Source organism: Lethenteron reissneri, chromosome 16, assembly GCF_015708825.2.
Source record: "Lethenteron reissneri isolate LAM-NWPU_2019-01 chromosome 16, ASM1570882v1, whole genome shotgun sequence".
Taxonomy (NCBI): Eukaryota; Metazoa; Chordata; class Hyperoartia; order Petromyzontiformes; family Petromyzontidae; genus Lethenteron; species Lethenteron reissneri.
This window is the reverse complement of record NC_083794.1, coordinates 14716854-14769838: the sequence shown is the minus strand read 5'-3', so window position 1 is coordinate 14769838 and position 52985 is coordinate 14716854. Positions and strand designations below refer to the sequence as shown.

General features: G+C 56.3%; 1 protein-coding gene across 1 annotated transcript; it reads left to right on the top strand.

Annotated features, from left to right (window-relative positions):
- Positions 1-4004: 4004 nt before the first annotated feature.
- On the top strand, positions 4005-52666 carry LOC133343058 (Krueppel-like factor 12). Its single transcript, XM_061552516.1, has 6 exons — positions 4005-4212; positions 27129-27270; positions 33322-34384; positions 35202-35394; positions 43939-44099; positions 46716-52666. Exons 2-6 carry the CDS (start codon positions 27208-27210, stop codon positions 46895-46897), a joined length of 1662 nt encoding a protein of 553 aa, XP_061408500.1. The 5' UTR covers positions 4005-4212; positions 27129-27207; the 3' UTR covers positions 46898-52666.
- The last annotated feature ends 319 nt before the right edge of the window (positions 52667-52985 follow it).

Below are 52985 nucleotides of genomic sequence, written 5' to 3'. Positions count from 1 at the left end.
AGCCTCAACAGACTGTTGGGGCAAGTGCTGTTAGCGAGCAGCACCTATGAAGACCGCCTTTGTCTCCCGAGTGGCGATGTTTACATACCGCATTCGGGACTCATTTGAGGCTCAGGACCGGTTCAGATAATCGTCACTGGTGTTGGCCGTGATCGGGAATCGAACTCGGGTAACCGGTTCGGTAGCTCAGCGCGCTAACCGCTACACGACCGCTCCGTGCACGCATACAGAGACACGTACGAGCATACAGAGACACGTACGAGCATACATGGTCACGCTCCTTCACCCTCGCTGAGTCTCATGGCACCGTTTACAGGAGGATCCTACACCAAGGCTTCGCGGTCGGGGGCGATGTTGCTGCTGTTGCTGCTGTTGCCGCTGTTGCCGTGTGTTCCACACTGAGTGCTTCGCAGGTGATTTGTTAGCATTGGGGGATGTCTTTGGGCCGGTATCGGTTCCACTGCGTGCGCGTTCGGAGGAAACCGGTGCAGAAGAGAGGCAGAACAAACAGAACGGCCACCGAGACCTTCCTGCTGTTTCACCACGATGCTACCGCCCGCCAACACACACACACAATACATGTGCATATATGAGTATGCATCGGTGCTACTCGCTAACAGCACTTGCCCCAACAGTCTGTTAAATGCCATTCTGGGAATCTTTGCATTTTTATACAGTGTGCATGAGTATATTAGTATGCATAGGTGTGTGGGCAGGGTGTGTGGGCATGGGTGTGTGGGGAGGGTGTGTGGGCAGGGTGTGTGGGCAGGGTGTGTGGGGAGGGGTGTGTGAGCAGGGTGTGTGGGCAGGGTGTGTGGGCAGGGTGTGTGGGCAGGGGTGTGTAGGCAAGGGTGGTGAGGAATTGCCCAGCTGCCCACTCACCCGGCGACTCGAGTTCGATTACCGCCCACGACCAACACCAGTAACGATTATTTGAACCGGTCCTGGGCTACCCCTAGATCGACTCGGCCCCAATCAGTTACCTAGTGCAAGTGTGTGAACATCAGTGCTGGGGAGATTAAGGTTGCCAAGCGTGGTGCTGACCAGACACCACCTCGTGTGCCGTTCCGGCCTTAATAGTTCCTCGTAAACAGCACTTACCCCAAAAGTCTGTTCGAGGCTATATGGGGGATATTTGTCTGCCTTTGTGTGTATCATTGTGAGTGTGTGTATGATTGTGAGTGTGTGTATCATTGTGAGTGAGTGTGTGTGTATGATTGTGAGTGTGTGTATGATTGTGAGTGTGTGTATCATTGTGAGTGTGTGTATGACTGTGAGTGTGTGTATGATTGTGAGTGTGTGTATCATTGTGAGTATGTGTATGTGTGTATGATTGTGAGTGTGTATGATTGTGTGTGTGTGTATGATTGTGAGTGAATGTATGATTGTGAGTGTGTGTATGATTGTGAGTGTGTGTATGATTGTGTGTGTGTATGGTTGTGAGTGAGTGTGTGTATGATTGTGAGTGTGTGTATGATTACGAGTGTGTGTATGATTGTTGAGTGAGTGTGTGTATGATTGTGAGTGAGTGTGTGTATGATTGTGAGTGTGTGTATGATTGTGAGTGAGTGTGTGTATGATTGTGAGTGTGTATATGATTGTGAGTGAGTGTATGATTGTGAGTGTGTGTGTGTATGATTGTGTGTGTATGATTGTGAGTGTGTGTGTGTATGATTGTGAGTGAGTGTATGATTGTGTGTGTGTGTATGATTGTGAGTGAGTGAGTGTATGATTGTGTGTGTGTATGATTGTGAGTGAGTGTGTGTATGATTGTGAGTGAGTGTGTATGGTTGTGAGTGAGTGTGTGATTGTGAGTGAGTGTATGATTGTGAGTGTGTGTATGATTGTGTGTGTGTATGATTGTGAGTGAGTGTATGATTGTGAGTGTGTGTATGATTGTGAGTGAGTGTGTGTATGACTGTGAGTGAGTGTATAATTGTGTATGTGTATGATTGTGAGTGAGTGTATGATTGTGAGTGAGTGTATGATTGTGAGTGAGTGTGTGTATGATTGTGAGTGAGTGAGTGTATGATTGTGTGTGTGTATGATTGTGAGTGAGTGTATGATTGTGAGTGAGTGAGTGTATGATTGTGTGTGTGTATGGTTGTGAGTGAGTGAGTGTATGATTGTGAGTGTGTGTATGATTGTGTGTGTGTATGATTGTGAGTGTGTGTATGATTGTGAGTGAGTGTGTGTATGATTGTGAATGAGTGTGTGTATGATTGTGAGTGTGTGTATGATTGTCAGTGTTTGTATGATTGTGAGTGTGTGTATGATTGTGTGTGTGTATGATTGTGAGTGAGTGTGTGATTGTGAGTGTGTATGATTGTGAGTGTGTATGATTGTGAGTGAGTGTGTGTATGATTGTGAGTGAGTGTATGATTGTGAGTGGTGTGTGTATGATTGTGTGTGTGTATGATTGTGTGTGTGTATGATTGTGAGTGAGTTAGTGTATGATTGTGAGTGTGTGTATGATTGTGAGTGAGTGTATGATTGTGAGTAATTGTGTGATTGTAAGTGTGTGATTGTGAGTGTGTGTATGATTGTGAGTGTGTGTATGATTGTGAGTGAGTGTGTGTATAATAGTGAGTGAGTGTATGATTGTGAGTGTGTATGATTGTGAGTGAGTGTGTGTATGACTGTGAGTGAGTGTATGATTGTGAGTGTGTGTATGATTGTGAGTGTGTGTATGATTGTGAGTGTGTGTATGATTGTGTGTGTGTATGATTGTGTGTGTGTGATTGTGAGTGAGTGTGTGTATGCTTGTGTGTGTGTATGATTGTGAGTATGTGTATGATTGTGAGTGAGTGTGTGTATGATTGTGTGTGTGTATGATTGTGAGTATGTGTATGATTGTGTGTGTGTGTATGATTGTGTGTGTGTATGATTGTGAGTATGTGTATGATTGTGTGTGTGTGTATGATTGTGAGTGAGTGTGTGATTGTGAGTGTTTACGTGGTCCGGTCAGGTTGATGCTGGACAGCTCTCGGGCGCTATATTCGTGCACTGTACTGTAACGGTATATCGGGGGGGGGGGGGGGGATGAGGGGGGGGCTGGCGTGTTGGGAGGGGGGGGCTGCTGTTTAGCTATGCGACAATTATAGCCACGTGCACTTAGCTCCAACGAGACTCCGGCTCGCGTCCAGATATCCCGTCTCGCTGGAACAACCACACCCCCCCCACACACCCTGTCCCACCCCCCACACACCCTGTCCCACCCCCCCACACACCCTGTCCCACCCCCACTCCCCCCCACACCCCCCCCACACACCCTGCCCCCCCCCCCACCCTGTCTCTCCCCCCCACACACCCTGTCTCCCCCCCCACGCCTCTCTCCCACTTCCCTCCCCACGCCACACGCGACGGCGCAGCGCGCCCTCCCCCTCCTAACCACCACGACCCCACCCCCCCTCCTTCCCTCTCGGCTCCGCACAGCCTCCCCCACTCGAACTCCTCCACTCTCTTGCTCGTCTTGCTCCTTCCAAGCACGCGGAGTCGAGTTTTGACGGGGGGAGGTGGGGGGCGATCTCTCTGCCCCCCATTATGTTTCTAGCTACCCCCCGCCCCCCCGCCCCCATTGCGATGGGGGAATTACCTCCCTACCCCCAATCGCCTCTCCCTACCCCCATCGCCTTCCCTTATCCCCATCGCCTCTCCTCCTCACCCTCCATGGCCTCTCCCATCCCCACCCAGCCCAGATCCTCCCACCTCCCCTCCTCCCCCACCCCCACCGCCGCCCCTCCCCCGACCGCCCGCTGCCCCCCAATGCGCCGCGCAGGCATGCGTGGGGTGAGCTGGTGGGTGGGTGGGTGCATGCGTGGGGTGAGCTGGTGGGTGGGGGGTGGATGAGTGGGGCAAGAGACCCGGCATATACCGTCGTCTGGGTGTGTTTAGAAGACGCGGCCCCTCCCCGGCACTCACGCACGCACACGACACACACGCCCTGGGCGTGACCACGTGACGTCTCCTCCCACGAACAAACGCAGCCCCGCGCTGTCCCAACCCTCACATCCTCGGAGGGGCTCGGTGGGAGACGCCGTGTCGCTCGCTCGCTCGCCCGCCCGCCCAGCGGCACGGAGACGCGGTGGAGGAGGACACAGGGGCCGAGACACGCGAGAAGGAGGGGGAAGACCTCGAGCGACTTGCACCACAGCCGCCCACGAGAGAGAAGACGCTCGGACAGGAGTCTGGAGCGTCGCGCGCGGCGATTAGGTGAGTGGTGCTGGGTGGTGCGTGAGTGGCGCGTGAGTGGTGGTGGTGGTTCCGTGTCGGCTCCGTGAGTGCGTGTGACAGACGAGAGTGTGAGGGCGCGCGCGTGGGAGCGATGGGCACCCGGCGTTTGGAGTTGAACCGGGCGCGCAAACACCTCGAGGCGAGAGCGATGCAGAGATTGGTCATGGAAACGAACGACGGTGGCTCGACAGCTGATTGCGTTAGAGAGGGATGATCGACTCTACACGGATGCTCTCGCTCCAAACATTAGTCACGCAAGTGAGCATCACTCTCGGGAGGTGATCGTCACGCTGCAGACGTGCGCGCGCTTCTCACCGATGATCCCTGCAGTGGGACCGATCCCTCAGGAAGGATGATCGCTGCTTAGTGATCACTATCGATGGATGATCAATAAGAGGGTGTGATCGCTGGAGTTTAGGGTTGTTCGCTGGTCACCGTCACTGTTGGCAAGAGGGCAGCGTGACCCGGCGCGTCCTCTCGGGGGGTCAAGGGGGTACATCGGGGGACCCCCGTTGATGCGGCTGCTCCCGATGCGAAACCCCCGGCGACTCCCAATCCGAACCCCCATAACTCCGAACATCTCGGCACGTGTAAAGGTCTCGCCGTCGCAGTTCGACTCCCGACTCGTGCGGCTCCGCGCTCACGTGGCTGCTGTGATGTGCCGGCGTTCGGCGGTGCCGCTCGCCAACAGCACTCGCCCCAACAGTCGGTTGAAGGCTACACGGGGAATCTTTGTCTTTGGTGGTGGTGGTGGTGGTTATGGTGATGTTGAGCGCCCGGCACTCACGCACGGCTGGGGGCACCCTGCGTGTCCCTGCGTCTGTGTGCGCGAACCTGAACGAGCGGGTCACGCCGACCTCGCAGTGAGCCCCGTTCATTGTCACGCAGCTGCAGCTTATGGGAGCGCAGTGGTTGGCTCGGTCCGCTACGATCCTGCTACGAATCGATAACCCGGCTACGGCTGCACATCAGTGGCGGCGTGATATCGGAAGCTGTCGATTCAGCCTTCATGTATATTGGACTTCTTTCGCGCCGTACGTAGCCAACCGTGCTAATCGGTGAGCTACGAAATTAGTATTTGGTGCGTAAAGAGCAGCACTGGGCAGACGCGAGCTTGCTGGTAGCTGGCCTCACCAGCCCATTCGTGTGCTGTGCTGGACTTAATAGGTGCTCGCTAACAACCCCCCCCCCCACCCCCCAACAGCGTTAGAGGCTACTCGGGAACTTTTTATTTGTGTGCGAATTAGAATATTACCTCGACAATCGCTGCTATGGAACACAACAACACCACGTTAGTAAGTGATGGAGTAAGGGGACAACTCGTATTTGAACCGGAGAAGATCAATATTTAATTTTGAACTACTGCTGCTTAAACCAGAAACTTACATCGCGGCTTAAAACTGCCCCAAAGACAAACATCTCGACTAAAGCCTTAATAAGTGCTGGTTGCGATTACCAATGAAGGCCAGTACGGCACAGGCTCGGCCGCCTTTGTCTCCCTCGTGGCCAGGTTTACACATTGAGGCTGAGTCGACCTAGGGGAGGTCCAGGACCTGCTAGTGGCCGCGCGCACACCACACACACCACCACACACGCCACACACACCACACACCACACACATACACCACACACACCACACACCACACACACCACACACACCACACACACCACACACACCACACACACCACACACACCACACACACCACACACACCACACACACCACACACACCACACACACCACACACACCACACACACCACACACACAACACACCCAACACACACCACACAAACCACACACACCACACACACCACACACACCACACAAACCACACACACCACACACCACACACACACACACCACACACCACACACACCACACACCACACACCACACACACCAAACACCACACACCACCACACACCACACACACCACACACACCACACCACACACACCACACACACCACACACACCACACCACACACACACACACCACATACACAAACCACACACACCACACACACAGCACACACACCACACACACACCACACACCACACACCACACACACCACACACACAAACACCACACACCACACACCACACCACACACACCACACACACCACACACATCACACACATCACACACAAACACCACACACACCACATACACCACACACACCACACACACCACACACGTGTTGCTACGGGGATGTGAATGGGGGAGTGACTTATTGTGATCATGGAGGACTCTTGCCAATAAGACCAGGCGACCCATCGGCGTGTGTGTCACACTGGCCGCGTTCTGCCGATGGGGGAAACTCGGCAGGGCCGTAGCCAGCCCGGTGTCTGCCTGTTGATCGAAGCCCACCGTGACACAAGGGTTGTGGTGTCGGGGTGAGAATAATGATGATTCGAGCCGCAGGGTCATCACGGAGGAGGAGGACTGCGCAGTGGCTCCCAGGCAGCAGAAGGCTGCCAGTGGCGACGCGAAGCTGCTGTGTCATTTATTCTTCTGGACTCAATCAAGCAACACGTTATTTTACGTTATACGCGGCGTGGAGGATCTGTTATTACATCCTGTATCCTATCGGCAGCTTGTCCTCCTGCTGCACTCTGCGATGTAAATTGGCATGTGGTCGCGTCTCTTTCCCCAACGAGTCTTCATGAATTCTACCGCGATCCCCTTTGCACAATCTAAGGGCAAAAAAATCCCTTTTTGGTCCTTAGGCTGGGGTGAGGCTTTTAGCGAGCACCTATTAAAGGCTGGCGGACAAGGTGGACGGTTATGGTCGTAGCCTGATCACGGTGGCGTGTGTAACTTTACGCGCCACGCCGTGAAAGATCGAGTCACACCTCATGGGGGGGGGGGCATTCAGGACAGGTTCAATGAAGTTGCCCTTGGACAGGAATCGGTCGCGTAACTAGCGTGGGGGGGCAGGGGTGCCTTGCCCCCCATCCCCTTGACACCAAACATGCGATTTGTTTTAAAAAATATTGGGGCTCCACTTGATCGATTTCCGCACCCCCTGAGCTGATCATGTCGTTGCCATGCCACGGACGGGAATCGAACCTAGGTTTGGCGAATTGGCGAACCACCACCACTGCTCTTATTAATACAAAGACCGCTTGTGTAGCTTACATGGACTGTGGAGCCAAGGGCTTTTTGTCGCGAATGCCTATTAAGGATGGACACTGCGAACAATTGGGTGATGCGGCCAGAAACCACGCCAAGCCGCCTTTGTCTCCCCAGTATCGATGTTTGCACACGGCCTAGGGGGGCCCAGAACCGTCCCAGGTCACTGGCCACTGTGAGGTCAACCAGGAGCCGGGAATGGAACCCAGCTGACTCGCTACTCCACCGCTATTCAGACACACACAAGACAAAGATTCCCCGTATAGCCTTAACAGACTGTTGGGACAAGTGCGAACACCTATGGAGGCCAGAACTGCACACGAGGGGGGTTTCTCCCCAGTGGGGATGTTTAAACACCGCACCAGGTACTCATTTGAGACTGAGTCGACCTAGGGGAGGCCCATGACCGGTTCAGATAATCATCACTGGTGTTGGCTGTGGCCAGGCTCGTAGCGCAGCGCCCTCACCGCTACACTACCGCTCCTCACACACACACACACATAGGTATACACACAGGTACACACACAGGTACATACACAGCTACACACACGCTACATACATATTGAGATACGCACGCAGAGGGACGATGCAATGGGGAGCTTTGTTCCGTCCCCATGGAGAATAATGAGACCCGCCCGATCTAATTTCGCCACGCCCTTCAATTACAATAGCGGATTGAATAGTTACGGGGGGAGGGCAGTCTCTGCTTTGTGTGAGACGGAGAGCTCTCGCCTTCACAATGCTAATTAGGGCTCCTGCAGCAGCAGCAGTTTATCTCCATATTAAAGACCCCCCCCCCTCTTCCCGCATTCCCTCATTAACAACTCCCCCACCACCCACCGCTCCCTCCCACCACTTCAACCACCACCACCTCCGCCTCTTCCTTTCAATTGTACCTACGATTTGCATTGATCAAACACATTGTTGGGCTGCTCCGTCTCAGCGCCTTTTGCGTTTGGGGTGGATAAAACAGATCACACGTTGTGCGGAAGTCACAACAGCGGTTATCCGATGCGGAGATTCGCCCCCGCCATAGGAATGTGGAATTTCCTCCATTGGCTCTGCAGCAGGGCTGTGAACAGGAGATGAGCTCCAATGCCTCAATGCTCATGTTGGCAGGAAATAACTTAAATAAATAATCTTGACCGGCATATCCTGTGCGATGCTGCAGCTCGTTTCGATGCGCGGGAGGCCAGGGCGTCACGTGACGCAAACGCACAGTACAAGGCGCGTTGTCCTTTTGTGAATCCACTGCTAGATGACGACCTCGCGCCATGCGGCTTGTGCGAGGAGGTGGGGGGGGGGGGGTAGCATAGAAGTACGGTACAACAATGTAGTCCACTGACCACCACGTGGGACAACTAGGAAGCATGCCACAACAAAGCTGTGAGTGAGTCTCAAGAATTGCATTTGAGGGTCCTGCCACATTGGAATATTTTGATAATTCCCCATTACAACATTAGAGGATACAAAGGTCCACACAGCTGGGTTAACAAACCCACTTGCTGTACTGCCATCTCGCAGGTGAGCGAGTTCTTTCGGGAAGCCTCACATAAATCTAAGCGTGATCCACCAACCCTCTTCCTATATGTTCACTCCAGGCGTGCGTACCAGCACGCCCGCAACGCGTAAAGGTCCTTACAGACGGGTCAACAAACCCACTGTTTGGGCAGACCACCATCGCGGAGCTGGCGAGATTCTTCAGGGAAGCCTCGGTCACGGCTGGCAATCTCTTGTCTGCGTGATCCACCTACCCACATCATATGCCCACTCCCAAGGCTGGCACCGGCGCGGGGTTCCCACGGCTCCCGCCGCTCGTTGTTTATTGATTGGGCCCTTCATTGCTCACGCAGACCCTGGGGCGCTCACGCAGACCCTGGGGCGCTCACGCAGACCCTGGGGCGCTCACGCAGACCCTGGGGCGCGCACGCAGACCCTGGGGCGCGCACGCAGACCCTGGGGCGCTCACGCAGACCCTGGGGCGCTCACGCAGCGGCTGTGACGCCGACGATGCCTGCTCGCTGATGCCACTACTTGGCGGCCGTGGTGAGTCCATCAAACGATTCAGTTTTGGGTTTTTTTCAAAGTCTATTTTCTCGCACGAATGAGCATGTTCTCGATGCGGTGCTCGTAATTTGGCATTTGAGTCAGTGATGGAAATGTCTCGTGCCTATGGCGGGAAGGGGATGGTGGAGCGAGTCAAATATCCATAGGAAAACAACTGTTGGTTCTCGCCAACGCACGAAGTGGTGTTTTTATTTTGATCGCCTCTGGAGAGATGATGAGGGATGCGTTTAACCCCGACCCCCCTCTCCCAGTCAACCCCCACTCCCCCCGCACCTCCACCACCCAACCAATAACGTCCACATGCACACGGCCGTGTTGAGGCTCGTGAGTGAGTGAGCCATTTGGAAGTTCCTGGAGTGGCCTCGTGGTGAATATCATGGAGATCCATCAGCGGGCATCGAGCGAGAGACCCCCGTCATAGGCATGGACACACAGCGGTGGGAATTTGAAACGCTTCGGGCGAGTGAATCGTAGCGAGCCAGTCAGTGGGTGTTGCTCAGCGGGCTCTGGCTTGGCAAAACAAAGTGCACGGCAAGTCAACAGCACTGCGGCGACGTTTCGGGCAATGCCCCTTCTTCAGAACATATAGAAGAGGCCATAGAAACGGCGAATGAATTTCTTTGGATTAAATAAATTATTTGGTGGTGCTGCTGCGTTGGCACTCGTGCACAAGTTACAACATCAAATAAACCCATTCGTCAATAACAACAGCACTATGTGTGTGGCCTTAAATATAAATTAATAATAGGCGACGTTTTAGGCAACGGTTCTAATCCATATCACGTAAATAGAGGCCAGTAGAGAGGTAGGGTGGATAGTCAGAGTTGACTGGATTTGTTTAGACAGTGGGGCATGATAATGATAATACTGTAATACTGTAATTACATCGGAGATGTAACCAGTTTTGTAAAAAAAATTGTAAAAAGTCATGCGAGTAGTTACATAATAGTTGCTGCTGGGTGCAACACACACCCCTCACTAATGACACAGTTTTTTTCGACTGAATAATCTTCAAACATATCTGGTATGTCTGGTGACGATCCTGGCAGGGCTGTTGTCCGCCTGTGGCTATGAACAGTCATCGTTTGTACCTCGATCAGCGTCATCTTCCTAGAAGTATTCGACTCATCCAGCCCGTTGTGAAATACTCGCGTTGAGTGGAGGGAGATGGAGGAGAGGGAGATGGAGGGGAGGGAGATGGAGGGGAGGGAGATGGAGGGCAGGGAGATGGAGGGGAGGGAGATGGAGGGGAGGGAGATGGAGGGGAGGGAGATGGAGGGGAGGGAGATGGAGGCAGGGAGATGGAGGGGAGGGAGATGGAGGGGAGGGAGATGGAGGGGAGGGAGATGGAGGGGAGGGAGATGGAGGGGAGGGAGATGGAGGGGAGGGAGATGGAGGGGAGGGAGATGGAGGGGAGGGAGATGGAGGGGAGGGAGATGGAGGGGAGGGAGATGGAGGGGAGGGAGATGGAGGGGAGGGAGATGGAGGGGAGGGAGATGGAGGGGAGGGAGATGGAGGGGAGGGAGATGGAGGGGAGGGAGATGGAGGGGAGGGAGATGGAGGGGAGGGAGATGGAGGGGAGGGAGATGGAGGGGAGGGAGATGGAGGGGAGGGAGATGGAGGGGAGGGAGATGGAGGGGAGGGAGATGGAGGGGAGGGAGATGGAGGGGAGGGAGATGGAGGGGAGGGAGATGGAGGGGAGGGAGATGGAGGGGAGGGAGATGGAGGGGAGGGAGATGGAGGGGAGGGAGATGGAGGGGAGGGAGATGGAGGGGAGGGAGATGGAGGGGAGGGAGGGGGGAGTGTTTGTTCCCGGATCTTTGAGCCGTCACCGGGCGACCTGCCGAGAGGATGGAAACAAATCCACGTGGACGGATCGCCCCCCGGTGTTCGTGCGTTAGACGCGCCGTGTGTGGTGAAGTATGGTCAATCAGCCCTCTATATCGGGAGGGAAGGGGGGTGTTAATGGAGCAGTGGCTTCACCAAAGTGGCTGTACGTGAATTATTATTTGAGCACTGATTTGTCGAGAGCCTACAGCGGTTTCCGATACGGATGGGCTGACCTCACCCTCGCCATAGGAAAATGGAATTTACACCACGTTTGCCGAGGTTCCGGAAGCGAGGTGGATTGTGTGCCCTCACTTTGTTTGGTGATGCTTCTGTTGCATTGGCAGTGGTGCACAAACAGCAGCAACAACAACAATAATCTTCAACATGTTTCTTATCAAAAACAACAACGCTGTGGCCCTTGAACGGAACAAATATAAAATAGGCGACGTTTCGGGCAATCGACCCTTCTTTATAGCACGTGCGTAGGGTATGCGCATGCATATGTGTACATATGCAAACTCCACCCACACGCGTCTGTGTGTGTGTGCATATGTGACACGCAACATATATGTATACAAAGATCATCCGTGTAGCCTGTACATACGGTTGCGGCAAGTGCTGTTAGCGGGCACCTCAGGTGGCCGGCACGGCACACGAGGGGCTTGGGGGGCCAGCACCACGCCCGGTCGCCTTCGTCTCCCTCGTGGCGAAGTTTACACACTGCAACAGGTGCTCGTTTGAGGCTGAGTCGACCTAGAGGAGGCCCAGGACCGGTTCAGATAGTCGTCACCGGTGTTGGCCGGGTTCATAGCGCTAACCGCTACACTACCGCTCCCCACATCACCCCCCCGACCCCCCACTAAGCCTCGACACCCTCGAAACACACACACACATACGTGTTGATGTGTCTATGTGGAGAACACATCTACACACACACGTGTGTGTGTGTATATGTGTGTCTATGTGGAGAACACACATCCCCTCGTGTGCCGTGTCGGGCTTCACAGGTGCTCGCTAACAGCACTTGTCCCAACAGTCTGTTAAGGCTACACGGGGGATTTTTGTCTGTGTGTGCGATCCCCCCCCCCCCCCCCGCTGTTCCTGGCCGCGTGCGTCACGCGGGTGGCACAGAGCGAGGGCACCGGGGTCACGCCGGGGTCACGCCGGGGACCCGCTGGCCGCTGCCCCCACCGCAAAGAGCCGATACCCCCTTGCCGCCCCCCCTCCCTCCCTCCCCCTACCTCAGCACCCCGCCCCACCCCACCCTAACACGCCCGCACCACCACCACTCTGCTGCGTTCCACTCTACCCCCCCCCCACTACCGCCCAAAGCACTCCCCACCACCATGCCCGCAACAACCCACCCCACGAGCATCCTCTCCCAACCCGCTTTGAACACTAAACTACCTTCTACACCACCCACTACACCACCCACTACACCACCCACTACACCACCACCCTCTAAACCACGCCGCCCTCTACCCACGCGACCTCGTGCCCGCGCTCACTGTACCCGCGCGGACGCGCGCTCCGGGTATCTGCTCCGTGTGGCGTCGTTCGACGAACTCGCAACACAAATCCAGCGTCGGTGCGAATTCTCCACAAACAAAAAACCACCCAAAAAACCTTGACACCGCCATGGATGGGAGCGTCAGCACAACCACCACCACGTTCATTTCCTGGTCGCCAGCACAGCAGCTTCAAGTGGAGCTCCAAAACCTGAGCTGGGTCTCGGCCCCTTTCTTCCACGCCACCCTCCTAGGTCGACTCCGCCTAAAATAACCTGCGGCGTATCGCCACGCGGAGTTTGCAATTCTGGCCCACAGCACCACGGACCCCCACAACTACCACCACGACTACCCCCACGACTACCACCACGACTACCCCCACGACTACCACCACGACTACCCCCACGACTACCACCACGACTACCCCCACCCGTCCGTGATGCAGTTCTTACCTCCCAGGCACGGCGAACATCCGTGCCAACGGAACGTCTCAATTTGTCTTGGGCTCAGGACAGTTTTATTGGGTCTTATAAGAAAAAGTATCAGGTATCTGTAAATGCGAACTGGGGTGGTGGTGGTGGGGGGGGGGGGACAAGTGTGGTGCTGGTAAGGTCGTGTGCCGTGCCGGTCTGCAATCGGTGCTCGCAAACAGCGGCCCGCGCAGCGCGTGCTGTGAGACCCTTTGTCTTTGTCGTCGCCGCATTCCACCTCCCACGGTCGCCCGTGCCACACAACCAGCACGGGCGGTGGCCTCCCCTCCCTCGGGGGTGATTCTGCGGGCGGTGATGCATGGGGCAAGAGGGTGGGGGAGCAGTGGGGTTTGTCCTGACAATAGCCCACAGCCCTGCCCTTGCCCCCCCCCTCCAGCCACCCGCGTCTCCCTCTCCACTGCGGAGACACCTGGCGTGCCTGTTTGTGTACCATCGACCATCTCTGCACACAAAATGTTTGCCTCTCGGCGGATAGATTTGTCGACGCGCCTCGTGTTTGTGGCGTCCCCCCCCCCCGCCACGTTCACGCCAATGGCTCACGTCGACAGTGATTGCTCTTTTGTGCAAGGTGATTACACGTGAGAATGTGCCCGCGCCTGTCGTGTTCACGACGCGTGATTGCGACAGCCAAGATCACTTACAGCCCCTCCTCCCACACCCTCCGTGTCTGTCCATCGACTGTTGGCTGATGGTCGATGGGGTTTTTTTGTAGCATACCTCGCGGCACTGCTTGGTCACCTTGAGGTTGTTGAAAACGAGAGGCCCAGCAGCGCTTTCTGATAACATCAGTCGGCCGATGATGATGATGATGATGATGCTGATGTTGTTGTTAGTGGTGGCCGGGAATCACCTGCGCCACCGCTCCACGATAGAGTTATCAAATTGCCTCGTGATGCTGTCCACTGCGTTGGCAGTGGTGCACAAGCACAACCAACAACGACGCCACAACACATTGGTCGAACATTCTTAATAGGCGACGTGTGTGGGTTACATGCGCTATGATGAAGGGCCATTGCTTGGAACGTCACCTATTATATACATATTTAGGCAGTGCTATTAGTTAAATATGAGTTTTTACGATGCCAATTTAGGATGTTTGACTCTTGTTGTCGGCCAGCAACGTGTTTATGGACAGCACGTGCCAGTGTCCAGCGTTTGTAACAACCACGCTCCATGTGGCACCGGGACTCCACGAACCCATCAGCAATTCCCGGACAAATCCACTTAACTCGCGACCCTTCCACAGTGTGCGTGGTCTAATGCCAGTGTCACTCCATTACCTGAACGAATACTAATAATAATAATGAAAACGACTATATCCATGAAAGTAGGGGAACTACACAAAGTCGAAGCAACAGACGTGTGGTTTTTAACGAGGATGATGTCAAACTTTTCATGGACAGGCACGCGATGATTGACATGAATGCGTTACGGATAGCAGCAGGGTACACAACTAGAACATGAATGAGAATAATTTGAGAACGGTCGGGTTAGATTTCTCGGACACGTGACGAGACCGAGTATGAATGTTGTTCTGACTGGGTACCACAAGGAGCTGGGGAAGCCGGCGAATTTGGTTCCGTGAACAATGAGAACGATTTGATGCAACTGGGAGGAGAATCAGATTTCTGAATAGTTGAGTAAACATCACAGCTGGAAGGGAGGCCACGATCGCCGACGTCTTTGAGAAAGGAGGTGGCTCTCGGAGAAAGGGAGAGGAGGGGGAGGTGTTTCTAGAACATCCTTGCGAAGTCTCAAGGTTCCCCACAAACATTCGGATGTTTGGTCAGTTCCTGTTGTAAATAACGAGCTGTGTTGCTTTGGCTGGGGAAAGTAAATTAGAGAACCGGGACACCCGTGAAACATCACCCCGGTGCAAATTCAGGGGCTCGCGCGCAGAGGTATCCAACCACGGAGTGGAATCCTCCACGGACCTACTCTCTGTACTGCCATCTCTCTGCCACCCACCGCAACCCACGCAATCTCGCTGTCTGCTTGGATCCGCGGCTCTCACAGCCACGTCAAGCCCATGCTGGTTTCATGTTGGCTCAAGTAATGGGTGGCTGCGAGAGCCTCCATGGGCGACACGCGGGCCACGAGTTGAAGTTCACGGCACCTCCTCGCTTCTTCACACCCCCCCCCCTCTTCTTCACATCTCGTCACCTCTGTGCCCCGATGTTCCAACATCGCTGGTGTTGATGGATTAGTCGAGGTCACAGGGCACGGGAGGGGGGTAGGTCGTGGGAGAGTCGAGGAAAATTGGGGGGTCGAGAGGGTATTGGGGAGGTGGGGAGGGGGAAGGGAGTGGCCCCGTGTGGCCGAGCGCACGTTTCGCTGTTTATCCCCGGAGCACCGTAGCCTCCACATTCCGCTCTCCAAGGATGCGCGCGACCTTTCATTTCTAAGAATCGGGGTAAATACCTCGTGTTTTGGAGGCGCCGGTGGGAGCGGGCGGGAGGGGGGTAGTGGGGGGAGGATGAGGGTGGGTGGGTGGGTGTGGATAGGGGCGAGGGCGGGAGGGGGGTAGTGGGGGGAGGATGAGGGTGGGTGGGTGTGGATAGGGGCGAGGGCGGGGGAGGCGAGTTCCGAGAGCGGGGAGTGGTTGAATCACCTCCGCCGGTCACGTACGCATCGGCGCTCGCTCGCACGCGAAGGCGATTTGCGACCCGCACCGACCCGAGTTCGACTCCCGTTTCAGTTGCCCAGTCGGTGCTGGCGCCGCTGTTGTGAACTCACTCCTCCTCCTGGTGTGAGTGTTTTAGTGGGTGTGTGTTTCTTTGTGTCTGTGTGTGAGTGGGGAGCGGTAGTGGAGCCGGGTTCGATTCCAAGCTCACGGCCAACACCAGTGACGATCATCGGAACCGATCCTGCGCCTCCCCTAGGTCGACTCTGCCTCAAATGAGTACCTGGCGCAGTGTGTAAACATCGCCAGTAGGGAGACGAAGGCGGCAGTGCGTGGTGTTGGCCACCCACCCCCTCGTGTGCCGTTCCAGCCTTCATAGGTGCTCGCTAACAGCACTTGCCCCCAATCTGTTACAGGCTATACGGGGGATCTTTGTCGTAGTGGGTGGGTGTTTGTGTTTTGTCAGAACAAACGCCGTGGGGACATTACTACCACTTATTAGCGAACGGCGGTTGTTGTTGTATTGATGCGTTATTGTATGAGAGTTTGTGTGTAGTGGGGAGCGGTAGTGTGGTGCTTAGCTCGCTGTGCTACATGCCCGGCTAACATCAGTGGCGAGATTCATTCGGCGACAATTCCTTAACAATGAGGATACAAGTGCAGCGTGTTCGTTCGCACGAGAAGGGAGCGAAGAGGGCGAAGGCCCCCGCCCTTCTTGCGCCGTGCCGGCCTTCGTAGGTGCCACTCGCTCACAGCACTTGCCCCGACAGTGTGTGCAGGCTACACGGGGATCTTTGCCCCGTGTGTGTCCGTGCGTCAGCGTGTTGCGTGACGACCACGCGTGGCGGTGCGACTGAGTGTATGTGTGCGACCGTGCGTGGCGACTGACCGTGAGCGTGTGTGTACCTTTGTTGTGCGAGTGCGTGTGTGTCTGTGTGTGTGCGTGTCTCCGCGCGTGTGTTTGTGTGCGCGCGCATTATCGGATGGCGTTGCTGTGGAAAGGGGGGGGGGTGGTGGTGGTCACTGCCAAGTTCAGTGTGGTGAGGGTTGTTGGGTGGGGGAGGAGGTTGGTGGGTGGAGGAGGAGGTTGGTGGGTGGGGGAGGAGGTTGGTGGGTGGGGGAGGAGGTTGGTGGGTGGGGGGGGAGGAGGAGGAGGTTGGTGGGTGGGGGAGGAGGTTGGTGGGTGGGGGAGAAGGTTGGTGGGTGGGGGTTGGTGGGTGGCGGAGGGGGTTGGTGGGTGGGTTGGTGGGTGGGTGGGGGAGGCCGCCTTTGGTTTTAACGCCGATCCTAAGTCGGATCTTGGGAATGTGGCTCTGGATCGCCCCCCACACAGACGCGCCTCTGTCCAGCATTCTCCAGCAGCCCCCCCCGCGCCCCTCCCTCCCAGCCTATCCCTCCCCCACCTCCACTCCTTACACCACCCAGGGCCAAGGGAGGAGACGTTTGGCAACTAAGGAGACATTGAGACGGAGTCACGGGAGGGGAGCGAAAGAGAGAGGAAGAGGCAACAACCGAAACTAAACCGAGATGAAGGTAGAGCGAGCAGCGAGGCAGAGAGAGAGAGACGCTCACAGAGGCACTATACAGACTCGGACACGTGGAGAGAACGAACGAGAGACGCAGAGAGATGGGTACATTTAGAGGGACCCAGTCTCCCTACAGAGAGACTGTGGCGGTGAAGAAACACACAGAGCCGCGGACCCAGCGAGAGTTCTCGGCGCGCACTGAGAGAGCGACAATTGCAGACAGACACGCACTGAGAAACAGAGCCACAGACGCTCACACTGTTTCATCAAGAGAGAAACGCAGAGACAGAGACTGCATGAGCAACACAAAGAGAGAGGTCCGCAGATACGGACAAACACACGTTAGACTCGTGGTTGTGAGAGAGAGAGGGGGGTGGGGGAGCGAGAGGGTGGAGTGTTTGGTTGTGCGTGATTGGGGACGGGTGCTGGGGTGTGGAGGGTGGAGTGGGAGGGCGAGGGGGTGGGGTGGGTGTGGAAGGGGGGGGGGGTCGTTGTTGGTGCAATGTGCATACCGGGTACGCATCCTTCAGTACTCGTAGGCAAAACAGCGACGCTCGCCCTTCTCCATGCAAATCACCCGCTCGTGCACAGATGCCACAGGTACAGATAGATGCGTTCGAGTCCAGGCTCACAGGGAGCAACAGAGGCACAGCTGCTGCTGCTGCTGCTCCAAGCTGTCTCTCTCTCTCCACGTGGCTCTCGCCTCGCGGGGATTTTAAGACCCCCCCCCCAACCATCCATCTATCCATCGTACCCTCCCGCCCTCCGCCCATAGCAAATGCAATTGTCGCGAGACAGCTGACCCCACCCCTCTCGCACACTGCATGGCCCGCTGGCTGTACTTAAACTTTGACCTTGTGTTCCAAGTCGAGTCGAGCAGCTGATGAATTTACAACGGTGAAGTGTGGCGGGTTTGCATTCACTTCTCGGAAAGGGACTGGACAGACATATCGTAGAAACCCAGAGCCCCACCTGACATCGGAGTCTTGATACGTCGTTGTTTATTATAGAAGCAAATAAATGAACCATTTCAACGATTAAAACGAAAAAGAACAATTACTCGAAACGTCGCTCATTTTAAAAAAAAATTGTCAAGTCCACACACACACACTTGTTATTGTCGATTGTGTGGAAGTGTTATTTATTAATTTGTGTGGCTTATTGTTTGTTCACGACCTTGCGATGGTTGCATCACAGGGTCTTAGCAGTTGGCAGCGCCTTGGGGGGGAGACCTTCATCCAGCAGTGGATGGACCCTGGCTGATGATGGTGGTGGCGATGTGGTGATGTGCCTATCTGTTTAGTTGTCCTTGAGGCCGAGCCCCACCTACCTTTCATTCACAACATCATCATTAATCATGCTTAATCCACTGATGGATAAAGACCGTGACGACGACGATGATGATATGTCCTTCACGTCTTCATCCAGCAGTGAATTGCTAGAGGCTGATTTAGAATGATAATGTGAAGGGGGAGGGGTAAGTGGGTGGTGGGGTGGTGAAAGCTGAGAGAGACGGGGTTTGGGTGGGGGGGGTGAGTAGACAGACAGACACGCGCGGTCACGCTGCACTCCACGTTGGCCTGGCAGCAGCCCCGAGCTGCCACGGGTGAAGCCGAGTTTCCCGGGGCCGGGGCGCGGCCACTCTGGCGATGTGAAGGAGCCCCTGTTTGTCTGAGCGTGGCGAGAACGGGGAGGAGAAGAGAGGCGGGGGGGGGGGAGAGAGAAGAGAAGGGGGACCTTGTATTCTCGCAAGGCAGGCGCCGACCAGTTCTTGCTGACTCGCTCGCATGCCAAGGCTGATGTGGCCGCAGAGAGGGCTGTGCGTGTATATGTGTGTTGCTGGCGGTGGTGGGGAGTGGAAAGCGGGGAGAGAGGGGTGTGGGGAGGGTGGAGATTGGGTGTGGAGTGATTTTCCAGGAAAGGGCCGAGTTGGGGACAGACGCGAACGCGCATCAACACGCCGGCTCCGCCGTGGGTTGCACAACGCTGAACGGCGTCATCCATAAGCAGCACGCGCCGCGACGGCCACTCGCTAATTAAAACGGTGAAGCCACTCGGGGCACCGTCATGGGAATGTGGAATTTTCCATTGAATTAAAATTGTAAAGTTGGTCGTGGGGAACTATCATGGCGATTTATAATTTCTATGAAGTGTAATTGTAGAGTAAGGTCAGCTCGCCGTCCTGGGAATGTGGAATGTCCTCCACTTGCCCCAGGAAAAAGGAGTGGCACCGCACCGCTCCGCGCATGAGAGCTGGGGGAGATGTTGTGGTCGACTTATCATCTCGAAAACAATGTTGGTGGCTCACACCGTTAGTGCCAGAGATGTTGCCAAAAATTCTGGTGAAATAAGGGTGGAGGGTGGGGGGTTAAGGGGTGGCGAGGGAATGGAATGGCATTCGCCAACAGCAGCAGTGCGTGAGAGGAGTTGGATCGTTGTTTATTTTGTCTCGGTGCATCACCTTTGCTGTCCTGATGACTGCCATCGTTTTTGCCGTTCTGAATAATGTCACCAATATTTTTTTTACGGTCGTCAAGAGGGCAAATCCATGTCGGCAGTACCAAAGTGATGCGAACTATGAAATGAATGCACTCTTCGATCCACTGCTGGATGAAGTAGGCCCTCTCACCCCCTTACTGTGGGGGTCACTGGGGGTCACTGTGGGGGTCACTGAGGTTCACCTTGTGGTTGTTGTCCAGTGGAGACCGTTGGCACAGGCGCTGTTGTTAGTGAGCAGCTGTTCTGGTGCCAACGCTGCCCCCGGCCGCCTTTGTCTTCCCAGTGCTACTGTTTTACACGGGTAATTGAGTTTGTAAGGCTAGCGGAAGCCAGTTCAGATATATCGTTTTTCATTGTTCACTCGGGAAAGCCTCGCCGAGTCTCATGGCCTCTGTTTGATGAGGGTCCTGCCAGGTTTTCACAGTAGGGTTGGGGGGTGCCATCTAAATTCCAATTGAATAATTAATTTGCCGGCGCACGATGGCCAACTCTTGCCAATGACATCACGGGAATCTCTAACGTCGACCTTGAAGCGGACGACGCTTGGCGTTTAAAAAATTAGCACGCACCGCAGTATTAATCAGGGCGGCCTGGTGGATTCGGACCGAGAACCTCCACAACAAGCGGCGAACACAACACTACCACTGGGCCACCGCATCATGGCCCTCTTAAGCAAACGTGCTATGAAGATGGGCCATTGCCCGAAACGTCTCCTGTTACGTGTATAATTGTTTGTTTCACTTTTAAGGCTGTACAATGTTATCGTATAATGTTGTTTTAATCGGTGATTATTCGGACGTCTGCCTTCAGCCAGCCAGCAAAACTTTTTCGTTTCTAATTTAGTCGCATGGTTATTTGAGTTAGCCTTTGCCAGGAATCAAATGTCAGGTCGGCAGGTTGGTAACGTGGTGTAGCGTGCAGGGTGCAAACCACAGGCAAAACCATTGCGCCGCCCCACGCATATCCAACTGTGAATCGGGCGGGCGAAACGCGCTCACGAGCCACATGGGGCTCTGCGTTATCTCGACGAGGCTGCCTGTTTCCTGAAACTGCCCCCCTCTGGGTCTCACCTCCCGTGCCCGCCCGCTGGCTGTGAGAACCTTTCTCTCGCCCCGGTAACGCCGAGTTGGGAAATTCGTCACTCGGTTTTGGGGCGGGGGTTGGGGGTTGGTCACTGCATCGCGGTCAGTGGTGCTGCTGGCCACCCACCCCCTCGTGTGCCGTGCCAGCCTTCATAGGTGCTCGCTAACAGCACTTGCCACAAAAAGTCTGTTAAGGCCTAAAGGTGGATCTTTGTCGTTATATAATACACACTTTTTTGTATTTGGTTTGTACTGCTAGCTAGTTGCTCAGACACCTGTCTGGATATCTGCCTGGGCCACACTTCCACCATCTCCACATGTGTCCCGACTCAAGGTGTTCGCTGCTAGCCCGATAATATCAAGGCGCTACTGAGCCAGAGTTTACCTGGGGGCTCCACCTGTAGCACCGACACGCCTTTCATCGGGTCATCATTTCCCACGGTCTAGGTCACTGTAGAGGCCATGGTTTCTCACTTGTGCACGTCTGCGGGTCGCTTGCAGACAAGAGTAAGGGCCACGTGGCCACGCCAGCTAAAGCAGCTATAGCCACAACGAGCGAGTACGGTGGACGTTGTGTGCCGGGTGGCTGCCTTGGGACGGGAGGTCTGTTCGTGGAACAGCAGGAAGCGTAAACCCCTGGGGCTGTTGGAATCCAACTGTGGCCATCGCACGGGCGAGGCAGAGACGCCGCGGCGTCCCGCGGTGGAACGGTGATCTTGGCGTCGAGGGCTGCGGCGATCATCCCAGGAATGCCGCCGGTTGAGTCTCAAGGCTCCACCTTTGGGAGGTTCCTGTCATCTGGTGGATATTTGGCCAATTCCTTTCGACAATGCTTCTCAGTGCCTTGCTGGAGAAAACCCACCACGCATTCGAGAGGGGAGCTTGTCTCGTATCTGATATCTTAGATTAGCATAGCAGCACCGTATTTCTAGGTGCTTTGCAAAAATGATACAATTTGGACATTAGATGATCGTGGTTGAGATAACAAAGAGTTCGGGTTGTTATTATTAAAAGTGTTTGTGTAGTTATGATGGCAGTTCGGAGAACAGGTAGGAATGGTTAAGGAGGGGCATGGGGTGGTGATAGGGGGTAGTGTGATAGTGGTTGGTGTAGGGGTTCGTGGTAGTGTGATAATGGTAGGGGTAGTGGTAGTTGATAGTAGTTTTGGTTGGGGTAGTGGTAGTGTGATAGTGGTTGGTGTAGGGATAGTGGTAGTGTGGTAGTGGTAGTTAATCGTGGTTGGGATCGTGGTAGTGGTTGGTGTTAGGGGTCGTGGTAGTGATAGTGTTTGGGGTGGTAGTAGTAGTAGGGATCGTGCTAGGGGGGTAGTGGTTGGGCTAGGCCTGGTCCAAGCTGGAGGGGAGGCGAGGGCTTTGTGTACCACTGCCAACGCAGTCGCAGCACCGAATGATTTGAAGATGGGTAGCTGATGATGGTGATGTTGTTGGTTATGATAATGATGATGGTGGTAGTGGTGGTGATGAGGATGATAACGTTTGTGGTGGTGGTAACTGACGACGATGATGAATGTTGACTCTTTAACTCGTCACCGTGGGGTGAACTTGAGCCGACACTCGACCCCGAGTTGAACTCCCCCCCCCCCCCCCCCGCTCTGTGAGTCAACCTCTCTGGTGACAGCGCCGACTCCATCCTAGTGGCAGTGCCATGGCCATCGCCGCGGGGGGTTCCAACTCGGCTCGTCCACGTGGCTCAGCCGGAGAGCGAAGGATTCGGGTTTATATCCGGGTTGGGCTTGGCATGGGAGGGAGAGGGATTTGACCCAGCCCATCATCCCACCGGGGTTGATAAATTGAGTGCCACTTTGTCCAGCAGTGGTTGTCCTACAAAATACAACCAATTAAGACGTTTGTCAAACATATTTTGTCTCCTTAAAAGGACATTTTTTTGTAATGGGCGACGTTTTGGGCAATGACTCAACACATATAGAGGCTCCTCTCCATATTCCACCTCTTTGTGCTGCGAAGAAGAGCCACTGATGTTAGCCGTGGCCGGGAATCGAACTCAGCCGGTCAAGCTCGGGGCCGAGTTCGTATCGGCAGCCCTCGCAATCGGAACACGGGGGTGGGAAATGAACGCATTCTGGACAGAAGACTGCCACACACCGCCCGTTTGAAACCGGATAAGTGAATTAGTGGCGCTATCGCAGTGGCTCCTCGTGACACGAGCAGGTGCGCGTGTTGTGCGGGTGCGCGTGTTGTGCGGGTGTTGTGCGGCTGCGTAGGGGAGCGGTGGCGGAGCGGTTAGCGAGCTGCGCTACGATCCCGGCGGCCAGAATTCGATTCCCGCTCGCGGCCACCAAACACCCAGTGACGATTTTGTGAACCGGTCCTGGGATTCCCTTGGCTCTGTTCAGCCTCAAATGAGCACCTGGCACGCGATGTGTCAACGTCGCCACGAGGGAGACAAAAGCGGTCGGGCGTGGTTCTGGCCGCCCCACCCCCTCGCGTGCCGTGCCGGCCTTCATAGGCGCCACTCTCGAGCAGCACTTGCCCCAACGGCCTGTTGGAGCTCTACGGGGGATCTTTGTCTGTGCGTGCTGATGTGTGTCTGCTCGCCCCACGCATGCACACACCCCCCCCCGCACCCCTACACCTCCCACGCACCCCCCCCCACACCTCCCACACACCCCCACTCTCCCACACCTCCCACGCACCCCCCCCCCACACCTCCCACGCACCCCCACCCTCCCACACACCCCACTCTCCCACACCTCCCACACACCACCCCCACACCACCCCCACACCACCCCCCCCACACCCCCCACTCCCCCACACCCCCACAAACCCGCACTCTCCCGCACCTCCCACACACCACCCCCACACCCACCCCCACACACCCCACCCCCCCACACCTCGCACACACCCCCCCCGCACCTCCCACACACCCCCACCACCCATTAAGCCGACTCGGCTCAGCGAGCGGAGTAATTAGCGTCAAAATAGCCCTGAGCAGCTGGCTGTGGGCTGCTGGCTCTGGGCTGCGGGGTGTTTTGTTTCTGTGCACTACACATGGCTGGTAGAAGCAGGCAGGGGTTGCGGGCGAGGAGAGGGTGGGGGCAGCACGGCACAACCGCCCAAAACGGCGCCTACGTAAGGACACGCCGCACGCGCCCGATGATTGGTATACCATCGCCACCACCACCACCATCATCATTGGCTAGAAAGAATCAACTTTCAGTGATGTACAGACGCACGACACCATCCCTGGCCAGTTACTGCAGCCCGGTCATCCTTGCAAAACGAGACGATCCTGCGTGGTCTCACGAGTTCTCACCTCGTCAAGAAGTTTCAACTTGAACCCCAACTCGCCAACCTCGTAATTAAGAGGACCTTTGATGACATACGTGCTGAAAATTATGTTTTTTTTATATGTGCTCGTGCGCCGGCCTTCATAGGTGCTTTCTAACAGCACTTGCCCCAACAGTCTGCTCAGGTTATAAGGGGGATCTTTGTCATCATTGTGTGTGTCATTATTGTGTGTCATTAAGTGTGAAGGTAACAACAGTACGTGCGTGAGTGCGTGGGCTCCCATGGGAGAGGGAGGGAGGGAGGGAGGTGGGGGTGGTTTCGTTCTGATTCCACCTCGCCCCGTGTCACCCCCAGCTCGGATGGGGTCACGCAGCCGCAGAGCAGGAAACCGCGTCCCAGGTGCGGGTCGCAACGCCGGCCGCGAGAGTCGCGTTCCCAGGCGGGCGTGGAACCTCGCCCCGGAGTCCAACCCGGGTGCCCAGCCCTCGCGAGGCGACCGCCAACCACACCCCGACCTCCCCCGCCACTCTGCTCGCTCCTTCCCCCAGAAACCCCACCACGAACCTCGCCCCCCCATCATCACCACGAAGCCGCTGGGAGGCAAACGCGGAACAATGAGAATGCAATGCGGCGGTGTGTGTACAGAGCCGTCTGAGTAGCGACTGCAGCTCATGACGATGCTGAACACAATGCGTTTTTATTTTCTCGGGAGCATCGTGGTGTACGCTGTGACGAGTCTCATGTGCGAGTGTCTTCAAGTGATTGGGTCTCTGTGTGCGTCTGTGGCTGTGCAAGGCTGTGGGCGTCTTTGTGTGAGGCGATAGATTTCTACGGGTGTCTGTGGAGGTCTCTGTGTGAGTCTTCGGGCATACCTCTGAGTGAGTTCATGTCACACAAGGCAGTAACAATGTGGATCGGAGCAACGTCTGAAAGCGCCTGCATGTCAACACACCGTGCACAGCGGCTGGGTGTATCCATGTCACAGAGGACGTTGCAGTTAGTCGTAGGTTGATATTGCAAGTCTATGGATCTCTGTGCAAGTCGATGGGTTTCTTTGTTCGTCTATGGGTCCCTGTGTCAGTTTATGGGTCTCTCCGTGAGAGCCGATGGGTCTCTGCGTATGTAACGGATCACCACTATTCACACACACGAAATAATAGAGTCAATTGTAGAATGGGAATCGCCGCGATTCACAAAATCGTTCTCTCTGTGGGTGAATGGGGTTCCAGTATTTGTCTAACGGCCGCTTCTACTGAACCGAGACGATTGGCCACGTGGGGCACGTGGTGTCTCTCCACGTGCAGGTGTGAGGGGCGAGGTGAGGGACCGGTGACTGGGCGAGCTGAGTGGAGGCTGGGGGTGGGTAGCTGAGTGGTGTGTGGGGGTAAGGGTGGGGGCTGGGGGTGGGGGCTGGGGTGGGTAGCTCAGTGGTGTGGGGGGTGTAAGGGTGGGGAATGGGGTGGGTAGCTCAGTGGTGTGTGGGGGTAAGGGTGGGGGCTGGGGTGGGGTGGGGGCTGGGGTGGGTAGCTCGGTGGTGTGGGGGGGGGGGTAAGGGTGCGGAATGGGGTGGGTAGCTGAGTGGTGTGTGGGGGGTAAGGGTGGGGGCTGGGGGTGGGTGGTGGGGGCTGGGGTGGGTAGCTCAGTGGTGTGGGGGGGGGGGTAAGGGTGCGGAATGGGGTGGGTAGCTGAGTGGTGTGGGGGGTAAGGGTGGGGACGGGGGGATGAGGTGGGGGGGGGGGGCTGAGTGGATATCTAGGTAAAAGTTGGGTGATTAGGTCACGCCAAGTTGTCTCTCACCAGCACGCGTGTCCATGACGAGCCGTCGTGATTGGAGAGACGCGGAGTGTTTTTGGTGAAGCCGTCATTCCCGTGAAGCGCGACCTGCGACTTACCTGCGACTTACCTGCGACTTACCTGCGACAGACGCAGCTGCTGCTTTGTAACATTTGCAATCCCACCCCACATCACTGTCACACCACACACCAATCCACACACACCCAACCGACCACACCCCCACACACACCGCACTCCCCTCCCCACAAATTGCTCCGCACGTTACTACGACCAAAACCCGCAGCATCTGTACGCGCTCCCTGTACGCGGGTCGCTATTTCCAGCGATGAATTGGGTCCCGATGGACGCACTCTCCCATCCCTCGCTGCCTCTCCTCTCTCCCCTCCCTCCCCTGTCTCCCTCCCCTTCCTATCTCCCCTTTCACCCCCCCCCCCATCTCTCTATCTCCCTTTTCTCCCTGTCAGCCTCAACTCCACCCCCCTCCTGACTCTTCCTGCCGGTCTCGCCACCCCGATTGCGTAAACAACCGGGCGCCCCCCCTGCCCCCGCGAGGCCTTTTTTTCCCGAAGGGCTCGTCCCGCCAAAGGGCGCGATGCGCTCCTGGCTCAAGTTCAACTCCTGCTCCGGGTCGGTATGGCCCTCCTAACTCCCTCTCCTCGCCCCTCTCGTCATCCCGCCTGATTTCTCACCGCAGAGCACACGGTGCTTCCTTGCGGTTCATCCATCGTCCTTCACCAAATCCTCCCAATGGTGGAGCCATCCTCGCCCCCCTCTCATCACGCTCCCCGCCTCACCGTTCTACTCGCCTAAAGCCGAGATGAATTTGACACCACCGAAAGCGGCAAGCGGCAGCAGCAATAGACAACAACGGTTGCCTGGTTTCGTTGCCATTAGAGCTCATCAACAGGGTTTCGCCACCAGTGCTCACTACGGCAAAGTTGCGTTTCTGGTGGCTTCCATCGTTTTACTGTCACTGCGATGTCCTCAAGGTTTTATTTTTTAATTAACAAATTAACATTTTTTGTGTCGAGACTTTAAGACGAGGCCCTGTTCGCCGTTCGCTGTCTTCCAGAGTCACCGGTGCCACGAGAGCCACTGCCCCACCCCCCCTCCCCCCCGCACGAGGCGCCGGCCGGAGAGCACGCACGGCCATGCTGATGATCGAGAAGATGCCCGCTCGCGTGAAGACGGAGCCTGGCGACACCGACGCGATGGTGAGTTTGCGCCATCGCAACCGGGGCGGCTCGCCCCGTCTCAAGGTGGCGCGGGGTTCAGACAAGCGCGTCCTGTGTGGCACGGCCGTCGCAGCCGTGCCACCGTCTTGTCGTACAGTGCATCTGGCAGCCTCCAAGAGGCGGCCGTAAGCACTCCCCCACCCCCCTCCCATCCCTTGTCGAGGGCCGATGCTGCGCCACCGTGCCGCGTACACCGTCCTTCTGCCAAAATCTCAAATCAGTCTCTCTCTCTCTCGCTCTTTAATTAATTTTCCTGCTTCTTTGAATGAATCCCTGCGTGAATCGCAACATTTAGTGGTAATCCACCACCCCTCGCCGCCGGATGAGTCTAGGCCCACGTGCAGCGTGGCCACCACCCTGCGGCATCGGCGCAATCTTGGTGTAGACGCTCCGCACGCAAACCGTGCCGAGACAATCGGTGACGATGCGGACCTCGTCAGCCAGAGCCAGGTCGGTCATGTTCGAGTGTGACTGCGTGGGTGACTGGGTGGGTGACTGCGTGGGTGACAGTCTTAGGTGGATAGACACTATTTCGTCTGTCTCTCTTTACAATAAAATAAATATATTCGTAAAAAAAAATGCAAACAAAAAATCGGCCCACCAGACAAAGAGCGTCCTTGACCCAATATTTATCCAGCAATTTTTGGTTCAACAAGAACGCTCTTGGGGGCAGTTTCGACCGTTGGGGGTCTCATCAGCAGTGGGCCGGCACTGAGTTGTCGTGCGCACAGGTAAGAGCAGGTGAGCGTGGGCAAGGCCCCCGTGCGGCGGTGGGGTTCATACCTGCGTGCCTCCCAGCGTGACTGTGACCTCGGTGTTTGAGGGCAGCTGCTCCCCCCCTCGCTCTCACACTCACTCCTCCCTCCCACCCTACCCTCTCCAACCAACTCCCCTCTCCACCTCCAACTCTCTCTCTCTCACACTCACTCCTCCCTCCCACCCTACCCTCTCCAACCAACTCCCCTCTCCACCTCCAACTCTCTCTCACACTCACTCCTCCCTCCCACCCTACCCTCTCCAACCAACTCCCCTCTCCACCGCCAACTCTCTCTCACACACACACACGAGCAGACCAACCCCCACCCCCCACCATCCTCGTCCAATCTCTCCTCCTCCGCCCGGGGTAGTCTACCCACGCCCCCACGAAGCCGGAGGGCGTGGGGAGTTGGAGTCGGGAGGCGAGGGGAGGTTGGGTGGGGGGAGCTGTTAGTGGAGAGGGGGATGGGTGGGGGCTGGGGGCTGAGGGGAGGGGAGAAGGGGTGCAGGGCAGGTTGCGTCACGCCGCAGCTGCTGCTGCTGCTGATGTTTAGGAAAGTGTGGGACTCGCTCCGTCTCCCGGCGCTGGGAATGCTGTAAGGACGCCGTGGAGCTATTTAGGAGGCAGGAGGCGCCTGGGTTATGGTTCAGTTGTGCCAGTGTGTGTGTGCCTCATACGCATGACAATACTATATTCTATCATTAAACATAAAAAATAAATATTTTTAAACATTCTTTTTTCTATGTTATATTTCGGCTTGGGTCTAATTGTCCACGCTCAACTGACGTTGGCTGTAATTGGCCACGACCCCTTACGTTATGGCAAGCTTCAGGGCCACTTCCTGGAGTCGTGGAGTTCTGCCATTACTCGTACGGTAGATTTCATTAAAGCGTGTTGTAAAAAAAGTATTTTAAATATTACTTTTTTGTTTGTTATTTTCTTTGACCCAAGAATATGGTGGTTGCAGTGTTGGTGTTGTGGATTGTGGTATAGTTTTAGTCCTGGTGATCACGGTCGTGGTGGTGTGGTGGGTCAGTGGTGATGGTGGTGGGCTCTGCTGCGATGACCAAGAATGCAGTGGTCGTGGTGGCGATGTGACTGTGTTCTTAGTGGTGGTTATTGTGATTGTGGTCGTGGTGGCGGTGTGACTGTGTTCTTAGTGGTGGTGTCGTCTGTGTGGTGAATACGGTCATTTTGGTGATAGTTGTTGCCGTGGTCCTGGGCCTCCCCTAGGTCCACTCGACCTAAAATGAGAACCTGGTGTGGTGTGTAAACATCGCCACTCGGGAGACAAAGGCGGCCGGGCGTGGTGCTGGCCACCCCACCCCCTCGTGTACCGTACCCGCCTTCATAGGTGCGACTCGCAAACAGCACTTGCCCAAACAGCCTTTTAAGTCCACACGGGGTATCTTTGTCTTTGTGGTGGTGGAATTGAAAAAGTAGTCCGGGGTTCTTGGTGGTTGTGAGGTGGCGATGGCAATGATAGTTGTTGGAGTAGTTTAAATCCACTTGGGTTTTTGTATATTTTTATAGACTCAACACCAAACAACCCTGGGGCATTTGTTTAACCGGCCACACGCTGCTGATGAAATCTCGAAGTGGAAACCGGTCTCGGGTTCATATGCAGGGAGACAATAAATCTGGCTGCGAAAATAAAACCCCAAAAGAACATTGGGGCAGACAATGTGCTTTTGTTACTGGCTACGATCGTGATTTAATTTGTTGATCAAACTTGGGCCTACCTGTCGACTGATTCGTGACGAAATTCATATCTGAGTTTTACCATAAAATATAACTGGGGTGCTCGCAAGACACGGACCGAATTGTGCGCGCGAGAATTGATTAATGGCAGAGCACGTGCAGCTCACACAGGCTGATGGTGTCTCCCATTAGGGAGACAAAGGTGGCCGGGCGTGTTGCTAGCCACCCCACCCGCGCGTGTACCGTGACGACCTTCAAAGGTGCTACTCGCGAACAGCACTTGCCACAAAAGTCTGTGAAGGCTATACGGGGGATATTTCTCCTTTGTGGGTGGGGTGGTGGCGGGAGTCGAGCAATGGAGATCTGGGGAGGGGTGCGGGGAGTCGGGAGAGGGAAGGAGAGGGACAATGGTGTGTCTGTGTCGCTCCTCGGGAGCCGAGCAGGAGTCATCTGACTCAGCTTGGCGTTGGAGGTGGGGGTGTGTTGAGGTAGGGGAGCGGGGGGAGGAGGTGGGAGGAGAAGGAAGGAGACGCAGGAGAATAAACAAAAGTGTAATATTTTTAAGGGAAGAGATTGTGTTGGTGGGGACCATAAGGAAGTGGACGGAAATTCCACATCCCCGTGCCGGGGGCGAGTATATCCACAATACAACCACCAAGCGATTTGATCGCGGTTGACGGATGTGTTTCTGGCTATGGCGTGCCCCCCCCCCCCCATCCGTACAGACTGCTGGCGAAGTTGCTGTTGTTTCCGTTAGCAAGCGCCTATTCAGGTGAACGCAGTCCACACGAGTTGGGGGCCTGGAGTGTGTCGTGGCTATGTAACCACGCCCGGCCATCTTTGTCTCGTCGGCCAGCAGTATATAAACGGGTAAAGCACGGTTAGTCGATATGCAGGTCGAGGGTGGTGGAAGACTAGGCCGAATACCCTCCTGTAGGGTCCGCTCTAGTGGAGGCCCTTCCGCCACTTGAGCCGTGAGCACGCGAGACTGCCTTGAGTTCTTCACTGCATCGGCTGAGTCAACTTGGGCAGGGGCGGGGGGGGGGGGTCAGCAGGACGTTATGCGTGACTCGGGGATCGAACTGCGGTGGCTGAGTTGGTACAAAAACCGCAATGCTCTAACCGCTGCGCCACCGCTCCCACACACACACGGCTCTCTCGATCACGCACGGCACTCGCTTCCTCATCTTAAACATAGCCACGGCCACCGCCACGCGGAACCAGTCTGGAACCAGTCTGGTCCACGCAGACCCCTTGCGAGTTTTGAGGCGAAGGGCCTCAGGAGCCGTGGGAAATGTGGCAGAGCGGCAGAGGTCGTGTTCTAGCCACTGCTGGATGAAGGCCTCCCCTCCTACTCCTCCCCCCACGGCCGTCGCCACAATCCATACCGCTCCCGCGCACGGGCTCCGCTCCGTCTTGCGAACATTGACCAAGAGCCCACGTGGAGTGGCAAGGCTGTTGGCTGTCGTGGCATGGTAGTGACCCGGTGCTGTGGCGTGACAAGGTGGTGGCGGTAGCTCCCTGCCCACCCACTCATCCACAAACTCAACACTGGCAGCCCCTTGCCACCTCCTCCACGACCCCCGCAGTACTCAACCACACTGCCCCCCCCCCCCCTCGCCACTCAACCACCCCCCACACAGCACTCAACCACACTGCCCCCCCCTCTCCACTCAACCACACTACCCCCCCTCGCCACTCAACCACCCCCCACACAGCACTCAACCACACTGACCCCCCTCTCCACTCAACCACACTACCCCCCCTCGCCACTCAACCACCCCCCACACAGCACTCAACCACACCCGATTCCCAGAAAGGGCTTGGGGTGTCTGCGCGTGATCCCTTTGTGAACGAGCTGGGTGTGGGGTTGGCGGGGGGGGGGGCGTGGTGGGGGACGTCTCACAGCCAAACAATACACGCCCATGCCCGAGGGGGTCGGGGGGGGGGATTCAAAGCCGTGAATTATTGACGCGCCGTTCCGGACCTGCCCATGCCTGGAACACAACTTGCCCAAGTACACACCCACACACAAAGACAAAGATTCCCGGACAGACTTTTCGGGGCAAGTGCTCGTGAGCGAGTGGCACCGATTGAAGGTGAGCACGGCATTACAGACGAGAAGGGGTGGGTGGCCAACACCACTCCCGGCCACCATTGTCTCCCCGGGGAGGCTCAGGACCTGTTCATGTATTCGTCGTGAGCGGGATTCCAACTCTACACGCCACTGCCACCCATATGCACGTACACAGACAAACAAGGATCACCCCGGGTACAGCCTTTAGCAACACTGTTGGGGCAAGAGCGCCTATGAAGGCCGGCACGGCACACGAGAGGGTGGGTGGCCAACACCACGCCCGGCCGCTTTTGTATCCCCAGTGACGATGTTTACACACCACACCAGGTATTTATTTGACGCTGAGTCAACCTACAGAGGCGCCCACAGAGACGCACACACCCTTGTTAATCGCGGCCGTGGCGTTGGTTGTTTACAGAGTCATTACGGAGGGGCGCGTTTAATCCCCGGGGGAGAGCAAATAGTGGCTGGTTACGCAGAATACGGCGACATGTCAAGCATCGCGTGCGCGCGAGGGCGCGTTAGCCACCACAACAACCGCAGCAGCAGCAGCAGCAAAAACAACAACGAACTCGCCTCGTCATCACGTTCATTCCGAACTCGGGGAACCGCACAGGGCGCCCGCCCAATCAGCATTGCTCCTCGTCCCCCCCCACACCCCTTCACTCGAGCAGTTGCTGTGGCGAGGCTGCGCGCTTTGAGCGGTAGATGCTTTCCAAAATAAAAAGGGCGCACGATGGAGCTGCCACGTCCGACCGCAGAGCCGCATGCCGACTGAATTCAAACCGCACGGCAGAGCGAACATTTAGAGATGGGCTAGCCGCGTACACAGCGCGGAATCGCATGGAACGAACCCGCGTAGAGCGAGGGACACTTGTATTTTACCTGCAGCCTGGACGTCCTTATTGAGGCAATCCTTCAGTCAGCCAGCCAGCAAAACTTTGACTAATATAGTGTAGCATGCTGGTGTATTCCGCCTGGGTGAGGTTAAAGTGTCGGGGGGTGCGTGACGTCGGCGTGACGCACGAATCCGGCTCGACCCTCGTGACGTCGTCGCGCAGATGCTGTGACGTCACCACTGCACATGCACGCCTGCCATGAAAATATATAAATGAATGTATTTTTGTGAAGGACACCGCAGAGTGAGTTGAGTTTCTTTTCGTTCTCGTGGGCACTGACTCGGGTTAGCTGTCCTACAGACACGTCATCAACCGCCATGGTTAGTCCACTGCTGGATGAGTTGGTACGGTCGTAAAGGCCAAGGACCACGCCCGGCCGCCTTTGTCTCCCCAGCACAGATGTTTACACACATCGACCTAGGGGAGACCCAGAACCGGTTCAGTTAATCGTCACCGGTATTGTTAGCCATGAGCGGGAATCGAACTCAGGTCGTCGGGTTCATAGCGCAGGGCGCTAACACGTCGCACCACGTTGCTCCCTCCGCCTTCACGCACGGCACCGTCTCCAACTAACCGACTTGTCCGCTCGCCCGCAGATGAACAACTACGTGTCCCACGTTCATCCCGACGCGTACTCCGCCTTCAAGCGGGACGCGATGGATGCGCAGGAGCAGCCGCTGAACCTGACGGTGAATAAGCAGCGGAGCTCCGGCGGCGCCCACGGCTCCCCGCCGCCGTCGGGCGGCCCCCGCCACCCCCGCGCCACCCACGCGCCGCCGCTCTCCGTCAAGTCGCGCTCCGTGGACGACGCGTCGCTGTCTCGCCACGGCCTCCACGGCCTGGCCCTGAGCCATGGCCTCAACCTGAACCACAGCCTCAACCTGAACCACAGCCTCAACCTGAACCACGGCCTCAACCACGGCCTAAACCACGGCCTCTTCATCGGCCACGGCCACGCTCAGTCGGTGCTGCAGTCTCACTCGACGACGCGTGGCGGCTCCTCCTCCTCCTCGTCCTCCTCCTCCCCGCCGACCTCGTCGGGGGGCCGCGCGCGGACGAACCCGGCGCCGTCGCCGTCCCCACCGCCGCCGACCCACCAGCTGGTCCCGTACCCGGCCGCCTCCGGCCTGGGCTCCGCGCGGAGCTCGCCCTCGCGGCCCGTCACGTACCCGTCGGGGGGCGGCCCGCACGACCTCTACTCCTCCTCCTACCTCCTCGCGTCCGCGGAGCCCGGCGGGGGGGGCGGCGGTGGGGGGGCGGGCGGCCCCCCGCCTCCCTCGCACCTCCTGCAGGGTTTCTCACTTCCCGTGTCCACGCTGCTGCCCTCGGGCTCCCTGCTGTCCGCCGCGCCGCCCGGCTCCCAGCAGGGCTACCTGCAGGTGGTCAACCCCATGGGCGGCGGGCCGGGCCACGCGATCCAGCTGGCCGTCATCTGCACGCCGGTGCCGGCGCACGCCGGCCACCCGGGCCACTCGGGCCACCCGGGCGGCGCGCTGGACCACGGCATGCGGCACCTCCCCCACCACCCCGCGGCTTTGCCGTACCACCACGCGGGCCACCACCACGCGGGCCACTACGTCGGAGAGTACGAGCTGCCGATGGACCCGTTGCTGCCGGCGAGCCAGCTGGGGGTGCACGAGGCCAAGGGGCAGCTCAAGAGTGAGCGGACGCGTCCGTGACCAACGCGCGCATCGTCAGGGCCGTGCGAGCGTGTGCGTGCGTGTGCGTGCGTGTGCGTGCGTGTGCGTGCGTGTGTGCGTGCGTGTGCGTGCGTGCGTGCGTGCGTGTGTGCGTGCATGCGTGCGTGTGTGCGTTTGTTTGCCAACCGCGGCTGTGGTCGTATCAACGCAACTTGTACAAGAGGCAAGGCCGTTCATTCAGGGGATGCGGGGCCCCGGAGCAAATCGCACCGTGTGGATCCCCTTCGACGCCTTTAAACTAAACCCCGAAGTGTTACATCTGACGCTGTGATGTCAAAGTGCGGGGCCCCTGCTTCCCCCCCCCCCAAAACGTGGGGCCCGGGGCAGTCGTCCCGATCCGCCGTACCTTAGGGGCACCTGGAAATAGGTGCCGGGCTGCGAAGATGCAGGGGAAGGAGGTGGGGGGGGGGGGAGCGGAATTGGATATATTTGGGGGGTGCATTGCTGTTTCTTGCACGAGGGTCCATGTCAACTGCACTCCGATACGGAGACTCCTACACTTACTCGGTGACCCATCGCCTCCCATAGAGACTCATAGGCTAATAATGATACCCGTTGGTTAACCTACAAATCCATAGGCTAACCTAGAGACTCAAAGGCTAACGCAGAGACCCATAGAAGGGGGTGGGTGGGGGCGTGGGGCGCTGGGTGAGGAGGAGAGTGAGATGGTCCATGCCAACCGCGCCACGGCACTGGTTACAAACCTAGGCTTAAAGACGTCTCTCCCGTGTCCCCCCCTCCCGCCCACCCGCTGCTCCTTGTCCCCACGGGCGCAGCGTCCCAGTCGGTGGACTCGGGGCTGGACCTGTCGCCGCGCGTCAAGCGCGAGAGCGAGAGCGACGTGGGCTCCGACGTGGACGACGTGGACGACGTGGACGACGAGGACGAGGAGAGTGCCTCCACCGACGGCCTGCACCGATCCTCGCCGAGAGGGGCCGCGGGCGGCTTGCTGGAGCTCCAGCGCCACGGGTGAGCACGCCGCACACTCGCTCGCTCGCGCACGCAAACACAAAGATCCCCTGTATAGCCTGAACAGACTGTTGGGGCAAGTGCTTATAGCGAGCACCGATGAAGGCCAGGCACGGCACACGCAGCGGTGGGTGACCAACACCACGCCTGGCCGCCTTTGTCTCCCCAGTGACGATGTTTACACACCGCGCTAGGTTCTCATTTGAGGCTGAGTCGACCTAGGGGAGGCCCAGAACCGGTTCAGATAATCGTCACCAGTGTTGGCCATGGGCGGGAATCGAACCCGGGTCGCCAGGTTCATAGCGCGCTAGCCGCTACACCACCGCTCACTCGCTCACCCACTCAATACTCACTCATATACGCTGCCAAGCTTGGTGGTGCTCATTCAGACGCTGTCTTTCCGACAGACCTGTTCTTCACCTGAGGACGGCTGCTTGTGTTGTGGCCGAAACGTCGTGAGAATTGTATTTTATTATGCTTAATTTTTATTATTTCATTATTTCCCTTCTACGTGACTTTATCGAAAGAACCAAGAAGAATACTCACTCACACACTCCCATCGCGATAGCTTTAGTCACAGGCACTTATTCACTCGCATAGCAATAGCCACACTCTCATAGCCACACACGCGGTGTTATTGACAAATGCATTGAGTTGTTTTTTTTGTTCATTCCTCGAATCGAATGGAGTAAAATGAATCGTCCATCCCTCGCGGTCATCACAACAACAACTCTGTCCGTCACGTAAACCCAACTCCCTCCCCTCCGACCTCTTAGCGGCTCCACCACCACCCTTCCTCCCTCCCTCTCGCCCCCATACCTTCCCCTCCCAACCTCCTCCCCCCCCCATAACCCCGCTCCAAAACTATCCCCGTCGCGAGCAAACACACACCAAAGATGGCCAGAAAAACACGAGGGAGGGGGTGGGGGATGGGCGGGGGGGTGATGAAGTTTGGAGGAGGAGGCAATGAACTCTTCTTGCGCTGGCCCGCGGGACCGCGTCACCGGGGGGTTGCGTGAGCCGGTGGAGCACTGGGTGTGGTGGGCGGGCGTCGCCGTGTTTGTGTACAGGGCGTGTACGTGGTGGTGGTGGTGGTGGTTGTGGTGGTGGTTGTCTTGGCAGTCTTAGGAGTGGTGGGGGTATGGGGAGCGGTGGCACAGTGGTTAGCGCGTTGCGCCGAGAGCCCGGCAAAACCCGAGTTTGATTCCCCCGCTCAAGGCCACCACCAACACCGGTGAAGATTATCTGAACCGGTCCTTGGCATTCCCCTTGGTAGACTCGGCCTCAAATGAGTACCTGGTGCGGTGTGTAAAAAAAACATCAACACAAAGGCAGCCGGGCGCGGTGCTGGCAACCCCCAACCCATCGGGTGCCGTGCCGGCCTGCGTAAGTGCTCACTCGTAGCACTTGCCCCAAGAGTCTGTGAAGGCTACACGGGAGGTCTTTGTCTTATTGGCGGCGGTGGTTGTTGCTGCGCTGCTGTCTGCGTGGACCCGTGGGGGATTAAACTCGTAGTGCGTTTTCTATCCAAATTCCACCAAGTGGCCAGCAACGAACGGCGCCGTTGAAGTTTGTAGGTAAATCAGTTGTGGCGATAGATCATTGTAATGCATTTAGTGGATAGTTTGTGAGACAACATGTGAATGATTTAAATGTTTTTCATTCACAAACTCGGGAACAAGGCTGCTGGGTAATATCGGTGCACGAGAAGCCAATAGGGTGATGGACTGAACAATTACCGATGTATATTTGGGACCCTTTGTGCCGCTATCAAGATGATGAATGAACTATAATAGGTTTCACCCTTTCCGGTAATAAAAACAGGAGGCTCAAACCCTAAATAGACACCTATTGCAAGGCATCGTCAAGTCTTGCATTGACCACCACAATCCTGCGTGATTAATGCAGACTTCATGCCTTGCAGCAATAATAATAATATGACGCCTCCTGTATCCTTTCGGCAAGGGGTAAAGCCGATTCTTTATTCGTCGACTAGCCCGTGGTGTTTGTGTGCTGGGACGGAACCGAGTGGCGCTGTGGTGAGTTCAGCTTCGGCACCGAACTCCCCCCACAGGTTCCGTGCCACGGGCCCACGCGCCGCGCCACTCACCCACGCGCCACCCACCCACCCACGCGCCACCCACCCACGCGCCACCCACGCACCCACGTGCCACCCACGCACCCACGCGCTGCGCCACCCACCCGCGTGCCACCCGCGTGCCACCCGCGTGCCACCCGCGTGCCACCCGCGTGCCACCCGCGTGCCACCCGCGCGTGACCCGAGCGCCACCCGCGCGCTCGTCCTGCCGACCTTGGTCAATGCGATGCTCCCAACTCGAGTCGGCCATTCCCCCTTCATTCATTAATTATATTCGCATTATGGAATGCAATGTCATTAATGGGGCCCCTTCCGCCCACTAGAGGCCGGTATCCTCACCGCAGGTGTAACACAAGGTAAATGGATTTTTGAACAATTCAATCACGAGATGGATGGCGGGGGGAGGGGGGGGTTAACCGTAACTCTCGTGCCCCCCACCCTCCCGCCGCCTCTCTCCCTACAGAGGGGAGTGAGTGAGTGGTAGTTATCGGAGGCGGGCGCCATTGGACGCACCGGATAGGCGTGGAGACGTGGCAGTGAGCCAGGGAGGTAGGAAGAGACGCAGAGGAATAGGGAGGGCGGGAGGAGGGCGGGAGGAGGGGGGGGGGGTCTTATGCCCCCCCCTCGCTCCCCCTCGCTCCCCCTCCCCTTCGACTCTGTGTAATCTCCAGGAAATGGCCGGGCGGGCGTCCAAGGGACTTGGCATTCAGGTTCTGAACAACTCCCCTTGCCCTGCCCATCCTCCCGTCCCATGAGCCGCAGTCCCGAGAGGAGACGGGGGAGGGGTGACACTTTAGTGAGACGAGACGCACAGAGAGAGAGGTGACCGTTATCTTAGACCAAGCAACGGGGCCCCATCGAGAGACACGGGGGGGGGGGGAAGGGGGGGTGAGACGGAGAGAGGAACGCAACTGGATATGGGGACGTGTGCGCAGGCCAAGAGCCCCCGGGGCCAATCGGACTGCTGAGAGGAGTTGAGCCGCGGGAGGGGGGGGGGGGGAGAAGGGCCGATGGCCTCCGGTCTAGAATGGTGGTGGCGGAGTGGCAGCCCAGGAGGAGGAGGAGGCCATGTCGGAGGGGCGGGGAGATGGTGTGACGAATTGAGATGGCGGTACCACGCGGATTGTTGCATTGCTGGATCGAGAGGGTGTAGCAACGAATTTGGGAGTTTTTCATGTAGCAGCGGATCGATCATGGCTGCTGATTCTGCTGATGATGATCTCATTGAGAACATAATCTATACAAGAGTCGTAATGCTGCAGTTTGTAACGGCCTGCACAGTATCTCAGGGACATCCGACGTGGTGACCGAGACCTCTGCGGCGTGGAGCCGGGCGAGAGGGTGAGGTGGGGGTGAGGTGGGGGTGAGGTGGGGGTGAGGTGGGGGTGAGGTGGGGGTGAGGTGGGGGTGAGGTGGGGGTGAGGTGGGGGTGAGGTGGGGGTGAGGTGGGGGTGAGGTGGGGGTGAGGTGGGGGTGAGGTGGGGGTGAGGTGGGGGTGAGGCCTGTGCAGGCGTCGGTGTCTCTTCACAGTCGGCGTAGGGCGAACGCCGTAGCGGGACCACGACGGTGGTGGTGCTGATAGTGGTGGTGGTGGTAACGATGGTGGTGGAGGTGCTGATGGTGATGGTGGTGGTAACGATGGTGGTGGTGGTACTGATGGTGATGGTGGTGGTGACGATGGTGGTGGTAACGATGTTGGTGGTGGTGCTGATGGTGATGGTGCTGATGGTGATGGTGGTGGTAACGATGGTGGTGGTAACGATGGTGGTGGTGGTGGCCAAGTGCCAGACGGAGACGCCCGGCAGTGGGCACGACCCCGCTCCCGGGTGCAGTAGAACCACGCGGTTTGGAATTTAACTTGACAATTTAACTTGCCGTTTCGTTTCACTTGACAATTGAACTTGTCAACATGCGGCCACGGTTTTTGATGTGAGGATGGACAATCTTGAGGGGAGTTAAAAGATTTTTTTTTAAAAATTGGTGAAATTGTAATATCAACAAATGAGGGATTCTTTCAAAAACATTAAACACGTTTGAGGCACCATTCAAAACGTCCGAATAATGGGCAGATGAATGGGGAGATTGTGATCGCGGTGAGTGACGCCTCCATGCGCGGTGACTCACCGCTCACCACTCGCTCGTGACGCAAGACGCTCGCTCGCTCTGAACGTGGGAACGATCGCGTTCAAAGTTGCGTCATGGAGTCTCAGAAGTGAATGACCACGAGCCGCCACCATTCTCCCCCCTCGCCTCGTCACCAAAGCCACAACGACAACAGTCGCAGACCTCTTCCTCCTCCTCTTCTGAGCGGTGGTGGTGGTGGTCTATTGGATGGTCACGTGACTGACTGAGCTGGGACGAGAGCTAGGGGAGTGTTGGGAGATGGGTGAGAGGGGGCAGATGGGGGGGGGGGGGGACAGGTGGGGGGTTAGCGGGCCGAGATGGGAGACGGGGGAGGAGGTGAGTGAAAATGTGGGAGGTAGCTTTTGATAGGTCATCATAATTACCAGCACTGGGGAAACAAAGACGGCCGGGCGTGGTGCTGGCCACCCACCCCCTCGTGTGCCGTGCCGGCCTTCATAGCTGCTCGCTATAACAGGCTATATGGGGGATCTTTGTCTTTGTAAGTGGGAGGAGGTATTGGAAGGGGAGGGGCGCGGGAGACAGGTGGGGGGCTTGGGGGGGAGACGGGTGGGGGGCTTGGGGGGGAGACGGGGGGGGGCTGGCGCGGGAGACGGGGGGGGGGGGCTGGGGTGGGAGACGGGGGGGGGGGCTGGGGTGGGAGACGGGGGGAGCTGGGGTGGGAGACGGGGGGGGGCTGGGGTGGGAGACGGTGGGAGACGGGGGGGCTGGGTGGGAGACGGGGGGGGGGCTGGGAGACGGGGGGGGGGGGGGCTGGGAGACGGGGGGGGCTGGGGGGGGGGGGGAAACGGGGGGCTGGGGTGGGAGAGAGAGAGTGGGGGGGAGACGTTTGAAAGGGAGTCAATCGCAGAAGGGGCGAGGGGGTGGGGTATAAGCACGGACGGTGGGATGTCGAGTTTGACGCATGTAGTCTGTGGGAGGAGGAGGAGGTGGGTGGGTGGGAGGGAGGGAGACGAGACGATGGGCCCGGCAGCCGTGCGGGCAGGGCGCGGTTGCCGGGGCGTGCTCGCGCCCGCACCAACTCCGCTCCGCGGCGTCGTCCGCGGCGTCGCAGCGCGGGCGGCGCGCGCGTCACCTGCCCGGGGCCCGGGAGGGGTTCGCGCGTGCCCCATTCGCGCGTGCGTCACAGCTGCTGCAGCAGCAGCATCACGTGTGTGCGTGTCAGTCCTTGTCCCTCCACCCTTCTTCCTCCCACACACCGCCATCCCAATGAACCAACTCCCACGCTTCAACCAATCCGTTTTCACCAGAGTTCGGGGGAGATACTCCGTTGACAATGGAAGTTCAATGGGGAAACAACAATGCAGAGCCTCTGTTATTTAAGCCCCGGGGGTGGTGCTCGGGTTGGGGTTAAGGTCAGCGATAGGACTGGGGGGCTGGGGGGTAATGCTAGGAGCTGGTTGCCCAGGAAGTCAGTTATAGCTCGGATTAACGTTGTGATGGGTTAAGCTGTCCTAGACTTGGGAATACTAACGCGAGGTGGGGTCTGGTTGGCCAGTTTGTAAGCGCTCAGGGGGTAGTGTTAGGGGGGTTGGCTGGTTGAATGTTAGGGTTGGTTGAACTAGTGTGGGAGACTAGTTCAATTGTAATGGGGGGGGGGGGGGGTGTCATGATTGTTTTTGTGCTTCTTTAACTCTGGAAAACCTCGCCGAGTCTCGTGGCTATTTTTCAAGAGGGTCCTGCCACGTGTTCGCAGTAGGGGGCGCGTGGGGTTTAGTGCGTGGCTTTGTGTTTGTAAGGCCGTGAGAACAGGTGAGCCTGGGCCGGGCAGGACGCGTCACGGCTCGAAGGGGCGATGATGTGGACGGTCAAGAGTAGGGACGGAGTGGCAGGCAAAGAATGGGGAAGGCTTCTGCCGAGAGGACCGTCAACCACCGACCAAAGCCGATGGAACGACGAATGAATCGGCGCGGTGTGCAGGGGTGACCGGAGTGGATTATTTAATCGCAGGACCGCTAGAAATAGTTGCAGATTTGGCAGGACTTCTTCCAGCAGGGGATTGATCATGGCCGCTGGTGATGATGAAGAAGATGGTGATGATTCTTGTTGCGAGCATCACATTCTGAGCTTTCTCTCGGCACCCCCAAACAATGCGCCTCTCTGCCACCGCCACCACCACCACCGCCATCCTCGCTCTCAACCCAGCAGCCCCCAGCAGCCCCCCACCACCCGCGAGCCCTCGCCCACTCGCCCGCCCCCGCGAGGCTTTCCGTACACAGGACACGGCGGGTAGAGGGAAAACGACAGAGAGGAAACGTCTCAATTCCCTAACTCTGCAAACGCCTCCCATCCACATCGCCTCCATACCCCCCTCTCCCCCACATCTACTTCATTTCCATTCACCGCCCCCCAACTTCATTTATATTCGCTGCCCCCAAAACTGAATCGACATTTTCTGCCCCCCTCCCCGCCTCTACATTCGCTTCCAAAGTCCATCCCCCTTCAGCGCCCCACTCGTGCAACCTTAAAACCCAACTCCATCCTTAACCCCCCACCTCCCCCCGCATTTGTTCGACCCTTTATCCACCCACTGGACCTCGAAGTTCTGATTCGTCGCCCCCCTCCCCACCCCCAAAGCCCACACTGCCCCCCACGTGCTCAGCCGCCCCTGCAAGTCTGAGTCTGGCAGCAGCAGAGAGCGAGAGTTTGGGGAGATGCCGGGGGCGGTGTTGATGCTGAAGATTTGGGAGGAGTTGTTGTTGTGCTGTAGGGTGTGGAGGTGGAGGATGGGGGGGGGGGGGATAGAGGGGAGGGGGGTATTTGGGGGGGGGCGGTGTCCCGTTCTCTCTGGGTGTTGTCGACGAGCGAGGAAAAACACAACACGAGCGTCTCCACTCGGAACACGCGCGGCCCACGCCCCCACACCCCCGCGCCGCCGTGCGCACTGGGGGTCAGCGGTAGCCGGGGGGGGGGGCCTTGCGTGTCTCCACCCCCGCCCCTCCCCCGGCAGTTCTGAAATATCACAACAACAATATGAGAATGATGGTCGGCTTCATGTAAAACTCACTGCATTGGAGTGGCTCAATTTACTGCTGACGAGAATGTGTCCCGTAGTGATCTGAGCGTGTGCACCACCTGCCGGCAACGCAACAACAGCAACAACAGCAACAACAACAGCAACAACAGCAACAAAAGCAACAACAGAAGCAACAGCAGCAACAATAGCAGCAGCAGTATCAACAGCATCAGAAGTAGCAACAACAGCAGCAGTAGCAGCAGCAGCTCGAGCTGGCGCGCGCGTGGGTTCGTCGAATTGCTCAGTCGGACCGCTCCCCGTCCTCGGGGTTCGCGCCGTCTTGAGCTAAGATCCCGACTCTGCTCCTGACTCCTCCGCGACTCGGCGGCCATCGTCGCCGCTTCCTTCGCGGAGCAGCGCCGCGACTCGAGCCGCGCGCGGCGGCGTCTTGGCCTCGAGCCGCGCGTCTTTGTGTTGCGTGCCGCGTGGGGGGCTGGCGGCCTCTTGTGGCTGAGGGTCGCGGTTGCAGTGGACGGCGCGGTGCCAAGGCGGTGGCTTGGCTGCCTTCTCGGCGGTGGTTCGCGGCGGCGCGAGTTTTATACCGAGAAATTATTGTCGTCAACCCTCCACCACCCGACGACATTTATTGTCACGCCATTGCCCGAGTCGTCACCGATGCTCTATATATATTTAGCGTTGCAAGTGTGTTGTTACTTTTCCTATGATGTCAGTACGACGACGTCCTCTGACTTGTGCACGCTAAATCCACGCGTTCCTCTTCCCGTCTCTCAGTGCAATTCCTCGCGTGTGCATCTCCCGTTCCCGTTCGTCGGTGTCCGCGATCCAAAACATCGTGTCGGTTAAAACGCACCGATCGATAACTCTCCCTGCGGGACACAGCGATACACAGCGATACGAAACGCACGTAGCGTACACCATCTCGCTCCCAAATTGTATGCGTGTGCGTGTATTTTGAACTTCTTTCGCACCGTACGTAGCCAACCGCGCCGTTGTTGTTCTTAATGGGACCTCCAATCGTTTGCGAACTCGCCCTCGGCGCCCCCCAACGTCGGATTTTCGCTGTGGGGGTTCCCGCGGCTGACACCGCCCCCCACTGGCAGACGGGGGGCGCGGCAAGGCCGAGTGGGGCCCACTGCGCGCCCCGCGTGGCCCGTCGGGAGAGACGGAACACGCGGACGTCAGTCGAAGAGCGAAGGTGCAGCCCCGCAACTGCTTGCCCGTGGCACCGCGCGGAGTGAACTTGGTGCGCGTCCGCTGCTTGGCGGTACAGCAAGCAGGTCGCTAACCCCCCCCCTCCCTCCTCTGCCCCACCGCGTTGTGTCCGCAGGTCAGGCTCCCCGCTGGTGACCCCGCGGACTAAGCGTGCGCGCGACTGCGACTCGCCGGACTCGGCGCGCCGCAAGCGAGTCCACCGCTGCGACTTCGACGGCTGCAACAAAGTTTACACCAAGAGCTCGCACCTCAAGGCTCACCGCCGCACGCACACCGGTGAGGGGCCGGCGAGCGGCCGGGGACCAGGTTGAGTCGCGGTGCGATCGTGCGCCGTGTCGCCGGTTGTTTTTAAGGCGACAGTTGCAAAGGAAGTCCGGTCAGCCGTGGCCAATCGGTGCTTTCAAAGACCGGGCTACTGTACAAACAGTAATTTATTCTGCCGCTCCTCGCGCTGAGTTGCATTTTCCCAGCGTGCGTCGCCCACGCTTCGGTCTCTGAACATCGGCTGCTCGTTTACAACTCTCGGATTGATCGGATCGAGTTGCGCACATTGGGTTTCTTTCGCGCACCGCACGTAGCCGCCCGTGCTAATGGGAGGTGCGAGGAAGCACAACAAACTCGCGCCCCTTGTCCAAACTCCTCCTCGCGTACTAACTCACCAGCCCCACCACGTGGGCCACTCCGGGCACGGGGAGTCCCGGTGCAGTTGCACGGCCTGCGCCACTGCCAGCCAGGGACACGTGCAGAGCGAGCGAGGAGCGAGCACCCTTCACGGTTGACTTTTTATTTGCCACTTTATCTTGAGCTAAGCAATTCCGCGAATGAGTTTCTTTAGAAGCGATGAGTTGTTCTTTATCGCGAAGGGTTTGTCTGGTGCTGAACAGCCACTGTGAGTGTAACTATTCGTATGCTAGATTAAAAACTGGTAGTAATAAAAAAAACATTCTTGAAAGATGTAATTAACATCAATCCCCGCCCCCATGGGGTAACCAAGCACAATCTCTCATCTACGTGCTATGGATCACGTCCGTTACCCAAAACGTCGGCGATTAGATATATATTTTTCCAATTAAGGCCACCCATCTCGATTTAAAGCTTTCGTGACTGCAGGGATTCATCTTCTTGGTTCTTTCGGTAATGTCACGTAGAAGGGAAGTAATAAAATAATAAAAAGAAAACATAATAAAATAATTCTCACGTTTCGGCCACAACGCAAGCATTCAGACGCTGTCTCCCCGACATACCTGTTCTCCACCTGAGGACGGCTGCTTGCGTTGTGGCCGAAACGTCGTGAGAATGATTTTATTATGTTTTATTTTTATTATTTTATTACTTCCCTTCTACGTGACTTTACCGAAAGAACCAAGAAGATAAGGCCACACAGTTGTTTTTTTCAGTTGAATAATTCCGTGCGGCCACACGGGGGCACCTGTGGGTCGTCTGGCGAGGCTGCGCGCCTCCTCCGGACGACGACGTCTATCGCACTTGCGGCCTTGCGTCGGTAGAGGGCGCGCGTGGTCCATTCACCTGTTGTGTGCGCAGGCGCTGGGGACCACAAAGTGTAGAGACACGTAGTGACACATAGATACCCATAGTTATACATAGAGACCCATAGTTATAGATAGAGACCCATAGTTATACATAGATACCCAGAGACACATAGATACCCATAGTTATACATAGATACCCATAGTTATACATGGATACCTATAGTTATACATGGATACCCATAGTTATACATAAATACCCATAGTTAAACATAGATACCCTATAGTTATCCATGGATACCCATAGTTATACATGGATACCCATAGAGACACATCGATACCCATAGTTATACATAGATACCCATAGTTATACATGGATACCCATAGTTATACATGGATACCCATAGTTATACATAGATACCCATAGTTATACATGGATACCCATAGAGACACATCGATACCCATAGTTATACATAGATACCCATAGTTATACATAGATACCCATAGTTATACATAGATACCCATAGTTATACATAGATACCCATAGTTATACATAGATACCCATAGTTATACATGGATACCCATAGTTATACATGGATACCCATAGTTATACATAGATATACCCATAGTTATACATAGATACCCATAGTTATACATAGATATACCCATAGTTATACATAGATATACCCATAGTTATACATAGATATACCCATAGTTATACATAGATATACCCATAGTTATACATAGATACCCATAGAGACACATAGATACCCATAGTTATACATAGATATACCCATAGTTATACATAGATATACCCATAGTTATACATATAGATACCCATAGTTATACATATATATACCCATAGTTATACATAGATATACCCATAGAGACACATAGATACCCATAGTTATACATAGATATACCCATAGTTATACATAGATATACCCATAGTTATACATAGATACCCATAGAGACACATAGATACCCATAGAGACACATAGATATACCCATAGAGACACATGAATACCCATAGTTATACATAGATACCCATAGTTATACATAGATACCCATAGTTATACATGGATACCCATAGTTATACATGGATACCCATAGTTAAACATAGTTATACATAGATACCCATGGTTAAACATAGTTATACATGGATACCCATAGTTATACATGGATACCCATAGTTATACATAGATACCCATAGTTATAATAGTTACACATAGATACCCATAGTTAAACATAGTTATACATGAGAGACAAGCCAATGTCGTCTGCGCTCGTTCAATAGAGGAGGATGAGACCATCACTATGATGACAATGGCAGTGGTGATGATGGTGATGATGAAAGCGACCATGCTAATTCGGTGATTCCCGCCCCTCCTCACCCCTTGTGCAGGCGAGAAGCCCTACCGCTGCACGTGGGACGGCTGCACGTGGAAGTTTGCGCGCTCGGACGAGCTGACGCGGCACTACCGCAAGCACACGGGCGTGAAGCCCTTCAAGTGCGTGGACTGCGAGCGCTCGTTCTCGCGCTCCGACCACCTCGCGCTGCACCGCAAGCGCCACATGCTGGTGTGACGAGCGTGGCCCGCTCCACCCGACCGCCGCCGCCACCACCACCATCCCACCCCCTCCCGCCACCACACGTCCCCCCCCCCCCCGTACCCCCAAGCCGAGGGGGTGAGGGCCGGGGTGCGTGGCGAAGAACAAAAACAACCAAGAAGAGAAAGAAGAGTAAACAAATGTGGGACGCAAAAAAAAAACATTTCCCGTAACGCCCGGATTGTGGCGTCAGAGCAAGGTGTTCAGCTGGACTGAACGACGGGTCGGCGTCCGTGAGACCCTCCTGCTCCTCTCTGGAGGAGTGAACGGTTGGTGTGTGTGTGTGCACGCGCGCGCCTCGCGTTTGCGTCTTTGTACGTGTGCCTTATTAGTTGATTACCTCTGCCTGACACTGGGTGGCAGTGCGTGTGGCTGGGAGGTGGCTCGGTAGTTGACCACGCCAACTCCCCGTCGGTTGCTGTGCGGAGCTCGATACTCGGTGCCCGCTAACAGCGCTCGCCCCCGGCGAGTCTGTAAAGCTTCTGCGGGGTGGGTGGGTGAGGGTGGTAGATTTGTGCCTGCGTGCGAGTTGACGACGATTCCGTCCATCGCTTTCTCTCCGCCCCCTTCCACTCCCCGTGCTGCCAGTGGCTCGGCCTCGTTGTCCCCCCAACCTCCTCCACCTCCTCCAAGCTGGTGCAGCAGGAGCGGGGTCCCGGGCGAGGCTGAGTGGGCGTTGTTTGTTGGTGTTGTTGCTTTGCGCTTTGTACGATGCTATTATTATTATTACTACGAAGGAGGGGGGAGGGCGTTTCGAGTTTTTTTGTTTTTGTTGGGAAAGGTGGGGGGCACGTTCCTGCCCCCCCCCCTCCCAACACCCCCAACCGGCTTTCAGTTGGGGGAATCTTCATGTGCACATGTATAGTGGGAGCTGTAATGTACAGGGGAGAGCTGTAATGTATAATAATAATGTTAAGGGAGAGCTATAATCGATTGGGGGGGGGGGCGTGTGTACTTGGGGGGTAGGGAGATGGAGTGGGTGTGTGTACATTGGATTGAGAGTGATTTTTTTTTTTTTCTGGGAGAGAGAGGCAAGGGGCAGGTTGAATCCACTGCTGTCGCCGCTTGGGAGGGGAATGACCGTAGATCAAACGAGGGACATCCCCCCCACACCCACCAACCCCGCGCACACACACACATGCACATCCAGGGTTTACGATGCACATTGTGCTCATGCGGCGATCTGACACCGGAAGGAGTTGGGATATTCTGCTGCTCTTGTCCCATTTTCCTCATCTCTTTTTTTTTGTTAAGTCGTCGTGTTTGAACACCGAGCACCTCAGTCTGTGTGCAGTCAACGGTGGGTGGGATAAGAGATGGGGCAAGGACGTGGGGGGTGGTGGCGGGGAGGGGGGCACGTGGGGTCCCCGGAGCCGGAGTAAATTTCGCCAAAACAAATTCCTCGCCACGCAGGTGGAGGAGCCGCGTCTTGGCTCTCTGCCATCTCCCCCCTCACCTCGTCAGCGGAGGCCGACCTCCCGTGGTGGGGGGGGGGGGGGGTGTGCCCCGACTCCTCCACCGTGGTCAGGACACGGCTCGGAGACCCCCGCCACCACCACCAGACGTGGCCAGGAGACGCTCGTGACAATTTGAACAAACGTCGTTGGAGTTCCGCCCCCCTTGAAACAACTGCGTGAGTTGACCGGTGCCCACACGTGAGCTCAATGCAATGGGAGTGGAGTTCCTCTCTTCTCTTCTGTCACACAGAGACTCACAGGTTGGGAGGGGTGAACTGCACGGGTCCCGTCTGTAATCTACCCCAGTAAATGGCAGGGTCCGTTCATGAGTGGGGACATCCCCACCGTGCACAGGGTGGCTGTTGTGTCACTGCTTGATTGGTGTTGTAATGGAATTGTTTGAAAAAGGGGGGGGGTGTTGTGGGGGAGTGGTACTTAGCTACTGGCTGCTTTGACGTGGTTGGTGGTGGTGGTTGTGCTGGTAGTCTCAGTCAGTCGACCCGTGGCATCTGGGTCTGCCCCGTGATCTCCTGCCAGCGGGCGTTCGACACTTCACGTGGCCTCAAGGTGCACATGGCCTGGCACAAGCGTCGTAGTGATGCCACCGCCACTTAGTGGCGAATGGCGGTTGTTGTTGTTGTTGGTAGTGGTGGTGGAATGTCTCAATTTGTCTGCCCCGTGTTGTAATAGCCCTGGGTGTGGGCCCTGGGTGGGCCCTGGGTGTCTTACCAAAGACTTGTTCAGCCCTGGCGGAATGACACGTGGCTCTAGTGAGAGATGCGTCGTGTAAACCAGCACATGAGGGGAGCGCTTTGCAATGCGATCATATGGATATGAGAGAGAGAGAAAGAAACAATAAGAGTCAGATTTAAACAAAATATATATTTTATTTTAATGAAATATAATCCAGTAACTTTGTTCTTTATTAATTCATGTAATTATGTTTTAAGGGGCCGAGTGACGTGCTGTATTGGCCAGCAGGTGGAGTGTGTGATGTAAGTGATTGTGTGATAAATGCCAAGACGCGACCCCAGAATGCAGTGGGCTCTTCTCTTGTAGCTACACCGCCGGAGACTGCGTGTCCCCAGATGTCCCGACGTGAGCTTGAAGAGGAAGTTTCGTTTTTTCGAAAATAAGAAAAACAAAACAGAGACTTTAAAGTTATGGTCAGGTGTTCCATTACATCATTTCAAGGTGGTTTCCTGCAGCTCAAATGAACACTGAAGCATTGGTACTCATCGCCTCCTGTTTACAGCCCTGCAGAGCCACTGGTGGACATTTCCACATTCCTATGGCAAGTCTCTCCAAAGCAAAAAAAAATACTTTTGACCTCCTCACTTAATCAACTCCGGAGAGATGATGAGTCGACCCCCTCCCACGGCTTGGCATCACTAGAGTGACAACGTTAATTTTACGAAGCTCTAAACTCCTGAGACACCCAGCATAGGTAGCTACAAGAAAAGAGCTGCTTGTTTGTGTTTTATTGGTGGTGATGGTGAGCACCTTTTCCTTTAAGCCACCAGTGGCACCAGGATCGGAGATCGAACCGTTGGGACGACCGCTCGCAGACGACAACCCGCCCCATGTGATCTCGCACACCTGAATGCTGGCAACCCCCCTGCGTCGTCTCCTCGTAGCGCCGCGAGGCCCGGCGGTGATCGAGTGAGTGGCCTGTAAATTATATCGGAGCGTTTGCGAGCTGAGATCCCGGTTAGGGCGGCGAGTCGAGTTGACCCTCGACCTCTCCCAGGTCGATGCTGTCACGGACACTCTCTCTTGTTTATCTCTCCCTTTCCTCTCTCTCTCTCTGAAAGTCGAGGAGAGCGAGAAAGAGAGAGAGAGGCAAGAATTTGCCCCCAGGGCAATAAGTCAGAGTCACGTTCCTCAAGATGATGTCGCCCGTGGCTGCTGCTGTTGCTGTAAAACATGTTTTTTGTCTACTTCTGTTTTTTAGTTTAAAAAAACAGAACGTCAGCAGACCAATCGATTATTATATTTTGTAATATACAAGTACATATATATTACAACATTATTGAATTAGCGGCTGTTTAAGAGTATCGTCAAAACTCAAATAATAAATTGTACAAATTAATTATTAACCATGGTTCCAACCGCCTCCTGCCTCGCCCCCCACCACCCCTTAAAGTGTGCCGCTTGTCTCGTGATGCAACTAAAATAAGGAAATCACAGTGGGCAGAACTCGGTACCACCCTAAAGTGGCACAACTTTAGCGGCACCAAACTATGAACACGGCCAACACGATTGGAACTGCTGCTTCGTAATCCCCTCGCCTCGCCCCCTCGTGTCAAGCGGTGAGCACGCGAGGCGCCGGTCATGGGCCACATCTCGACGGTGGTGGCAGTGCTGAGGAAGCGGTGCGCACCGCGCCACCGGGTGGTGCCAACGTGGACTCAGGGAGCCGCGTTCAGACTTCCTCCCCCTCCCCAACTCGCCATGACGTGTGCCATCAACGCCCAGCAGCAACATATGTCAACCCCCGTGCGGCAGTGATGATGCATAGCAACTATCCTCAACACGTGGCCGTTCCGTAGCCCGCCCGCTCGCTCGCTGGTTGTTGTTGTTGTTGTTGCTATGGAATGTCATCGGTGGTTGTTGCTGATGTTTGTTTATCATTATCATTGACCGCAACGCGATTCTCTTAATTCATCTTCGGTAAAACAAACGAGACTCGCGACCGGCTATAACCAGCAGCTGGAGCAGTAGTAACAGCTGCTGCAATTTATCGACCGCCGCTTTATGATGTGATGATGGGTGCGCGCTGGTCGCTTGCACACCCACGCCGGGTTTTGTGATGATTTGCTTTTGTTGAGTTTCTTGACTTTGGTTTTGGTTCCCGAGTCCGGCGAACGCGTGCGTGGTTCTCGGGAACTCGCCTTACCTCGCCATCCAACCACCACCCTCACCACCACCATCCTCACCACCCTCACCACCACCATCCTCACCACCACCACCCTCACCACCACCACCCTCACCACACAAGGAGCGTGCTCGGGGTGGGGGCGGTTCTCCAGCCCCCCCCCCCCCGCCTAACTTTCAGGAGCGTGGAGCTAGTCCGTGTGTTTGCTCGCCATCGTGCACACAGCCTTGCAAATGTGATGTTCATTCTCGAGGGAGTGTCCGTGTAATGTTTGTTCTTTAAATAAATAATGAGCAACGTACTTTATTGCCCCCCTTCACCCCCCCCCCCCCACATTGGCGTCCATAAATGGACCTCCATTACTTCTACCAGCCCCCCGCAACCAACACAATTTATAATCCATTGACACGTCTCGCCACCAACACCACCACCACCACCTCCACCACGCGTTGAGATATTCTACACCACGCCAAAGTGTTACAGGGTAAGAGCCCCCCCCCCCCAATTTGGGGACTCAAATGGGCCCAACCGCCCCTCCCCCCCACCGTGGAATGTTCTTCTCCCTGGGGGAGGAGTTCAGCGGTACCCCGGGGAGCGCTCGCTCCGGCGGATTCTCGCGCCCAGCGCAGCCAGTTTCTCGAGGAGCCGACAGCCCCGCGAGTTCCGTCCGCGGTCTCGAATTCACCCCCCCACCAACCCCTCCACCCACCTCCACCCACCTCACCCCCTCCACCTCGCCACGACCGCTCGCAGGGACGCGATGTCTCGCGCCGAGGTTCGGGGGTTTGCGGTCGGGAGAGTCTCGGGGTGGTTGGAAGAATTGTCACGAGGAAGAAGAGGGGAGGCGGTAGTGGGGAGCGGTGGCGCAGTGGTTAGCGCGCTGCGCTACAAACCCTGCGACCCCGGTTCCATTCGTGCTCGTCAGCAAAAAAAGTGGCAATTTGGTCGAACCTTGCCTGAGCCTCGCCTAGCTCGACTCTGCCTCAAAAGAATACCTGGTGCGAAGTATAAACATCGCCATGAGGGAGACAAAGGCGGTCGGGCGTGGCGCTGCCCACCCACCCCCCAAGTGTGCTCGCTATCGCTAACAGCACTTGCCCCAATCATGTGTTTAACGCTATACGCGGGATCTTTATCTTTGGTGGTGGTGGTGGTTGGGTCACAGGGCCCACGATCGATTCGGCCTCCACTGGGGGAGCGCCACGAGTCTCGCTGTCCCTGCGTCACTCGCACGAACTCTCTCTCTCTCGCTGTCACTCACGATCAAATGTCAGCGGCGTTGTTGTAATTATTGTTATTTAGGTTCATAAATCTATACTGTGAAAGATAATTTCCTTTTTAACGCATATATAATAATATCTTTAATATGGAATTTCATAACACTTGTTAATAAATCATTTTGTATTCAAGGACGCGTGTCGGTGTGTCTTACTGTGAGTGTCTCACTGTGAGTGTCTTACTGTGAGTGTCTCACTGTGAGTGTCTCACTGTGAGTGTCTCACTGTGAGTGTCTCACTGTGAGTGTCTCACTGTGAGTGTCTCACTGTGAGTGTCTCACTGTGAGTGTCTCACTGTGAGTGTCTCACTGTGAGTGTCTCACTGTGAGTGTCTGAGCGCGGCTTCTCCGTCTCACAAGCCCGCTGGTCCCTGACAACGAGGTGGTTGAGCCAGATGATTGCGTCAGGAGTATATATTTCTGTGTGAGTATATGGGTCTAAGTCTGGGTCTC

Coding starts and splice junctions, on each gene's coding strand:
- LOC133343058 (XM_061552516.1), top strand. CDS start 27,208: ATGCTGATGATCGAGAAGATGCCCGCTCGCGTGAAGACGGAGCCTGGC. Junction 27,271..33,321: donor CTGGCGACACCGACGCGATG/GTGAGTTTGCGC, acceptor GCTCGCCCGCAG/ATGAACAACTACGTGTCCCA. Junction 44,100..46,715: donor TCACCGCCGCACGCACACCG/GTGAGGGGCCGG, acceptor CCCCTTGTGCAG/GCGAGAAGCCCTACCGCTGC.